The following is a 72,089-nucleotide window of genomic DNA, read 5'->3' as shown; positions in this document are numbered from 1 at the left end:
ACCTATGTCTAGCAATGGCTCATCCCTCCATAAGAAAATTGACTCTCCAAATGCATCTATTCCTACACCTCTTGAAAACTTGTAAGAACCTTCCATAGCATCATCACCAAACAATACACCCAAAGATGAAGTTCCCCAAGGGATATCCATGATTGCCATCAAACCTATTTCAGAGGATACTATTCAAAGCTCATCTCCTTCATATCCAAGCCTTGATTCCTTGCAACATCCCTATAATGCTCCCCTGCAAATTTAAGTCCTCATTCATAGAACGCTCGTTAAACGTGTCCTAATAGATGGGGGAGCTAGCTTAAACATTTGTTCTTTGAGTCTTGCCCGTGCTCTAGGTTATTCAGAAGATGCAACTGATCCCCAGAAAAAGATCACCATTAAAGCCTATGATGAAGAAGAACGTTCCTCTAAAGGAATTGTGGTATTACCCATCAGAGTGGGACCTTTACAAAAAGACACAGCATGCCAAGTTCTAGACTTGGACTTATCATACAACATACTTTTGGGGAGACCATGGATACATGACATACAAGTTATTCCATCAACATATCATCAATGCCTGAAATTTCCCTACAATGGGCAGGAAATCACAATATCAGTAGACTCAAATCCATTGCAGTGTTGTAGTAATCTCAAACTAGTTCAAGAGGTCATAGTTTCACATAACAGAGAGGCAACATCTTCAAGCACACAATCCAAAGAACAATCATTTGCATCAATTTTGTCAAACATGGAGAAACAAATGCAACTAAGAGATCGAGGGAACAGAGAATATTTTCTATCGTGGAAGAACAAACAAGAGCAACTTAAAATTGAAAGGGAAGAAGCAGATGTAGATGTTGATGTAGTTCACACATATGCAGAGAAAACATTAGGAACTAGCCTACTTGAATCAGAATCACATTCGACTGACTTGGAATTAATCGAGGACTATTAGGAGCTTCTTGTACAAGATCATTCTGATGAGAGTATCGATCTAGACATGGAAATACATATTGAAAGCTCTGACATCTCTATCATGACCCGTAATATCTTTGACATAATTCAACATGAGGATCCTTTATCCTTAATCCCTCCCGAACCTATGGACTAGGAAAATGAAGGACATACTGCCATTGATACCTTACTGAATGACCAAACCATATCCTTATATCTTAATGAAATCAAATCCACAACAACTTTCACCAAGGATTTTGCTAACGTATCTTCGAGTCAAGTGGGTGCCAAATCTCCTAGTCACAAAAGTGAAAATCAAGAAAATAATATTAGGTCTACTACTGAAAACCATTTATTGGCAACATTAGACTACAAAAAAGTAAAAATAAAGGATGCATCTAACAGTGAAAACCTCCTTGAGGCACCAGAAGATGGGAGATTTGACACCTTACCTGAATATTATCAAGAAAGGTCAACAATTTTGATAGAATCAACAGAGGGAGTTACCATTGGCACAACTGATCTACATCCAGCAATCTCTCTATCAAAACATGAAGCATATAAATATTTGGAACCCTTCAAAAGATGGCAAATCAATTTTACCTGGTCATATATAGACATTCCAGGGTTCGATCCATATCTTACAATACATCACCCGAATATCAGTCCAGGAGCAGGAATCAATAATGGAACACATCACAGATTAGGAGCAGGTATTCTATTCATCACACCACAAGGTCATACAATTCCAAAAGCATACAAATTAAGCTTTCCATGCACCAACAATACAACAAAATATGAAGCTTTGGTTACAAGTATCAAAATGACTATAGAATGGAACATTACACAACTTAAAGTCTTTGGAGACTCTCAGCTCGTCATCAATCAAATCAATGATGATTATCAAACAAAAGATGAAAAATTAATGCCTTATAAAAAGATGGTTGATGATATCAAGAAATACTTTGTAGAAATAAATTTTCAGCAAATTCCAAAGACTGACAACAAAGCAGTAGACGCCATGGCTACACTTTCATCTCTCCTTTAGACACAGGAAAATCAACAACATTATGAATTCCTAGTAGAAGAGTTGTTTTACCCTACTCATAATTGTCCTGATTCCCAAACTATCTGTCACCTTGTTGGGCATGAATCCTCCCGTTACGACCAAACTTACACATACCTGAAAGATAATATCCTCCCTCCTGACTTATCAAAAAATCAAAAGAGAAACTTTATTCGCCAATCCTCCCATTATACTCTCGTCGCGGATACCTTGTTTAAACGAGGTCTAGACAGTACTCTTTTAAGATATCTTGAACAAGAAGAATCTGAGAAGGCCTTACATGAAGTCCATAACGACATTTGTGGCACTCATTCAAGTGGTCTTACCCTTTCAAAAAAACTCATACGCTTGGGCTATTATTGGCCAACTATGGAACAAGATTCATTTCAGATAGCTAGAACATGCAAACAATGTTAGATCCATGAGAATTTGATTCATGCACCGGTACAAGAATTTCATGCTTTGGCAACATCTTGGCCTTTTTGTCAATGGGGTCTTGATCTAGTAGGAAAGATAAATCCTTCTTCATCTAATGGTCACAAATTCATCCTTGTAGCTACAAAATATTTCACAAAATGGATTGAGGCAGTACCTCTCACAAATATCACAAGAAAACAAATTGTTGCCTTTATCTTGAACTACATCATCTGTCATTATGGAATACCCATGACCATTATCATTGATAATGGGCGACCATTCAAAAATCAGGATGTACAAGAGCTATGTGATAAATTCAAGATCCAACACAGATTTTCCACACCCTACTATCCACAAGGGAATGGGAAAGTAGAAGCATCAAATAAAACAATTCTGAAAATCCTCAAAACGACAATAAATGATGCTGGAAGAGATTGGCATATTCAATTGAACCCTACTCTATGGGCCTACTGTACCAGTATTCGCACACCAACAGGTGCCACACCTTTCTCTCTTGTCTATGGATTAGAAGTAATACTGCCAATAGAAGTAGAGATACCTTCTCTACGAGTATCATTAAAAGGTCTTATCCTAGATGAAGAACAACGAGTATCTAGGTTGCAGGAGTTAAAATTGATCAATGAATGAAGACAAAATGCCTTTGATCATTTAAAGGTATATCAGCAAAGAATGTGTCGCAGTTATAATCACAGGGTCAAACCACGAGTCTTTCAAGTTGGAGAACTTGTACTAAAGAAAAATCCACGCAACAAGGTAGATCGAGAAAAGAAAGGAAAGTTCGAACCAAACTGGTTAGGTCTATTTGTGGTCACAATATTATTTCGGTCAGGAGCATATCAGCTATCAACACATGACGAAGATCAACTCGAGGAACCCATCAATAACATACATTTGAAGAAATTTTATGTCTGAAAAAAGCAGAAAAATAAAAAGCAGTGAAAAAGCAAGAAAAATAAAAAACAATGAAAAAAGCAGAAAAATAAAAAACAATGAAAAAGTAAGAAAAATAAAAAACAGTGAAAAAGCAAGAAAAATAAAAAACAGTGAAAAAGCAAAAAAAATAAAAAACAGTGAAAAAACAAAAAAATCAAAAAAAAAGTGAAAAAGCAAAAAATAAAAAAAAAATTCAAATATGAGAAAAAGTGCAATAAAAATAGATGGTGAAAACTTGGCAAACAAGTGTTATCTGTCAACTAGCTCTTCCATCTATTAGTTCATGCATCCTTCCACTTGCATTCATTCAGCGCTGTTCATATCCATAATAAAGCTTTGTACATACACAGGCATCTCGGGTGGCTTTTTGCCATGGTTTGGATCATTGGGTGTATCATAATGAATTTGTTTCTAGGCTTGGGGCAAAATCCTACACCTAGCTGGGGGCAAATTTTTTTATCATTTTGAGCTTAATCAAACAGGGAGAACAACAGTTAGACAACTCTTATCAAGCGAAAACTGAGACACATCCAACATTGAACACAAAATCAAATTATCAAACATCAAACTATCAAATATCAATCTAAGCACATTCACACACATTTCAATAGATGATATCTTTTGGATAATGATTTTAACATGATTGTTCAAATTTTCTATCTTGATTTTCGCTATCATGATTTCTAGTAACTCCAGGATGTCTCTGACTAGAGGAACAAGGAAGGAACATGATATTTTTCTTGTCTGTTGTCTGTAAATTAATCATTGATATGTGCAAATTTGTCTCAATACATGATCATTGGAGTATCATCAAAGCTATTTCCGATTTGCATATTGAAATGGTTAATATTGTCTATTTTACGCAAGTAACACTCAGGTCATCTTGGTTCAATTATACCTTGATGCTTGTGCTAACTTGCCATATCAAAATCTGGGAAAGTCATGCTTAGGTCATCATGGTTTAATTATACCATTGATGTTTGCACTTACTTCCCACATTTTATAAAGCTCAATGATGACAAAATGCAATAACTCAGTGACTGGTCCAGTCGTAGCTTTGCATTTCATTTGCATTGGCATTTTCATTTAGCTTGCATTTCATTCTTGTATGGGATCTCGCATGCTCATTTTATCCAAGATTAAATCTATCACATGAATCATCAATGTATCATCATGAGTGTATACGCAATCAGAATGATGACTCATCTTCTCTAGATATTATCGACTCAGCGAAAATCTTATAATCTACCCTCAATATAACCAACATCAGCATATCTGAATCTTTCTACAACTTGATATCAACAAACTGTCAGTTCTTTATCCAATAAACCTTATCAATTCTATCAATCAATTGCATCTAAATCGATCCTATCAAGTCTTATACAGGATGTATCTTTCCTGAAACCAGACGTTTTGATCATGTTTTATACAAGATATATCATTCTTGAAACCAGACGCTTTGATCATCTTTGTCTTATACAGGAGGTGTCATTCCTGAAACCAGACTGAATCTCGATCTTATCAATCTAATCAATCAAGCTAATCGTAGAACTCGTATTTTCATCAACCATAGTTGCAGAAATCAAATCATTTCTAATCGGGATATCAATTTCGCAAAAATTCACACACTCCAAAGGTCAATTATCTCAATTGATCTCCTGAGGGGGCATCATCGTATCGCAATTTATCAATCAATAGTTGGGGCATCCTATCGAACTAATATCATCATCAAAATGAGATTATTCTTTGAATCAACATGTCATCACACCTCGCTTCAAAGAGGGGGAAAATGTATACACCTAAAAATGGTCAGAAGATAATTAATTAAATAAGCAATTATTTAATTATTCCTCCTCCCTAATTTAATTGAATTCATTAGCAATTAAATTATCCCTTTCATCTACTTATTAATAAATCTAAGGATTTATTTAATAGGTTCATTTCAATAGTCCCCTTTGATTAATTAATCCTCCCCCACTTCAATCAATTCTTCTAATCCCCTAACTAATTAAAACAAATCAATTTATGAGTTGTTGAGAATTAATTAGTCTTTTCCTATTATTTGAATTTTTAAATTCAAATTACCCACATGCCTCCTAACTTCTAACCACCTAACCTAATCATCCCTCTAACCTAACCCATTCCACCTAACCTTGGGTTTGCCTAACACTATCCTATCTTGCACATTCTAACCTCCTTATCCTAACCTCCTATGGTGTGGATATCTTCTTCTTGAGACACATGGCACTTTGGCCACATGTCTCCTCTCTTGGACACTTGCCCTTTTATGAGCAAAGCTACTTGACACTTGTCACCACAGAGATGACAAGTGTCTCTTCCTCCAACCTCTTCTTCAACCTCCTCCAATTTCACCATTGATATCTTCAGACTCAATCTTGACCTTTGATTCCTGCCACCTCACCCTTGGCCTTGGAAATCCTATAAATATCCCCCATTTTGGAGCAAAAAGGATTCCATCTCATTTCATCTTATGCATTATTACTATAGGCATATCATTTGAGCATTGTTGTTTTAAGCAATTGCGTCCTAGATTAAATTTAATTTGATCATTTTCTAGCATAATTATTGAATCATGTAGCTTAATCAATCTCTTTTATAGTTTAATTGCATCATCATCATAGCTTAATCATGCATATCATTAGCTTAATTAGTCTCTTGGATCAATCTAACATAATAAAACTCATCTTTGCACATCAATATCATTTCAAATCCTCTGTCTAGGTGTAGTCAAGTCACTGGGATTGCTTATCCAGATCTGAGAGCAAATCCACACTCGCATCTCTTAGGAGGCGATAGGTCGCTTTGTCACAGTTTTATCTTTCATTTGCTTTTAATTTGCTAACCATGCTTGTAATGATCTATTGAGTGTTTTTGTGTTGTAGCTGCAGGTATCACACTTCACAGAGCACGACATATTGTATATGGCCGACATTGAATACCTTTTTGTATTGTAAGCCGACATAAGGCATATTGTTTGTAAAGGGTATATAAGTCAGTCTGTTAGGACATTTTTTGATAAATGACAAAGAAGTATGAGAAGGTGATGCGAAGGATATGTATGCAGGTCATTTGTATGCGAATTTAATATCATGCTATGATTAGTAGATGGTTTGTAAAGCATTCTTGGAGGAAAGGAGATATCGGTAGAAGGGTTAAGAGTTTATGAATCAGTACAGAACAAAGCTTTAACCAGAACTCTTTTTGGCATTGCAAATGCATTTTGTGAGTTCACGAGTACTATTTTATCTTAGCAGAAGCTTGTGGTCAGTGAGACTCTTTTGTGTTGAGCAGTGTGCTCTAGGCAGTGTGCCTTCCTGCATGTGCAAGCCCCCATGCTATGTAATATATTTCATATGGCCAGTGAATTGATATCGTGGGTCACAAATCCCACCGTGGTTTTTCCTCTTTGAGGTTTTCCACGTATAAATTCAGTATGTTATGATGTTTATTCATGTGGCTAGTTTATTTACTTCATGTTATATGTTTCTTCATTTACCGGTTTATATGTGTATGTTATAAAAGGTTAAAATCTTGTTTTACCAGCATAACATTGATTCACGCCCCCCCCTCTCAGTGTTCTTGGATTCATTGTATTCCAACAATAAATTGCTAGTAAAATATGATAGGGAAGTTCTTGAATTGAAAATGACAATAAGGTTTTCCATGACATGAAGTTTACATGCTATGAAATATATTTTCCAAGGCATAGAACAATACTTATTAGGAAAACACAATTAATAATTAGTTTCCATATTTTACCTCAAAACTAAACTAAATATCACTTATTAATATTTAACCATATGCAACATAAATGATAAAATGGTATGAAAATGCAACGGAAATGGTAGGTGGAAATGGGTATAAAGGTGCATGAAATACACTGACACATGACATAAAATGGGGCGTAATTAGCTCTCATTAATAAACTAATAAAGATCCCAAAAGAATTATTTTTGATTGACATGAGGATCCAAACAGTTTGTTGGGTAGGATCTGACCCATGATCAATCATGCAAGAATGTCATCATGGTGCAAGAAGGGTGACAACCCCTCCATAACCAACCTCATGATTGGAGGCAAAAACCAAGCCAATTGGGCAAATAACTCGACATGATACAAAAAGCATGAAAGAAGCAATCTTAATTTCCTAAAGACATAGCACATCAATAACATGCTAATTCTATCAAGTATCCTACATGAAATACTTTTTGGTGAGGTCAATGAGACCTCAGACATTCCATGAGAAGAAATTAATGACTAAAAAGTCCTACATACCATCCTCCTCCTCCTCCTCGACAGAGAGAGGAGAAATGATTATGCAAGAATCTGAAGCCTTTTGAAAACCAGGAAAACCATTCCTTCATTTTTTGGGACAATCTTGTCTTCCACCATGTGCCTAGAAGGGTTGCTAGAGCAACAGAAAATATGCGGCTAAGCTAAAAGTACCAAAGGTAGCTGAATAAAGGGTACCAAAAGCAAGCTGAGGTGTTCGCATAAAATTTGAAAAAATAGGAGTTGTAGACACCTAAAAATGTCTCATCACTAACACACTAATTATTTGTCTTTATTAATTAAATAATTCTTTAATTCTTCAATTAATCTAATTTATATTCTTCTGAACTAATTTAATCATTTCTAATTATTCAATTTCTATTTTAATCATTTAACCATGCAACCTTCCCCTCTTTAAAATTAATTAAATATTTTATTATTTAATTAATTTTGAATTTACAATTTTAATTAAATAATCTTTATTATTTAATTAAATTCAATTCCTAGTCTCCCACAATTAAACTAATTTAAATAAATTATTTAATTGTCTAACTCATGCTTTTCTAATTTAAAAATTCAAAAATTCAAATTTCTCCAAATTCTATTTTCAGTTAATTTCAAATAATGAATGGTTCATAAGGCACAACACTTGTTGAAGGTTTTGCAAATGGGGTTGCAAGCTAAGTGGGTTTAACCTTGGAGGGAACTCCATGGTTAAGCGCGCTAGAGTTGGAGTAGTACAAGGATGGGTGACCTCCCGGGAAGTCCCAATGCTTCACCCCTGTGAGCATCACCTAGATGCAATGAATGCTAAATGGACCATTCATTCTCACGAGAGATGGGTTCTTATGAAACACTACTCGTGAAACATGGGTCAATGCGTTTGACTAAAAAATTACACGGTTGAACCCTGATAGTGTGTGCGGTAAATGTGGACGACATAAACGTAAAAGTTTGTTTCAAAGTGTCCACACACCAATGAGACTCTTTGTGCAAGTTATAGGAGCTATATTGAATACCTCAATTTCCCAAGGGGTGTCCCATTGTTCTCTATCTCACAAGATCCCCTAAGTCAAGGCCTTTGCTCTCAGATCACTGAGCAAAGTGACTTAGGAATGAAAACTCCAAGAACGAGTGATGTTTGATTATAAACATGACTGCATTACTAACATGTATGATATTGAAGTTATGATGATTAATCTAGCATAAAGATGATGATAAGATTAGCTTATTATCATAGCAATGATATACTAATCTAACATGGATATGTTATGATATTGAAAATGCTTCTAAATGCTATTAAGATGATTTATCAAAGAGAGGCTAAAATGCTTAGTTTAAATGACTATAGGTTTGATGCACAAAGAATTGGATTGTAAAATGAGAGAATGAGAGCTCTATTTATAAGAAAAATAGGGAAATGGATGGTCAAGATTGAATAATCTCAATAAGGGACATGATTGAAATTTATCAATCCATGTTCACAATTCTCACCAATGAAATGGTGACAATTGTCAACAAGAGGTTACTTGAGAGGAGATGAAAGAAGCATTAAATTATTGAGAAGACATGATGGTTACCTTAGGAGGTAAGGGTTAAGGTTAGACTAGGGTTATCCATTGGATAAAGCCTTCACCCAAGAGGTAAACTCTTGTGCAAGGGTTAAAGAAATAACCAATGTTAAAGCCATGAATGCTTGATGAGACCCTTGGGTTAGATGAGGGTTGAGTTAGGGATAAAGTCTCTAATCATGCAAGAAGGTTGAGTTAACCACTAATGGTTATGTAAGAGCCTTTAATGGTTTGGAATACTTTGAGGGTTTACTTGTTGAGGACATAAAGCCTTTAATGGTTTTCAAAGACTTTGAAGGCTTTGAGAAGTGACTTCTCTTTTCTTAGGGATGTGACAATATTTAGGAGATGGATTAGGCTAAATTATAATTGATAATAAGAATCTGATCGCTACAGGTCACAGTATAGGAGCTACAGGCACAAGTGCTACCACAACAATGCTAGATTACGAAGATTATGGCAGAGCAGGATGCAGAGAGAGAGAGCGTCGCGGATGGGTAGAGGATCTTGCTGAGAGATTGGAGAGAGCGATAGATGGTGCCCCGATGCGGGACACGCTAAGGGAGATACAGTATACGGCCAAGGAGGTTGAGTATTACAAGCATTTATATGAGGAGGCAGTCCCTAGAGTGTTGGCATTTGGCATTATAATAGACAATGGGAGATTGTTGGCATTTCAATAAGGATATTGAGAAGGTTGTTGATGATTATGGATATAATTGATTAAGGATGTTTACTGTCTTGATATTATTATTTTGTCATTGATGTCAAGAAATTGATTTTCTAATTCAGTATGATGTTGCCATATCTTGAGAAGTATGATTTGAAGAGTATAAAGATGTCGGTAAAAGACAGAGAAAGAATATGATGAATAAGGGGACGAATAAGGTATTCAATGGGCAACTATTATCATCAGACAATGATGAGATCATGATGTTTAGATTGTTTTAACATCATACATATGTTGTAAATTGTAAGGTTAATACTATACTATGTTACCGAGCAAAGAACCTAGTCGGTAAACCCTAAGGAACCTAGTCGGTAAACCTAAGGTTATCACTATCGGTTAATGAAGGCAGAATGTCTACCGAGTGAAGTTTAGTATTTACCGAGTTGTTATCGAGTTGTAACCAAGCTGTAACAAAATACATTAAATGGTTACATGCATTATTTAATAAAGGAAGCTGATGATCTGGAACTGATTAAATGATTGGTATGTCATGCATGAAATTTGTTAATGAATCTATGGCAAAGGAAAATCCGCATGAAGATCTACAGCTCAAATTGAATTGCAATACCCTAGCACAAGTTCCAAGAAATGTATGCAAGTTCCTAGGCGGGGTAAAACGTTTTCAGATCGAAGGATACATTGAACCTGGTCAAAGTTTGAAGATCTAATGGCTATGATTGATCATGGGAAATGTGATCAAGGAGATTAAGCGGTTGGCGAATTGTTTATAAATAGGGAACTATTGATAAACAATGTATGCACAAGGATGCTACATAGTGATTACCGAGCACAGAAGCTTGAAGACCTGTTTGAATAACAGAGTATAGAAGCCCAGCAGATGGACAAGATTAGTTCTATGTCTAGATTGTATTGAGCAAATAAGAATCTACTTTAGCATTTTAGATGTGAAGTTGCGAATAGATTGTTATTACTGTTATTTTATGAAAGTGATAGAAAATCTCTTAACCGAGTGGACTTAATAGTCTTATTTGTAAAACCCTCTAGCAAGGTGACATTCTGATTGAGTGTTTGAAATCCTTTAACAAGGTCACTTCTAACAAGGTGAAGATCCTAACAGATATGAGGGAAATCCCTTAACCGGGTCACATCTATCAATATGTTTGTAATCTTTAATAGGATTTGCTTTTAACCGAGCATACTCTAGAAGAGTATATTTCTTAGTGGGTCCGAAATCCCACAGTGGTTTTTCCCTATTTGGGTTTCCACGTTAAATCTGGTGTTATGAGGTTTATGATGTTTATATGCTTTTGAGTTTGCATGTTTAGCAGTTTTGGTTATATTATTGAAGTATATGTTACCGAGGTTGAATCTGATGTTTTTATGGAAGATTAAGTTTGTATGATTCACCCCCCCCCCCCCCCCCTCTCATCTTGTTGGCTATTGGATCTATACTTACATTAAGTATCATAATTATCATAGAGATCATAGAGCTTCGAGCTATGCAACTAGTCGATCTGTTCACAGTCATACGGGGACAGAGAGTAGAGGTGTTATGGGGCCTGCCCGACGTGATCCACCTGGTGGAGATCCAAGGGTTGGGACATCTACTGTGAGACCATCAGCCTTAGGAGATAGTCATACCTAAGAGACCCATCTTTGTTGTATTTTGATCATTTTGTTGTATTTTGACACACATGATACTCCTTGCACATTTCGACCATTTTTTATATATATATATGGCACTAATTTTCTTGGATCCACATGTGTTATTGATGATGATTGATGATATGCATTGATATGATGATTCTATGAAGATGATGTGATGCTTAGATAATGATGCTCTTGATTTTGATGATGATGTATGATTTATGATGAGATGAGAGTGTGAGAATGTATTTGCATTGATTACTTTGATTTATGAGATGTATGATAATCATGTGAGATGTATCTTGAAAATGAGATGTATGATAATGATAATGCAATATTTTTAAAATGGTATGCTACTAATGCAAGCTTAAGAATGGTATGTAGTTAATGCAAGCTTAAAATGATATGCAACTAAATGCAAGATTAAAATGATATGCAACTAAATGATCACTTTAATTTTGGCATTGTCATTCATGTATAGTCACTTGTTTGTGCTTTGTTTTTATTTGTCATCATTGAGCTTTTGATATGTTGGAAGTCTATACAAGCACAATGGTATAATTGAACCATAATTACTTGAGTAAAACTTACATGGATGTTTGATACTGTAAGACGACAGAAGCATCGAGGTATAATTGAACCAAAATGACCTGAGTGTTGCTTGTGTAAAACAGACAAGAGTTAACCATTTGTATGCACAAAGTGGAAAAATGTCTTCAATGATATGTTTACAATCATGTCTCGAGACAATATTTGCACCGTACAAATAATCACCTCACAAATAGAAAACTAAAGAAAAATATCAGATTCCTTCGTTGCTTTCTCTAGCTCGATGCATCCTCGAGTAGCTCAGGAGATCCAATGATTCAAAAATTTAAGATACAAAATAGTCAAAATTTCATGCTAGATGTAAACAAACTATAATTCAGAAAATCATCCATCATGTGTGTGTTATAATTGTAATTGGATAATGGTCTTGTTTTCTAGCCAGATAAGCAGTTGTTCACATTCGTTTCTTTAGTGTGTTGTGATCCTTGTTGTTTGTTGGCGGACTGCTTAAAGTGAGAGGAATGTTGCCCCTAGTCACAGATATCTATTGATGTGGATATATACGTTGATCACCAAGCCATGGTGGGATATGAGGTAGAGAACTTTTTCTCAGATAATCAAGGACAATGACTACACTAAGTATGTTCAGGGTAATGTTGTGCGAATAAGTGTTGGGCAATGGCCATTAGCTGAGACTTTGATGGATCAAATGATATGAGTATTGATAGATAGAGGAGCCATTCTCTTGCAAATAGTACCTGTTGCTAGGTTTTCAATACTTGGTTTTATTGCACTTTTTTTTTTGTTGTTGATTTTTTTGTATTTTTCTGATTTTTGATTTTTTTTGTATTTTTTTTTGCTTTTTCCGTGCATTGGATGACTCAAGTGTAGAATTTATTCAGATGGATGTTTTTGGTTGGTTCATTGAGCACATCCCCTTCTGAAGTTGTTAACTGATAAGCGCTTGATCCATAGGCTGATATGATGACAAAAGGACCCAACCAGTTAGGTTCAAACTTTCCCTTCTTTTCTTGATCTTGTTGATTTCTAGGATTTTCCTTTACTACAAGATCACCGACTTTGAAAGCCCTTGGGATGAATTTGTGATTGTAGCTCCTACACATTCATTGTTGGTATGCTTTGAGATGGTCATAGGCTTGTTGGCATTTTTCATCAAGAATCTCTAGTTCATGTAACCTATTGACTCAATACTCCTCATCTGGTATGAGGCCCTTCAAAGATACTCTAAGAGATGGGATTTCTACCTCAAGAGGTAGAATTGCTTCTAATCCATACACCAATGAATATGGTGTAGCTCCTGTAGGTGTCTGAATGCTAGTCTTGTATGCCTAGAGTGTCGAATTGAGTTGTACATGCCAATTCTTACCTGCATCATTTACTATTTTCTTGAGGATTTTTAGGATTATTTTATTTGAGGCTTCTGCTTGACCATTCCCCTATGGGTAGTAAGGTGTAGAGAAGCGATGTTGGATTTTAAATCTTTCACATAGCTCTCGTACATCTTGATTTTTGAAAGGATGCCCATTGTCTGTGATGATAGAACTGGGAATGCCATATATGCAAATGAGATAATTGAGAATAAATTAGGCAATCTGTTTTCCAGTTAATGTGGTCATCAGGACTGCTTCAATCCATTTTTTGAAATACTTTGTTGCAGTGATAATGAATTTGTGTCCATTTGAAGAAGAAGGATGAATTTTCCCTACTAAATCAAGTCCCCACTGACAGAAAGGCCAAGATGTAGTAAACGGTTGTCGCTCTTGTGTTGGTGCATGGATACGATTGCCATGAATTTGGCACTTAGGACATTTCTTTGCAAATTTATAAGACTCTTTCTCCATTGTCGTCCAGTAATATCCCATTCTCAGAAGTTTCTTGGTGAGAGTAGAACCACTTGAATGCATACCACAGATACCCTTGTGAATCTCATGTAAGGCTGAGTTAGATTCATTACGATTAAGGCAAAGACCTCGACGATAAAGGGTGTCAGCGATTAAGGTATACCGGGCGGCTTGCCAGATGAAGCTGCATTTTTTGTTGCAGGATAGGTTGAGTGGAAGGGTATTGTTCTTAAGATATTCGTAGATTGTCCCGTATAGAGGGGAGTCTAAATCGGTTAAGGCTAGATGACTTGGGATGCGGAATTGTCATAAGCTAGGGAAAACAGTTGCTCTACCAGGAACTCATAACGACTCTATTTCTCTGGAATTTGCAACAGTGAAGTGATAGTGGCCATTGCATCGACCGCTCTATTGTCCAACCTTGGTATCTGCTTGAAGGTGATGTGTACAAAGTACTGTTTGAAATCATCCACCATTCTTTTATAGGGCATTAGTTTATCATCCTTTGTTTGATATTCATCATTGATTTGATTGATAACTAATTGAGAATCTCCATAGACTCTCAATTATGTGATTCTCCACTCCATAACCATTTTGATTCCTGTGACCAAGGCTTCATATTCAGTGATTTTGTTGGTGCATGGAAACATTAGTATATAAGATCGTGGAATGGTGTGCCCTTCTGGAGTGACGAACAAGATGCCGACACTTGATCCATGTTGGGTATAGGATCCATCAAAGTACAAGGTCCATTACTTAGGTGTGACAGTAAGGACATCCATGTATGGAAATTCCACCTGCATAGGTTGTTTATCTGGTAGCAGTGCTTCAGCCAATTGATCTGCAATTACCAGTCCTTTGATAGCCTGACGTTTTGTGTACTGGATATCAAACTCATTGAGAATCACAACCCATTCAACCAATCGACTTGTAAGAGCTGCTTTGCTGAGTAAATACTTAAGAGGGTCAATTTTAGCGACTAGCTTGATTGTGTGAGCTAGCATGTAGTGGCTGAACTTTTGAGAGGCGAATACCACCGCTAGGCAAGCCTTCTCAATGAATGTATAATTTAGCTCATAGCCATTTAAAGTTCTGTTGATGTAATATATAGCTCGTTCCTTGCCTTTTAGATCTTCTTGTGTTAGCGATGCCACCAATGATACTTTCGTTGTCGATATGTAGAGAATGAGAGGCTTTCCTGCTATTGGTGGTACTAAAACTGGTGGATTCATTAGATATTGCTTGAGTTGGTAGAATGATTTCGCACACTTGGCTTCCCATCTGAAAGGTATGTTCTTATGTAGTAGATGATTGAATGGTAGACTTTTATCTGCTAGTTGGGCTATGAATCGCCTAATAGATTGTAGTTGTCCTTGTAGAGATCTGAGCTGACTAATGTTCTTAGGAGGTGGAATCTCCATGATGGCCTATACCTTCGCTGGATCTACTTCAATGCCCTTTGCGGACACAATGTAGCCTAATAGTTTGCCTGATGTGACCCCGAAGACACACTTCTTAGGGTTTAGTCTGACCTTGAACTGTTTCGATCTTTAAAATATTTTATCTAATATGTCCAGATGTTCTGCCTGGGTGAATGATTTAGCCAGTAAATCATCCACATAGTCCTCCAAGAAGGTACGCATAATATCATGGAAGATTGTTGTCATGGCTCTTTGATAACTTGCCCCAACATTCTTTAAGCCAAAAGGCACGACGTTCCAACAATACGTTCCCCATGGACAGGTCAACGCAATTTTATCTTAATCCTCTGGGGCAATTTTGATTTGATTATAGCTAGAGAAACTGTCCATTAATGATAACATTGCGTGCCTTGCTGTTAGATCCACAATTATATCAATGCTTGGCAAAGGAAAGTCATCCTTTGGACATGCCTTATTGACATCTCTAAAATTTGTGCATATTCTGATGCTTCCGTCAGGTTTTGAAACTGGTACAATGTTTGAAATCCATCCAGCATAGTCTATAGGTCGAATGAATCTGACGTCTAATAACTTCTTTAGTTCAGCTTTGACCAACAATGCCACATGCGGGTTCATCTTTCTTAATTTCTATTTGACTGGCTTAGATCCTAGAGAGATGAACAAATGATGCATGATTAGGTTCGAATCTATTCCTGGCATATCAACATAGGACCAAGCAAAATTGATTTGCTTTTCCTTAAAGAATTTGATAAAATCTGGTTGCTCTTCTTCTGTCAATGATTCAACAAGGTGTATGGCTTTTACTATTGTTTCTGTACCGATGTTTACTGATTGAGTGGGCTTGATCAATATGGGTGACCTCTCTTGACAGTGTTCAGGAAGAGTATCAAGTCTCCCATCCTTAGGTGCCTCAAAAAAGTTTTCACCTACAGATGTGTCCTTTATTTTTACTTTTTTGTTATCTAATACTGCCATTGACTGGTTTTCAGTATCAAACCCTTTGTTTCTTTCATTTTTGCAACTGAGAGACTTGGCACTCCCTTAATTGTAGATATCGTTATTTTGCTCGCTGGTAGAGCATGTTTCCGGGTTGACTATACATAGATACCGGACAATGGATTCATCATCTAGGAAAATTGGGATATCATGGTGTTCAGGTTCTTCCCAGTCTATTATATCAGGAAATACGAGCAATAAGGAGTCATTTGGTGGGTTGAGATCGGCTGCGGTAAGTGTCATGATAGAGGTATCATTATAATTATTTGGGATACCGGTTAGGTTTATGATATGGTCAAGGTCTTCGATGGTATCATCTTCAATGTAGACTTGGTCGTATTGTCGTTGCTCGTTCTCATTAGCCTTGTGAATGTGTTGTGGTCCGAATTCAAGTGATTGAGTTTCTGCGTCGTGTCCCTCCTGAGAAAGGGGTGTGTATGAATGGATAATACCTACCTTGATATCTTTAGTAACATCTGAACAATTACCTCATTCATATTCATTACAATCAATTTCAAAATTATTGTCCTAGAGTATCTCGTTGCTTCTAACATGTATGTTGTATGGTGAGAAAAGATCTCTGACAATTGATACCAGTCTTGTAGCTTTTTTTGATAATCGGAGCCTGTTTGTACCCTTTTCATTTGTTCATACACTGTTTCTCCTCAGGGAGTAGGAATTTCTTCAGGTGGTGGCTCTGCCTTGGTTTGAACAGGTTCTTGCACATGATACACTTTCTTATAAGATGCTTCTTCCCTGTGAATGGTCAATTCCTCTTGTCGTTTCTCATTTTCTTGCTCTTTCCTTGTCATTTCGGCTGCTTGGTGTAGTGCTTCTTGCCATGAGTTTTCATTATATTTATTCTTTTCTTTCCGCTGAGGTTTTTGATACTTATTTTGTTTTTGCCTAGGTGGTATATTGTGTCCATATCCCAGTCCTGTTTTGTCTCATGAAAATTGTGAAGGAGGCTGTAGAGGTTTTGTAATGCCTTCCCGATGCTTGCCTATAGGTCCTTTGTTGTTGTATCCCATCCGTTGAATGATCCAGAATCCTTTTCCATATTGTTGTGTTGGTATGGCCACCTCTAGGGTAGCAGCTCTGACTTCTTCTTCATCCTTGTATAGCCAACTAAGGATTTCCTTCTCTTCTGATTCATTTGCTAGTGTGCCCAATTGGATAAATTTGCCATCAAATTTGGTAATGGGTTGTGTTGCTTGATTTGTTGATGCAGAAGGTTGTGCATATGATTTTGGCGATGTTGGTAATTTTGATAGACACATGGGTTCAAAAGAGTATTCTCCCATGCCTTGATCTTTGATTTTCACCTTTTTTTTGAAGTCTATGGATAAAGACTTGAGTTTTTCTTGATGATGATCGAATGTTGAGGAATCTTGGGCATCCTTGTTGTGTAGAACTAGGCTGTCTTGAGCTGCCCCCATAGAATTGCAATGCTGAAAAGGGTTATTATCGGCAGATATAGAAATTTCTTGTCCATTATACGGGAACTTGATACACTGATGGTATGTCGAAGGCACTGCTTGCATTTCATGTATCCAAGGTCGACCCAATATAATATTGTATGTTAAGTCTATGTCTAAGACTTGACACATAGTGTCCTTTTGTATTGGTCCTACTTGAATAGGTAGTATCATTATTCGTTTGGATGACCTTTCTTCATCATCATAGCCCTTGATGGTGATCTTCTTGTTTGGATCAATAGATTGCTTAAAGAAGCCCAATGCACGAATAAGCTTTAAAGTACAGATATTGAGATCAACTACTCCATCTATTAACACTCTTTTAACTCGATGTTTATAAACTAAGACTTTGATATGGAGCAGAGTGTTATGCGAATGATTCCAGGAGACATCATCGTGTTCAGAAAAAAGGTAAGGTTATGAGGCCCTGTCATATGAGCCACCATGGCTTGGAATATATCAATGTCCAAATCTTTAGGAATGTTTTGTTTCTACAAGTGCTTTCTCTAAGACGCCCTTGTGATTTTTGTGAGAGTTTGAGTAACTCAAGTATGGATATTTGAGTAGGAGTTCTCCATAGTTGATCAACCAAATTATATCGAGTCTTGGGGATAGTTGTGGATGTTGATGTATGCCCTTTCAAGACGTATTCTTGAGCTCTGGTTGTCACATTGATCGAACATTTTCTTGCTTGTCCTTGATTTTTATGACATTTACTTGGTTGTCATCTATCAATATGTGATTGATGGTGTTATTGTATAGATGATTTATATGAGCTCCTCCGGTATTGTTTGGTGATGAAGCTCCTCCCTTATTGTAATTCGGAAGAGGATTTTTAAAGGCGTCATGGTCACCATTTGTTTTGAGACTATCAACTGTCAAATCACCTCTATCGATCATTCCCTAAATGATGTTATTAAGCCTCATGCAATCATTTGTGTGATGTCCTTTATTTTGATGAAAATCACAGAAATGCGAGTCGTTCCACCAAGGTGGTTTGACCTGGGGTTCAAAGTTTTTTATGACTGGCAATGTGATAATCTTATTCGCCAAGAGTTCTCAAAATGTTGATTCTAAGGTTTTCCCTAATGGTGTATAGATGCATCTATATGGGAAGGCGTTGGTGTTGCCTCTCTGGTTTGCATTATTCGCTCGGTTAGTGTTGTTGTCTTGGTTATTGTTGTTGGTGTTGTTGCCTTGGTTGTTGTTGGTGTTTGAAATTGAAGGTCCTTGATTGGTATTTTGCGGATAAGTGTTAGTGCCTTGATAAACACTTTTTTATTTTTGTTAGATGGTGGGTTACCTGATAAGGCCATCACTGGTTGTTTGGACTTTACATTATTATCATCAACTACCCCATCATTAACAACGTTTTTGTTCCTTGTCCAAAATCTAGATTTGTCTAAAGTATTGTTGTTGTTTGGATTGTTAAAGGGGTTAGTGTTTGATGAGTTAACTCCTTCCTTAAAGAACTTCAATGTTCCTTTCTTGATGCAAGCTTCCTCCACTCAAATTTCATTTTCTATCAACTTGGCAAAAGATGGATGTATTGGAGCTTGAGTTGATAACTCATCTCACTATTTAGATTATCGATAAAGATCTCCATCTTTTCCTTTTCAAGCACATCTTGAGGATATCTTGAAACAATGCATCTCCACCACTGAAGAAACGCCATGAATGTTTCATTGTTCTTTTGTTTGGTGTTACACACATCCAACATGGTGATTGTGTGTTGAATATTATAGGAGTATTGCATGATAAATTTGTTTACCAACTCATCAAATGATCTGATGGGAGGTGTGAGCTTAGATAACCACTCCATTGTTTGCCCTCCCAAACTTCTTGGGAATAGTCTCATCAAGTAAGTGTCATTATGAGCAAACTCTAGGCTTATGGTACAAAATTCCCGAACCTGATCACGGGGATCACTTTTACCATCATACTTGTCATACTTTGGTATATTTGAATTTGGGGGAAAAGGTACCATGTTCAATCTCCTATCAAAAGGATAAGGACAGATTTCATCCAAGGAGTATCGCACCGTAGTTCCTTGTTGCATGTCTTGCATTTGCCTTTGCAACATTTGGATTTGTTGTGTAAGAGAGATCATGGGTGCATTTGTACTTCGAGGGAGAGATTCCTCCCTTTCATTAAAATTGTCTCGATTGCGAGCATGGTTGTGTTCAAGGGTGTTGTTTTGCTCATGTATGATTTTCGGATCATGTGTTTCTTCTTCTCTTTGTTGGTCGTGATAGGCATAATTTATAGACCTTGTTCTAAAAAATCTTTCGTCTACATTCCTTAAATTTTCGGTATCGAAATCTTTAGGAAGTCTAAGTCCTTTGCTAATTAGCATGAGTAGATATTTTTCTTTGTTTGATTCAATAAGTCTTTCCATGAGCCTTTTGAATGATGGGTTTTATTGACACTCTTAGAGAAGTTCCTCGATGATTTCTATATCACCCATATTAGCATACTCATTAAAAGGTTTGGATAATCTATGACCCATACTTGATTCTGGTTGTGATTCCCTTTGTTTGTTTCTCTGAGATCGAGTGACAATAGGCATCTAGTAAATTTCTATCGGAACGAACACTACTTTGTCTATGGGAGTTCCTGGTGGTGTTGGTGGTTTGGGTTGAACTTCATTATAAGTGATATAGAATTGTGGGAACAAAGCGGGGTTGATCCTTCCTCCATGATTTAAGCGTTGGTTGAATGCCGCTTTTTGAATATAAGACCTACTTCTCAAAGGTTCCTTATCAAACTCATTTGTTTTGCCTTGGATATACACTCGCATGTGACGCAATAATGCATGATGTGATTTGAAGATTTGGCGATTGATATAGAGAAATTTATTCCTTCTTGCAAGTGCCTTAGAACTAGGTTGTCTCTTCTTCAACTTAGTTTTGTGATGAAGACTTGTTCTTCTCAAAATATTAGTGGTCATACACGAATGATCAATGTTGATGTTGATGTTGGATTTGGATACTTCGTTTGAAAAACTCAAGCTTACTTTATCAAGTATAGGTTTAGTTAGATTCGCCTCCATGACAAAGTGTGTCAAATGATGTGGATAAAAGTCTCCTGATATGGAAACTTGATTTGACAGCTTAAGGATTAAACTAGGTATGTTATTTTGATAGAATCCATTAGATGGTGGAACCTTGATCACTACTATGATACTACCTAATTTTGTTGGATGAAGTCTTATCTTGGACTAGTTTAAGATTCGAAAAAGTTGCTCTAAGGATGCCTTGTTGATTTTGGAATTGTTTTGTTTGATAATTCGGATTGGATTTTTACTGCCGAGTTTGATAAAAGACCTAAAAGGGTGTTCAAGATTGTCGATGAAATTTTCCTAAAAGGTTTGATTCGCTCTCTATTTTTCTTGGTTTTTAATATGCGCCAAGATAGAGACTGGATGCGCTAAAAAATGTTCTAGATGTGCCACAAAAGGTTCTCTATGCGCTAAGCTACCTTTCCTACGCGCTATTTTAAAATGTTTGAAATAGACTTGGTTGGATGCATAACACGCTAATATGTCCTTGATATGCGCTACTGTTTAAGCTAAAAGTGCTAAGACATGTCTCTGATGCACTGAGTTAATGTTTAAATGCGCTAGGCTGGTGTCGAAAAGCGCCATTGAATGTTTTACCAGTGTGATACTGGTTATGCGCTAATATGATTGCTGAGAGCGCTATACTTTGGTTGAAATGCGTTACAAAATGGTTGACACACGCTAGGAAGTTGCTCCAACGCGCTAAGATGGCCTGATTTCTTTGCTTCTGTCATTTTTGGATTTTTAACACTTGTGTTATGGATGAATGATTTGCTGAAAAATAAATTGCAAACACAACATGAAAGAGATAATAAAATTTGCCTATGCTAGACGAGTAGTGTATGTTCTGTGAGGATGTGTTCAAATCCCCGATGTTTTCACTGGTTTAGATAACAAGTAATGCAAATCAAATAGACTCTTTATTCAAGGGTCATTAACAACATCATAGCCCACTAGTCTCAATACTCTGTTAGTTCAAAAAATTGTGTCACCCCCTAGGGGGCACCCATTTTTTTGCCTTTTGCGAGAAATTAACTCAAAGTGAATTGCTTCATAATTAAGTAGTTATCTTAGGAAATATACGGTGAGTGATCTTGGGGGTGGACTCTTCCCCACCCTTACACTATGATGTTGAAAATGTTTGGATACTGACTCAACTCAAAGTTTCTAGTGCTAGGGTTCTTAATCAGGCTTTCGTTCGGTCTTTAGAGATAAACTCCCTTGGGAGGCTTCCCAACCTTTAGAACAAAGGCTTTACGTATCTTAAAGATACTGGGGGAAGGCTAATCACTGAGCAAAACCATTGAAGGGGACTTTCTTCAGCCTCCACATTTGATTATAGTGGGTTGGAAGACTTTATGATAAAGTCGTTTCCCACCTAGGTCGTTCCCCTTTCACCGGCCATTAATGGCGCTCTAAGAGCAACTCGAGAGGCCAAACTTGCTAAAGGATTTAAATGATTGAAACAAAGAAAGCATAAGAGAGGTTTGACTTTTTTATCACCCAGTTAAGGGGAGAGCATATACCTTCCACTTTCAAGACAAAGCAAACAAGTTCTTTTTATCCTTTAAAGCAATGATTTGCTAACTTCTACTTGAAGATTTTGCTCCAAAAATCATGGTGTTCATTTTAACTCTTCATAGCAATGATTTTCTATCTAAGGAAGTGAAAAAAATCTTGGTCAACAAAAGAAATTGCGATATTGGTCAACAAAAGTAAAGTCGATAAGTGAAAATTTCCCTTTTGCCTTGCACAAAAATAAAGATGAGGTTCTTTTTATCCTTTGCAAAAAAAAATCGAAAATGAATCCTTTTATGCACAAAAGGAAGGTGAAGTTCTTTTTACCTTTGCAAACTGAAAAACAAATTTGCTTGTTCTTTAAAAAAAAAAGACCCAATTTTGAAGTGTTTTGTCTAACTTGCCAAAATGAAAAGGTTTGCTTTGTTGTTCTTTTTATCCAACAATGAAGTTCTTTTTAAAACCCAAAGGAAGATGTGGTGAATTTTTAAGCCCAAAAGACAAGTGAGATTCTTTTCAATTTTAAAGAAAAATGAATTCCTTTTATCTAACTAAAAAGTATTTCCATTTCTACTTCTTCTAAACCTGCAAGAAAATGGTTAGTTGCCTACAAGAAGAAAGTTAGTGAAAACCAGAATCTAAGGTGGGCTTACACAAGACTAAATTTTCTCTCCTCGGTTACAGTTTTTGCTTTTTCTTTGTCAATCATGCGTTAGACTGTTGCACAGATGCGCTACAAGAAGTTACTGATGCGCTAATTAAAGGTCCCTACATGCTACACTGGTTACCGAATGTGCTACATTGTTGTTCCAATATGAAGGATAAAAACCAGAACATTATGTGCTAATAGAAAGTCTAGATACGCTAGGGAATGGGTCCAATGCACCAAACAGTATACCAAGGGTGCTATTGTTTGCTTTGAATGCGCTAATGAAAGGTCCCTATGTGCTAAAACAACATTCCAGCATGCTTGCAATCTTTCTCCTGTATAAAAAATGATATGATTAATGGGGTCGAGCCCCACGGTGGGCGCCATAAATGTGTGCGAGAAATGTGGGCGACATAAATGTAAAAGTTTGTTTCAAAGTGTCCACACACCAATGAGACTCTTGGTGCAAGTTATAGGAGCTATATTGAATAGCTCAACTTCCCAAGGGATGTCCCATTGTTCTCTATCTCACAAGATCCTCGGAGTCAAGGCCTTTGCTCTTAGATCACCGAGCAAAGTGACTTAGGAATGACAACTCCAAGAACGAGTGATGTTTGATTATAAACATGAATGCATTCCTAAAATGTATGATATTGAAGTTATGATGATTAATCTAGCATAAAGATGATGATAAGATTAGCTAATTATCCTAGCAATGATATACTAATCTAACATGGATATGTTATGATATTGAAAATGCTTCTAAATGCTATTAAGATGATTTATCAAAGAGAGGCTAAAATGCTTAGTTTATATGATTATAGGTTTGATTCACAAAGACTTGGATTGTAAAATGAGAGAATGAGAGATCTATTTATAGGAAAAATAGGGCAATGGATGGTCAAGATTGAATAATCTCAACAAGGGCCAGGGTTGAAAGTTATCAATCCATGTTCACAATTCTCACCAATGAAATGGTGACAATTGTCAACAAGAGGTTGCTTGAGAGGAGATGAAAGAAACATTAAATGCTTGAGAAGGCATGATGGTTACCTTAGGAGGTAAGGGTTAAGGTTAGACTAGGGTTATCCATTGGATAAAACCTTCACCCAAGAGGTAAACTCTTGTGCAAGGGTTAAAGAAATAACCAAGGTTAAAGCCATGAATGCTTGATGAGACCCTTGGGTTAGATGAGGGTTGAGTTAGGGAGAAAGTCTCTAATCATGCAAGAAGGTTGAGTTAACCATTAATGGTTATGTAAGAGCCTTTAATGGTTTGGAAGACTTTGAGGGTTAACTTGTTGAGGACATAAAGCCTTTAATGGTTTTCAAAGACTTTGAAGGCTTTGAGAAGTGACTTCTCTTTGCTTAGGGATGTGACAATATTTAGGAGATGGATTAGGCTAAATTAGAATTGATTAGAAGAATCTAGAAGGGGGTTAAGGAGGCAAGTGGAGGGAAAAGGAATTTAATTAAAATAAACTTACTTTATTTCAATCAAATAGATGCAACTTGTATAAATACAAGTGGGGGATTTAAATAAATAAATTAGATTTATTTATTTGCAAAGATCAATTTAATTAAATGTAAATTTAATTAAAAAGGGAGGAAGGAAAATTAATTAAATAAAGTGATTTATTTAATTAAATTTAATTAAATAAAGTGATTTATTTAATTAAATTTAATTAAAGGTTAGAAAAGGCTTAGGTGAACTTAATTAAATAAATTGAGTAACTTATTTAATCAAATAGATGAATGCGGAGAAATTAATTAAATAAAATTTAATTAATAAGAGGAATGAGGTTTAAAATGAATATTAAATATTCACTTAGGAAAGTGATCAGATTTATACGTCTACAGATAGCAATATCATAGTTTGACTTGTTGTGGAAAATACCTCCTACTTATCAATTGATGAGCTAGAAGGTCTCTACAATGAATGATTCATAAGGCACAACACTTGCTCGACGTTTTGAAAATGAGATTGCAAGCTAAGTGGGTTTAACCTTGGAGGGAACTCTGCGGTTAAGCACGCTTGAGTTGGAGTATCACTGGGATGGGTGACCTCTCAAGACTTTACCCCTGTGAGCATCACCTAGATGCAATGAGTGCTAGGTGGACCATTTATTCTCATGAGAGATGGGTTCTTGTGAACCACTACTCGTGAAACATGGGTCAATGAGTTTGACTCAAAAACTACATAGTTGAACCCTAATACCAATATCATAGACAAACTCATCTAATTAGTTATCTCCCTAATCTATCCAGTTGACTAATCAATCAAATGAGTTCAACTCTCAATCGATTTGAGTTATTCTCTGGATTAGCTTTATCTCAACCAATCTCAATTGTCGATCAATTTAGTTCCGAAATGCATTTCAACTGTCCAAATTTCCCTTCCAAATTCTATAAATTAAGCATCAATTCCTTCATTTTATAGAATCACAATCTTCAAATTCCTGTTGTCTTAATGTAGGTTAGCAACACGACTCTAAGAGCCAGCATTCTGCATGAAACAAAATGACAATGGAAGCAACATGCATGAGGGAGTTTTAATTTATTTAATTCTCTGTGTAGTTGCACACTTTCATTGATATTACGGAATTTAGTTGATTAGATAGGGTTTTGTGGTTTTCCTTTATTCTAATTAGCTTAATTTTGATGAATTTTCCCATAATACATTTGGTGAAACCAATGTGAACTACATGCCTATTGATTTGGATTGCTATTTGTTGTGATTTTTTGTAGATTTTCATACAAATTTGCACACTAGCACTCAAGATCTTGCATTCGTCACTGCAAAATTTCACATACGAGCTGATCACATTTCACATTCGTCTAGATGGTGCTTCGCATACGCTTATCAAGCATTTCACATTAGTTATAGGTAACAAAGTGGGTAAGGTTTTTATATTGGTTTAGTTAGTTTTGATGTTGCATGTTATTTCAAATTTTGATTTGGTCCCAACTAATAAAATTTGTTGAATAGGGCAAGAATTAGGCTTACAATGTTTCTAATCACATGGCTCATAGAATAAAAGTCAAGATTGTGGGATCATGACAGAAAGTAGAGCACAAGCATTTACAGAAACAATTTTAGAGATTCTTGTGAGTGGAACAATTGATCAGCAAACCAAACAAACAAATTCAATATTTCCAATACCAAAACCATGTTTTAGCCTACATACAAAAATATCAAATGATCCCAGGAACACATATGAAATATTGATGTTAATTAAAAAAAAAAAGTGTTTTGTTTTGTAGACCTGACATGCAATTCTCGACACTTGTAGTTGTTTTGCATTTGCCTATTTCCTATGTTACATTTGGTATTTCAGTGCTTCACATTCGTAGAGTTAAGGTTTCACATTCAACTGTTTTATTCTAATCATTTATATTTATGTTTCTATTTTTGTTTTTGGGTTTTCTCCGCGTTATTAATCTTATGTTCATAGCATGTGGCAAATGGAGTGCAACAAAGATGGTTCTAATCAGTAGAAGACAAAACATTAAACCTCAAACTACTAATTGTTTGCTTACAGGGGTAGATTAGGAGATTTTCTGTAATTATCTAGATTAGCTCACACTTAAATTAGTGCTTAAAATTAATTAGTGTCTTTTATGTTTTGAGCACTAGGCTCATTTATATTTAACCTTTAGAGGGCCTGCTTCACGAGAAGACCTTAAGGTCGGGTGAGGGAATGACCCAAGTGGTAACATGCTAAAGACAAGCTACTTTCGAGCCACTATAGAAAAATGTTTTTGTGACGAAAGTCATAAACAATAGGTGTTGATGTCTCATATCGATGTAATTCTCCCTCAGTATCCGTATGATGTGAAATCCACACAATGATGCGTAAAAAACTATAAGGGCCAAGAGACTTCTTAATTGAGCAAAATGACATACATATGGCCACCTGAATGAATGTCCTTACTACAAATCAATTATTATAGTAGCCAAAATCCTTCTTTTTTGTTGGCGTAAGAGGTTGGACCTATGAAGTCATCCCACATTCTCATAGTTCAAAGTTGAGATAGCAAATTCCTCTAGATCTTCGGGTCTTTAGGAATTAAAAGTTTGGTATGCCTGAAAAGTGAGAGTTGTGGTTGGGGAGCCAATGTTACCAAACTTCTAAGCTATCTACTATGAATAAGTGTGGCTGAGGTTTATCCATAGTGGGGACCCAACAAATATTGTCTTTGCTAGCCCAAAATTTGTACTTGAATGTGCATGTTATTTTGGCCATACTGTTTTCTATGTTTTTCAACACAAAAATTTGAAACAAAGATTGCACCAAAAACACCAAAAATATTTTAGAATTAGTTTGAACATTTTCTAAAACTGAAATTAAAAAACCCAGATTTTTACATTAGACCAATTTTGATTTTGCATTGGCAAAGTCATCATTTCACATTTGTCCTGCCATAGTTTCAAATTTTCTCTATCATAATTTCACACCTGTCCAGTCTGTATTTTGTATTCACCCAACTAATGTGTTGCATTTACTAGCATAGAATTTTGCATTTTCTCTGTTCAATAATAGATTACCTAAAACTAGTGCGTCATTAAACAATCATAAGGTCATTTCCAATAGTTCATGTTGTCTCACTGCTTTTTGTGATCAAAAGTTCCCTTAAGAGTCCCAAAGTCCTTATAGATTGTATATTCATAAAACTCCTCATTTAGTGTTGACATTATCTTAGAATCAGGTTAAATGTTTTTCCTAGAGAGTCATTGGAAATCAAGAGACACTTCTTCATCAATCAATTTTCAATCAATCTTTGCACCCTTGCTCATAAGTCTAGTATAGGGTACTATTAATCATAATCTCAAACTGGGTCAAATAAATCTTCAATACCTCTTGTGCAAGTGTCATTAACTTGGTCCCTAGTTGCATTAGCATATGCATATTCATCCTAGAGGTCATATCCAGTTCATCTAGAAGAGTCTCATAACATGTATCAAGATGGTGTTACCTCATGAAGGCATCTTCCTGGTTTTACAACCTGATTTAGGACCTAATGATGATCAAGATGACATCATCTCGGGTCTCAATAATCTTATTTAGAGGTTGAAGAGAAATGCACCCCAATACATAAGAATCACCTTCATTCTAGACAACAAAATAAGAAAAGCCTGTCGGATTGAGGCTGAGGCTGAAAGAGAAATCCTCCAGCAAAGGCTTGAAAGACTTCGGCTTCAACAACAACCTCTTCGTCAAAATCCTCAATAGAAAGAGTCTCGTCTGATTGCATTCATCAATCTCTTGCAGTTAGGGTCCTTAGCATGTCATATCCTATCACAGAGTATGTCATAGGAGTCCTTATGATCGTCACTCAATTGCAAAAAGCTAGGAGCCAAATGGACCCAAGCAGTGATCTCATGTTCAATCCCACTAGCACCATGAACTAGTCGATTTATCCACACGGACAAACTCGAAGGGGTGCAACTTTACCAACAAACATGAATAGCTTACCTTTGCTAGATGAGATTCAACACAATTTAATGATTGATGAGCTTGAGGCTACATAACAAGACCCACAAGTTCTCACAATCCTTGACTACTTGTAAAAACTAGCTACAAAATATCAACTTAGTTGATTATCTAGAAAATAAGAAATGAGTAAAGTTTAGAAATTTTGGCCATTAAAAAAGGTAGTATATTATTTGAATTGTTTACCATATGATGACAAAGTGCATAGGGCACCAGCATTTTATGTGAAAATACTTCATCCAAATACAACAATGTCTATATTTATCACTTGCAATTACTTGAAAGCTCAATATAGGAATGGAGCAGCAATATAAGTCCCTTGTACAATTCGTTTACACTATGGGTGCAAGGAATTATAAGAGAGGGAAAGACAATGGATGCGTGTAAAAGTAGGCTAGACATGTATATCATGTAAACTCATATATTTAACTATAAGTATTATGTATCAAGAAAATAAAATATGTTGAATAATAGTTGTGGTAAGTATAGAGATGAAGATAATATCAAGGAAGGAGGGTACCCTTAACATATACACTAATGAGTGGTGATGTGGCTCTTACTAGCCAAAAGAACATGCAAACATATAGGGTATTAGGTAAGGACTATTCCCCAAGGTGATAATACAAACATAAAATGGGCAAGGGGTCACAAGAGATTCCTATAATAATCATGAACCTAAGTATTTTATATGGGGGAAGGTGTGATGCCCCCATAATAAGAATGCAATTAAGAGTGATATAGTGTTTAAGTGTCAAGCATAGAAAGAAATGATGCCCCTACCATAAATACATGAAAATAAAAAAATGGTATATTAAGGGGAAGATATGATGATCCTAATGTGAAAAATATGTCAATAACATAAATATGTGTAAGGGGGAAGGAATGATGTCCTCGATACAGTTATAAATGCTAAAAAAATAGCAAGAGAACTACAAACAATATGGAAGGAAGGCCTAATCTCCCAATATAAATGGAAGGCTCTATTATAATTGTATAGTTGTGTAGGTACTAATAATATGGGGAATCCACAATGCCTCTAATATAAAAGTTGTGGCTAAAAGCTTAATGTGCAAGGGGAAGGTATAATACCCCAAAATATAAAGATATAGCACTGAGAACATGGGGTGCAAAATGGAGAAGTTATAGTACCCCCAATCTATTATGATAATTCAAAAAGTATGATATAAAAGTATATTCTTAATATGTGTAATTTTAGGAGTGTGATATGTCTATGCATGCTTAACGTGTGAGCTCTAGAAGAATGACATGGTGGTATAGGATCAAAGTGAGTAATCATGAACATCATCATAGTCATAGGAGAATCATGCAATAAGCATGGAAAAATGTAACAAGTATATTATGGAAAGTAATAAGGTGTTGCAAACAAATGAACTAGTGAATGAAAATGCCATAAAATCTTTAAAGAGAAAACTAATGAATTAGAAAATAAAAATATCAATCCAAGTAGGAGATAAAGGTAAAGGGAAATAAGGGATAGGAGTGAAGTCACATAATTGAGTCCTACTTTTAGGCCAAGATGATTTTTTTCCCCCTAAAGTCATGCCCAAAATTACCTTGGTTTGATTGAACCTAGTTACCTCACATGTGACATTGCACAACACCCCATGGTGATAGGTAGTTCAATATAATACAATTAGATCATACACCCTTTTGAAAACTCTATACAATGCAAAGGGAAAGAGTTTCAGATACATGATTATATTGAATTTGTCTTAGTTAAACTCCCTTATATTGAACATGCTTACGTGACATCCCTTTGGTGGCCTTTTTTCATCCTACCCACATGCTACAATTTATGTAGAAATAACTAACTTCACAACATGCACATATGACTTAAATATAATCACCTAAAGACAAAATTTTAATGTACATATCCTTTGGAATTAACTTTATGAAAAAATATAATACATAATATATATATTTTAAATTTTATAAAGAAGACAACTCCACCACAAAAAATAAATGTTGAAAAAAAGCAAATTTAGTAAAAAAATGCACTACACTCTACATTGATTTCATTGCTTTAATAATAAAATTAATTTCAACAAATAGACAAAAAGAAACACATTATGATATGATGTACCTTGTAAATTTCTATTAGTGTTATTAAAAATAATAATAAATAATACATTCAAAAGAAATTATCAAAAAAAAAAAATGCACTAGATACTAGAGTCGATGATATAGTTTTAAAAAAAAGGCTAATAAATTATTTGTAACAAAGTCATGCATTAGCATATACCGGTAACAATGATCTCATAACAAAACATGGTATAGGAGTGGGAATGGATGCAGAGCGACAAGGAGCAGGAATCCCAAATTTCAAATCTGGGAATGGCGGACTTCCTGGGGAAGGCAGTTTTTCTGGGGTCAGAACTGGCAATCAGGCAAGAGGACAGGCATCTCAAGGTACAGAAGAGGACAAGGAAACAGTCAAATCGGCGAAGGAGAAAGATTCCAAAACTGGGGACCCACATGATAGAGGTAAAGGTAAAAAATGGTCTTTGCTTTTTGGAGTGAAGCCGTTGGCTAAATCAGGGCTCCCGAAAGTTACAAATATATCTGATCCAGTTTCAGGGTTGATTGCTATTTCTGTTCCGGATAAACTAGTAGATCTAACTGTTGCTAGCTTAACCATGACTTTAGTTGGACGATTTACTGGCTTTAGGCCTAACATTGATGTTGTCAGGAATTTCATAAGGAGGAAATGGGTTTTAAAAGGTCAAGTGGATGTGGTAGCGCTGCCTAGGGGTTTTTTTTCCTTTGCTTTTAACTCTGAAGAAGATATGAATAAAGCTCTATGTGAAGGTCCATGGATGTTCGGCAAGTCAACTTTGGCTCTTCAGAAATGGGTCCCGAACCTTGCCCTTGATGAATCCTTCTTTGTTTCGGCATCAGTCTGGACTCGCCTCTTGGGTCTCCCGCTAGAATTCTGGAATGAGGAAGTCTTTAAGGGTATTGCGAATTCTTTTGGAGAACTTCTTTCGATTGATCCAATGACAGTGGCTAGATCAAGGTTAGTCTTTGATCGCATCTGTGTAAATGTTAATCAAATGACGGATATGCCCCAATCCATAGAGATTATTTCTAAACTAGGGAAATGGACCCAAGCTATTGAATATGAATCACTCCCGTTTGCCTGTTTCCATTGCAAGAAATCGGGGCATTGGGCAAAATCATGTCCGCTTAAGAAGAGTAAGGAAAGTAAGTCTAATAACAATGTGAAGTATAAAAAGATTTGGCAAATGATTGATAAAAAAAGAGACTCATCAGCAGAGTGTGATCAAAATAAGGATGTAATGGAGCCTGTAAATGAGGTTAATAAGGGTGAGAACAGTAATAATGAAAAACAAGATTGTGTCTGCTCTAATATCCAAACAAAGAGTACTAAAGAGGGGGAGCAAGGTAGAGAGTTGAACAACAAAAATAAACCAAAGGACCAGGAGGTTGGATCTGTCAGTCAGGAGAAGGAAGAGGTAAGTCCCAATGAAGTTGTGCCTATTTCCTCCTTCTCAAATTCAATTGAGGAAAATTTTAATGAAGCTCAAGAGTTTAACCCTTCTGATTTAGAGCCCTTATTGCTTTTGCCTCCTCAATGTAAAACCCCATCACATAGTGTGGTAATGGATATCCTGGAAGGAAATCTTAGGATTCTTGGTTCGAAAGAGGGAAAAGTGAATAAGGAGGAACTCAATGGAGGTATCTCAACTAGAAGTAGGAGTAAGAAAAAGGGAGATGTTGGAAGCCATAACAAAAATCAGGGGAGGCCATCTCTAAAACATCAAAGGGAACAGGAAAGCTGGAAGAACCGTGCTGATGGAACACAGTGTTCCATCGAGTCGGCCCTATCTCCGGTTAAAGTATGAAGATAATATCCTGGAACATCAAAGGGTTGAATGCTCCTCATAAGCAGGATGTGTTACGAAACATCATAAGAGATCATAAACCAGATGTGGTCCTTGTTCAGGAAACCAAGATGTCTAAGGATAAAGTGGAAAAGATTAGAATTTTTAAAAATAATGATGTCATAGGATCTAGCTCGGAGGGAGCTTCTAGAGGAACTACAATTTTTTGGAATAAAAAAACCATTAAAGGTAAGGAAATCATCTCTGCTTGTAATAGGAACTTTGTGTAGCTTTGTGCAACTTGAGCATATCAAGGATAACTTTGTATGGGTGTTAACCAATGTCTATGCACCTAATACCAAAACTGGGAGAGCTAAATATTGGAGAAGCCTTGCTGATGACAGACTTAAGTTTGCTGATCAAAGCTAGATAATAATGGGAGATTTCAATACTCCGCTAAAAGAGGAAGAGAAGATGGGAGGTCTCCCCTTGCAGCTTGATGAGAAACAAGACCTTATGGAGTTCATTAATGATCAAGCTCTTATGGATGTGGATCTTCAAGGGATTAACTATACCTGGACTAATAGAAGAACCGGAGCAGACCTCATTCAAGTGAAGTTAGATAGAACTTTAATTTCTCCTGAGTGGTTAGCCAAGTACAGCTGCTCTCTTGCTTCTATTATCAAAATTGGGTCAGACCATTATCCTATCTCTTTTACTGCCAACTCTTTTTTGGCTAAGAGAAACTTCCCTTTTAGGTTTGAAAAAGTGTGGTTATCCCATCCATCATTGGAAGCTTGTGTTGCTGATTGGTGGAATTCTGAGGTTGAGGGTACGACTCTCTTTAGAATAGCTAAAAAGCTCAATATTATAAAGGCTAAAATTAAAATTTGGAACAAAGAGATTTTTGGGAACATCTTTAAGAGTAAAATTAAAATTAAAACTGATATAAAAGAAGTTAAGGATAGAATCCAAGAGAATGGGCTGTTTGATGAACTAAGGGAGGTGGAAAATGCTCTTTTGTCTAAATACCACACCATTATTTCTAATGAAGAGACGTTCTGGAGACAAAGATCTAGAGCCATGTTCTTGAAGGAAGGTGATAAAAATACTCGATTTTTTCACCTAACTACTCTTAAGCATAGGGCGGCTAATAGGATATCTAGATTATCCTATAATAAAGGGATTTTGACGAAAGATAATGATATTAGAAAGGAAGCTCTGGAGTATTTTGGTACCCTGTTGGGAGAAGTGGATAACTTGGATATTAGTAATCAAAACATCATGTTGCAAGCTATTCCTTCTACCTTGACTGTGGACGACAATAACTTCTTATCCTGCATCCCCTCTAATCAAGAAATCAAAAAGGCGGTGTTTTCTTTTCAGGGAGATAAATCACCTGGACCGAATGGGTTTCCTATGTTTTTCTTTCAATGTTTTTGGCATATTGTGGAGACTGACATCTGCAAAGGTGTTAAAGAATTCTTTGGCTCTAGAAGGCTTCTTAAAGAACTGAATGCTACATTCATTGTCCTAATCTCGAAGATCCCAGGAGCTAATTCTCTCAATAAGTTTAGACCCATTAGTCTCTGTAACTCTGTTTACAAGATTTTATCCAAGGTTCCGACTTCCAGGCTGCTGGAAATTCTTCCATGAATTATCTCTGTCCAGTAGAATGGTTTTGCCCCTGGTAGACAGATTTTGGACTCCATAATAGCTGTTCATGAAAATATCCATTCCCTGAAAGTTGCTAATAATCAGGGGTTCTTTCTGAAGTTAGATATGGCTAAAGCTTATAATAGAGTGAACTGACAGTTTCTCTGAAGGATTATGAGAGAGTTTGGTTTTGGTGAAAAAGTTATTCAGCTTTGCTCTCAACTTATGGAAACTTCCTCTTCTGTTGTTATCGTCAATGGATCCCCGTCCAGTTTCTTCAAAAGCTCTAGAGGTCTTAGACAGGGGGACCCCATATCCCCTATCTTGTTTACTATTTTAGCTGAAAGTCTGGGTAGATTTATATTTAAAAATGTGGAAGAAGGCAATCTTAGAGGTCTGAAACCATCTTCATCCAATTTCACTTGTACTCATAAACAGTTTGTTGATGATTCTATCACTATGGGGGAAGCTACCATTATGGAAGCTAAAAATATGAAGAATGTGCTGAATATTTATGAATATGTCTCTGGTCAAAAAATTAATTGGGATAAGAGTTCTTTGTTCTTCATCAATACCCCTATTCAAAGGCAATTAAGGATTGAAAGAATTCTTGGCTGCAAAATATCTGAGCTTCCCTCTTCTTATCTGGGGCTTCCTCTATGTATTAAGTCGGAGGATTTTTTTTGGAATAAGTTGATTGATAGATTTAACTCAAAACTGGCTAGGTGGAAAGGGGCAGTCCTTAATCAAGCGGGCAAAGTTACTCTACTCAAAGCCACTCTCCAAAACTTGCCTGTTTATGCTCTCAGTTTGTTCAAAATCCCCATAAAGTTTGCGGAATCAATTGAAAGTGTAGTCACACAAATCTGTCCAGCTTAATTAAATAAATATTCGCTATTTATTTGATTAAAAATCCACTAGCCATCAGTTAATTAAATTAATATTTAATTAATTCATCTCCAAACATTCTTCTATTAATTAAAGAAATTATTCAATTTATTTTAATTAATTCATTAAATCAAATTCAAATCAATTAAATAAATAAAATCTATTTATTTAATTAAATCCCCCTATTCCTCTTTTAAATAAATTAAATAAAACATTTATTTAAATCATTATCCCCCCCCACTTGCATTTTCCTACAAATGCAACTTGCACACATTTATTGAAATAAATGAATTTTTATTTTAATAAAATCCTATTTTCCCTCACCCACCAAATCCACTTGCAAAATCTAATCCCCTTCTAGATTCTTCTAATCCCTTCCTAATTAGCCTAATCCATCCCCTAATTATTGTCACATTCCTAAGCAAAATGGAGTCACTTCTCAAAGACTCCAAAGTCTTTGAAAAACATTTAATGCTTTGTGTGTTCAACAAATTAACCCCCAAAGTCTTCCAAGACCACCAATGGCTCTTACATGACCATTTATGGCTCTTACATAACCATTTATGGTTATTTCAAACTTGTCCCCCCAAACATTTATTGTTTTGACCATATCCATCCATTTCACATTTGCACAAGAGTTTATCCATTGGATAAAAGCTTTATTCTTTGAATAAAGAGTTTATTCATTCAACCAACCTTGACTCAAAATCTCAAAGTCATATCAGGCATTTAATGCTTATTCCCTCTCCTCTCAACCTATCTCACATTGACACTTGTCATCCTGGGATTGGGTTGAAAGCCCTCACATGGATTTGAAATCATTTAATTCTGACCCTTGTTGAGATGGCTCAATCTCAACCATCCATTGCTCCATTTTCCCTATAAATAGAGCCCATTTCTTCATAATCCAGATCTTGAAAACTTGCATGCATTTAAGCTATAGGCATTTTTAGAGAGCATTTTAGCATAATCAACTAATATCTTATCATTTTGGTTAAAATCAATCATTTTAGTATCAATAGTATAGTATTAGCTTTTCATTTCACATTTGGAGCACAATACTACAATCTCAATCCTCCATAAGCATCCATAGTGCAAAAAGCTGCTGAGAGCTACACTATTTTGGAACTTGGAGAGGAGAGGAACAAGGGAGAAAGAAACTAAGAGCATGTTAGGAGGTATTTGGAGATGCCTCATCATGTTTGCTTTGATAGTTAAATACGCTTGCATGTTTTTAGTGTCTCTCTTGGTATGCCTTTTTAGATTAGTTTTTGATTGACTAACACTAACAGTTTCGTGTCTTTTGTGTTATTTATCATTTGCTAACCTTGTGCCATTTAGGAGGGCATCATTTGGTGAACCCGATGTGAATCCAAGCACCAAAAACATATCATTTTTTTAAACTAACATGTTTGATTGTTGAAAGTGTCACACAGGTTGCGCTTTAGCGCTATTGAACACGTTCCAGCGCTACCGTCGTTTACGCTTTTAGCGCTATTGTTCTTACAATAGCGCTATTGACCAAATTTCAGTGCTTTTGAAACTGTTTTAACGCTTTCGCAGTTCTTCTAGCACTACTGGAAAACTTCTAGCACTTTTGGCCTCTCTGTCTCTCTCTTTCTTTAAGCGCTTTTGTGTTAAGTAGTGCCTCTGCTTAAACACAGACTAGCACTATTGTAACAGAGTGTCGTCCAAATCGCCTTGTAACCACAAAAATGGAAATTCTTAGGCTTGTGGAAGCCCCCCTTGAACATCGATTTTACTAACACGTTTTTGTTTGTGCAGGTTAAAAACTCACCATTAAAATCACAAACTTGTCTTTTGGTGCTTAAAAACTTGACAAAAACACAAAATTGTATCGCTTTCTAGTTAGGATAAATTGTCTTTTGGTGCTTAAAATCAACAAACAACTTTGCTTTCCTTGCATCAAACTTAAAAATCACAAGCCACACTTCAATTTTGGGCAAATAAAAAGAACAATCCACTTGTTTAGATTTTTTGCAAAACAAATTTTACTTCAAGCAAACGTGTTTTTCATTAAGTTGACCAGGATTTTCGAATTCTAGATTACAAAACACATTGCCTTTGAAAGTTAAAAAGAACACCATGGCTGTTGGAGCAACATCTCCAAATAGTTAGACCACATTTTGAAATGATGGATTAAAAAGAACAAGTGTTTTACGTGTTTGACACGCTTGTGCACAAAAGTCAGTCGAGTGGTCCTACCTCTAACACACACTATCCTCTCCCTTGGCTTTCGTGGTCCTAGGTGCAAGAGAAAGGTGTTAGTAACACTCAAAATTTTATCTTTTTAAGAAAGGTCTGCCAAGGGATCGATACTCTTGGGAATGACCTCGAGCGGTAAATCCTTCGAGCCGCTATAGAAATCAGGTGAGAGCGAAAGGTGTAGCCTTGGGTATAGTTGTTCCTATAGTGTAACTGGCCGAAAGGACAAATGGGCCCCACCACTAGTTACAAGGCTCTTAAGTGAGTCGCTGCAGAATGAACTTATGTCCAAAAACATCGAACATGACTAAACACCTTTAAGTAGTAGCCCACCCGTTCTATGGATTGAGAATATTTGCGATATAATTTAGTGCAAGAGCATAGATGGTTTTGCTCCCAAGATACTCACCATACATATTTCCTTGAGTAGAAACATAGCTTTTTGAAAAGTCACTTGTGGCTTGATAAAAGCGGTGACTCCCCCATCATAGGGATCATCTATTTCTTATGCTCACGCAAGACTTAGTATATCACATCCTTACCTGCCAAGGCGGGATTCATAAGGTATGTAGTACCAAAGTCGAAGAAATATCAAGATGTGGGCTAAATTTATCACAACTGGCCATTTGACCTCAGGGATAAAAAGTGTTTGAAGTGTGTTCGTTTTAAAGACCTAGTGCAAATTGAGCCGACTTCAGGCTTTGGAAATACACCTTAAAATACATCTAAAAGAAGGGTCATATACAAGTCCAAAGATTGGGTTAATCTAGACCCATACTCATTTGTGCCTTTTAGGCAACATCCTTGTGTTTGTATGCTTGCTTTGTTTTCTTGTCAAAGAAACATCAAATCAGAAAATCAATCCCAAAAACAAAGTATTCATCCAACATCTTACCAAAAACAAACAAACACATCAAAAACAAGGTACAAACAACAAAGAGTCAAATTTTATGACCATTCTTCACATCTTGCGAAAGAAGAAGTGTCATCAGAATATCAACTTGAAAAGAAGACCATTAAGCTCAAAGGCTTTGATCAAAAGGAGGAAATTCTTCTATATCAATAGACAAATTTTTGTCTCTCATAGAGTCTTTCTACATCGTATGCGTTTCTACCTTCAAGGCAAAACAAACGAATTTGATTCTGAATCATTGAACCGTAGAGCTTTTATGCAATATAGAGCTCTGAGTTATCACAAAAATCAAGGAGGAAAGATTAATCCCAACTTCTTCCCAAACGTCTACATCACCTACAACACAGCTCGAGAAATACCTCCAACACCTGAAAGGGAAGAGGTAGAGTTTGTCCCATTTGTAACACAAAGTTTTTATTGAAGTTGAAAACATTTTCATCCATCATCTCACTCATACATCATCATTTCATCATCAATCCGTCTCAACTCTCAAAACATTAAGAGGTTATTGTTCCCAATTCTCTTTTAGATATTGCTTGAAATCAAACACTTCACATCACTTTTTAGATTGTTTCTACATCTAGGATAATCTCATCCTAAGAGACACATCTGCGCAGGTTAAAACTAGTTCATGAGTGAATCCTCTCATTACTAGGTAGTTCAATCTGTAACACATCTCAGATTTCTCTACACCTTATCACATCAAATCTTATCAAACAAGCAAGTAATTCAAAGAAGGAATTTTGGTTACATTTACCCTAAAAGTGCTAGAGATCCACATGCAACACAATTCACCAATCATCAAATCTCTCATTTCATCAAAAACTCATCATCATTTTCATGCAATTTCAACAAAGACTCATAAACAAAATGGCTCAAACCCGATCACAGTCACGGCAACGAGAAATAGAAATAGAAGAGGAAGAAGAGGAAAATCTCAATGAATTCCAAGAAGCACTTGGAGGAAATGCAAATGACGAAAACCCAAGTACTCCTACTCCTGCAACAATAGAAAGGGCTCAGCATAACCCTCTCTTTAACAGATTGTTTGACGAAATACTTAGGAGCAATGCGGACGCTCACTTCTTAAAACTCGCTCAAGAAGGAGCCAAACTCCCCTCAGACTTTGATCTTGCCCAATTAAGACAAGCATCATAAAGACAAAGTCGCCATGAAGAAGAAAGAGGTAGAGATCTCATCAGATAGAACATTCCTCGAGGTAACCCACCACCTCCTCCTCCAAATGAAATGGAGATGTTGCGGCAACAAGTCGAGAATCTCGCCCAACAACTTCATAGTGGTGTCAAGACTAACCAATTCTCACTCAATGACATCTGTCCCTATCCTTTTGATAGGAATCTTTATATGCCACCCTTTCCAAGAGGATTCGAAACACCCAAATTCAAAAAATATAGGGGAAAGGGGGATCCCCGTGATCATGTCCGAGAATTTCATTCCGCTTGTCTTGAAGTGGCATATGAAGACACCTACCTAATGCGCCTTTTTCCCCAAAGCTTGGGAGGAACAACCACATCATGGTTTTCCCGACTACCAGGTGGCATTAGAACATTTGAGGAACTCATCCAGAAGTTCCTAACTCATTACTCTCATAACATTGAACGCGACATCACCATGGCTGATCTGTGCAACACCAAACAAAAACCAGGTGAACAATTCTCAGTATTCTTGCAACGATGGCGTCAAATTTCTAGCAGACGTTCTCTTCAGTTACCTGAACGAGAACTAGTGGAAATATTCATTTCCAACTTAAACGAAGAAATGGAATTTCACCTGGATGTCAAAGACACAGACTCTTTTAATGATATGATCACCAAGGGTTTAAAATGTGAACGGGCACTCATCAAGAAAGGACTCATCAAAATCTTTAATGAACCAAAAGATGGTCCTCGCCCACGCTTCAATAGCGATAAACCAAACTTCTGGAATAAAAACAAGAATATCGTCAATGATGGGGTTGTTGATGCCCGGACTATCCAAAACGCACAACCTGTGGTTCGGTTTGCAGGACAAAATCCTCCACCTCAAAACAACACAAATGTTCCTTCTAATCAAGGTCGCATCACATCTCATGATGAAACCTAGACCTCGTCAGCAAAAACAGAAACGCACCTACACTCCCTTAGGGGAACCCATTGAAACAGTATTGCGACAACTCATTTCTCAAAATTTGGTCACTCTGCCTAAACTATCAAACTATGAACCTCAGGTCAAACCGGCATGGTGGAGAGATACTGAACACTGTGAATTCCATCAAGGAAGAGGACACAAGACAAGTAATTGTCACCGATTGAAAGATCTCATTCAGGATCTTATCGATCGAGGAGAAATTGAAATTGAAGGACATGACCCAAAAACAACAAATAATGATCATCTGATGTTCACAAATCCACTTCCATCACAAGATCAAAGGGGTCCTTCCACTTCCAGGCGAGGCACTGATACTACTGATTATATGTAGGCTGTGTATAATTACACTGTAAATCATCTGTATGATGCCAATGAACAAGTTGCAACCATAACCTTCAAAAGTCCCAACTCAAACTGCAATGTTGTTACGCGTCGCGGCAAAGTTACCATCAAGGCAGCTCCACAAGGCACCACCTCCATCCCAAAGTAGTACAATCTTGTGGAACAATTAGACAAAACCCCTGCGCTTATATCCATTTTAGAGCTTTTGCGCCTATCACCCTCTCATAAAACTATCTTGGATCAAGCACTCCAAGAGGCGTCAGTCCCTGCAAATCTGAATACAGACCAATTTCAAGCCATGGTTGGAAGTCTCAAGTCATCACCTTGTCTCACTTTTTCTAAAAGTGACAACTCTTCCTTCCAACAACCACATAACGCCTAACTCCACATCGAAGGATTTATTAACCAGCATAGGATCAAGCGAGTCTTGATCGATAATGGAGCAGGCCTAAATATTTGTACACTACAGTTGGTCACAGCATTGGGATATGCGGTAGAATCAGTGGATCCTCGTCAGAAGATCACAATCAAAGCCTATGACGATGCAGAGCGTTCATCCAAAGGAGCTGTGGTACTACCAATCTGAGTGGGCCCCGTGGTAAAGCACATCATTTGTCAGGTTCTGGACCTCCCTCTGCCCTACAATCTATTGTTAGGAAGACCTTGGATACATGCCATGCAAGCCGTTCCATCTTCCTACCATCAATGTATCAAGTTCCCACATAATGGTGTAGAGATCACAATTCTGGGTGATGCAAATCCCTTTGCATATTGCCATAATATCAGCCATCAACCAGAGATTACTGTTCCTAATAATAGAGAAGCCATTTCTTCCACATCATATATAAGTCCCGCCTCTCTTGCCCGTTCAAACACCACTATACCCAAGCAAGAAAAGCTTAAGATGAAGATCGCAGAGGAAGGTCCTGGGGAATACAACTTGAGTCAACTCTTTTGTGTGGGACAAATGCCTACTTCTCCTAGAACACATGGTAAACCACAGCAGGTACTCCAGCAACCACTAAGCATACCAGCATGTGCTTTGACGCCCTTCGTTCTTGGAAAGAGTCAAGAGGAAGAAACACAAGATGAGGACCTGGCAGAATGGATCTATAAAGATCCCATCACCACTGATATACTGTGAGTTACACTTCCTACGGAACAGTATGGCAAATGTCTCCTCATTATGCAGAGAATGGGGTATGATGGTCAAAGTGCTTTGGGATATTGCAAACAAGGACGACATGAACCTCTACTACCAGAATTCAAGCCCAAAGGTAATACAAGCCTAGGCTTTGAAAAAGAGATCTTTCCTAAACTCAAGTTCAAAGGAAAACCCAGCAAACCATTTTGTCCACCTACTGCAAAGCGGACACCTTTCATAATCAAAGCACCCTCAAGCACCATCCCAGCTGCCCCACTGAGGCTCAAAACCCCAACACAGCCATCACCAATGCCACTCATCCCACCAAACGAACTAGTAATCCCATCAGCAACAACATTAGCAGCAGCAATTGTATCAGAACCCGCAACAACATCTATGACACCAGTAGTTCTAGCAGAAGCCACTGAGTCAATATTACCGATACTCCCTATACCAAATTCCTTGATCCCCATCAACCGCCCTGCAACACCGATCATTACAAAGGTACATCAACCAATCACACCTGCAGTATTTAACTCAAAGGACATCCCAGTATGGTATAGTAATCGGATGCTGGAAAGTGATTCAGAGACCGACTCACATGAGTGGGAATTTGATTCAGTACAGCTTAACACTTCAGATGAGGAAGACACATCACCACCTCCACCACGCAAAGACATCCCTATTTACGGACAAGCACAGATAAAGACCACTTGGGTTCCTGAGCTGGAAACATCTTCCATAGACCTTACGTCTCATCCTATGCCTGATTCTGATAGGGAGAGTACCATCAACGACCTTCACCATAACGTCTTAACCCTCACTGATATGTCTAACGCACTTAACCTAATAGATGAAGTAATGCCCATTATCCACCCTGAACTCATCGAATGGAACCAACCAAATCCCCCATGTCTTGACTTCTTCCAAAATGATGAGGCCATCATTGACTTTTTGGAATTAAGGGATAACCTACCAAGCGGGGATCACAAAGCTGGATTCGCCATCGAACTTAATAGCGCAACATACTTCGGGGCGGATGCCAAACCTTTCAGCTGCAAAAATATAACAATAAAGCATGGATCTTCCAGTGAAAACCACACTGTGGCACTGTTTGATCCGACAAAAGTAAAAAGAAAGAGCGTATCCAACGGTGAAAACCTCTCTGAGGCCCCTGAGGATGAAGGGTTTGACATTCTCCCTAATAGTACACAATAGGAACGATCAACGATTCTCATCAAGGAAACCAAAGAATATAATGTGGGGACTCCTGAAAATCCTCATCTCATACATCTGGCATCTCTTCTCACTCTAGAGGAACAACCTAAATTTATAGAGTTCTTCCAGAAGTGTCAGATCAACTTTGCATGGTCATATGCAGACATGCCTGGGCTTGATCCTGATTTAGTCATGCATCACCTTACTATAGCAGAAGGGGCCAAACCTGTCAAGCAGAAGCTTCGTAAGATGCATCCCTAGATTGCAGTGCTAGTCAAAACAGAACTCAAGAAACTCCTAGATGTTGGTTTCATTCGACCCATTGATTATGCAGAGTGGATCTCCAATATTGTGCCTGTTGGCAAGCCAAAAGGGGGCATCCGCATTTGTACTGACTTCAGAGATCTGAATAAGGCCTGTCCTAAGGATGACTTCCCCCTTCCAAATATCGACATCATAGTGGATCTGACAGCAGGACATGCCATGCTTTCACTCATGGATGGCTTTTCAGGATACAATCAGATAAAGATCACAACAGAAGATCAACATAAGACAACCTTCACATGTCCATGGGGCACATATTGCTGGAATGTAATGCCCTTCGGTCTAAAGAATGCAGGAGCAACCTATCAAAGGGCAATGACCACCATCTTCCATGACATGATGCATACTATGATGGAAGATTATGTGGATGACTTACTAGCAAAATCACTCACCAGAGAAGGGCATCTCCACATCTTAGATAAAATCTTTGATAGATTGGAACAATACCATGTCCGACTCAACCCAAAGAAATGTGTCTTTGGAGTGACCTCCGGGAAGCTTCTAGGATACATTATCTCAAGCAAAGGTATTGAGGTCGACCCAGCAAAGGTAAAAGCAATCATGGATATGCCACCACCAAAGAATATCAGCTAGCTAAGGACATTACAAGGCCGACTTCAATCCATCTGAAGATTCATTGCACAATTGGCTGATAAGTGTCACCCATTCACAAACCTGCTACACAAGAACATCCACTTTTAGTGGGATGCCCGATGCCAGCAAGCATTTCAGACGCTTAAAGACTATCTCATGAATCCACCATTGCTGATGCCACCAGATCCAAGAAGACCGTTGTTACTCTATATCTCAGCAACAAGTATAGCATTAGGTGTACTACTGGCACAACATAATGCGGAAGGAAAAGAGTGTGCTGTTTACTACATTTCTCGCACACTGGTGGGCTACGAACTCAATCACACACCTATTGAGTGAGCTTGCTTAGCAGTGATCTTAACAGCCACGAAATTGAGGCACTATCTGTTGACACACAAGGTACAGCTAATTGCAAAGATTGATCCACTCAAGTATTTACTCAGCAAAGCAGCATTGACAGGCCGCTTGGCCAAATGGGTGATGATTCTAAGTGAATTTGACATTGAGTATATGGACCGAAAGGCTATCAAAGGTCAAGTTATTGCAGATCAGTTGGCTGATGCACCCCTCATAGGTGATCATCCTCTTATTTCCAATTTTCCAGACGAAGAGATATTCATGATCACAACAACACAACCATGGAAACTCTACTTTGATGGCTCGTACACTAGGCACGGCTCCGGGGCAGGCATTCTATTTATCACACCTTAGGGTGATAGCATCTTGAAGTCTTACAGGTTCACATTTCCATGCACAAACAACATAGCAGAGTATGAGGCCTTGATCACAGGACTCAGGTTAGCTATACAATGGAAATTACAAGAACTGCAAGTATATGGCGATTCCCAACTAGTCATTCGACAAGCAACTGATGAATATCAGACCAAAGATGATAAACTCATGCCATATAAGCAAATGGTGGACACTCTAAAGACATCATTTACTACTATCACTTTTGAGCAGATACCAAGAGATCAGAATCGAGCTGCTGACGCTATGGCTACCATCGCATCTCTCCTAGATCTTCCACCAAATTCAACACGCTATGAGTTCTTGGTGGAACAGCTTTGGATCCCCGCTTATGATATCCCTGAATTCGAAACGATATGTCGCCTTGTCGGTTCCGAATCCCCATGGTATGGTGAGTTCTACACCTATCTCCGCGATCATACCCTTCCTCCCAACCAATCGAATAACCAACGAAAAACCTTCATTCGCCAAACTGCTCGATATACCATTATTGCCGAAACCCTATACCGACGCAGTCTTGATGGTACTCTCCTTCGATGTCTGGAACAAGATGAGATAACAAAAGCCTTGGAAGAGGTACATGACGAAATTTGCGGGACTCATTCAAGTGGTCCATCACTAGCTAAGAAACTACTGTGTAATGGATGCTATTGGCCATCTATGAAAAAGGATTCCTACTACTTTGTCAGAAAATGCAAGAAATGTCAAGTTCATGGTGACCTGATACATGCACTAGCTCAGGAACTGCAACCAATCACAACACCATGGCCTTTTTGTCAATGGGGTCTCGACCTTGTGGGTAAGATTCATCCATCTTCATCCAATGGCCATAAATTCATTATCACCGCCACCGAATATTTCACCAAGTGGATCGAAGCTGTTCCACTTACCCAAGTCACCGACAAGTAGATCGCCTCATTCATCCTCAACTACATCATCTGCCGGTATGGTGTGCCCATGTCCATCCTCACAGATAACGGTCTTCCTTTAAAAAATCAGGATGTCCGCGAACTTTGTGAGAAATTCCACATCCAACACCGCTTTTCCACTCCCTACTACCCACAAGGCAATGGTCAGGCCGAAGCATCCAATAAAAACATATTGAGAATCCTAAAGAAGATAGTTAATGATGCCGGTCGTGATTGGCACGTTCAACTAAATCCAGTGCTATGGGCATATCGAACTAGCATTCGAACCCCTACAGGTGCAACTCCTTATTCATTGGTCTATGGTGCAGAAGCTATCTTACCTATTGAGGTTGAGATACCATCATTACGGGTTTCCTTGCATAATCTAATAGATGATGAAGCATACAGAGTATCCCGTCTTCAGGACTTAGAGTTACTAGATGAGAAGCGACAAGCTGCATACAACCATCTCAAAGCCTATCAGCAGCACATGAGTAGAAGCTACAATCACCGAGTTATACCTCGTACATTTGAGGTAGGTGATCTTGTTCTCTGAGAGAATCCTCGCAATCAACCAAACAGAGAACATCAAGGCAAGTTTGAATCAAACTGGCTGGGCCCATATGTTGTCACTGCTGTCTTCGGGCCTGGGGCATATTAGTTGGCTACATCAGAAGGAGAACCGCTTGCAGATCCAATCAACAACATGCACCTAAAACGGTTTTATACCTAAGATGTACAGAGCATCAGGCTCCCCTGCATACCAGAAAATACCAAAAACATTCAGAAAAATGTCCTGAAGAAAATACAAAAACATTCCAAAAAAGTAAAGAAAAATCATGCATCCAAACGGTGAACAACCACTCCGGTGGCACCTTGGGTAAGAACGATGGTGAAAACCTGGCAAACAGGCGCCACTCGTAAAGGCTATGGCTCCATTGTCTTTCAGACTTGTGGCGATCACATCTACTTCGTACATACATCCATTCGTCCAAAACCATGGCTTGTTATTTCTCTGCAAATATGATAAATACTTCATGCGTCTAAGCATCCCGCTTTTTCATAGTCATGTCTAAAACTAGGGGCAATGCCCTTAACCTATTGATGGAAGTGGATTCTACATTATCTTATGATTCATTAAATTCTTCATTCAAGCAATCATCAACATACCAAAAACATTCAAAAAAAAAAAAAACAATTCAAAATCCAAAAACACTCAAAAAACAATTCAAAATCCAAAAACATCAAAAAACATCGAAAATCACACAAAAACATGACAACACCTTGTACATACTCATCCATGCAGATACCAAGACGAGCATTGACAAAATACTCACATGATGACCATTTATCAATCGACCACACAAATCAACATCAACACTCAAAACTGTCTTCAACAAGGATGCATCCTTCCTTACCAAAACAAAGACAAAAGTGACGTTTTCTTTGACAAGAAAATTAGGTTAAGCTATCAAATACTTGGTTAATTTGTGAGTATAATCATTTGTTTATCTGTATCGGGATCTTTCAGCATTGTTTTGTATTGTTTGTGCATTATTTTCGATGAAGTTCTGGGGCATGTACTAATGGTGTCTACGTGGGAAGTTCACTAAGTTACGTGATCATAGGCAAAAATGCAGTCATAGATCACTACGGCTTGCTGACTACAGCGTATACCTCCACCATATGAGCATGAACCATTACCAAGGATCCTTATTCTTTATTCTTTATGTATATATTGTTTGTTTGCAGGTACAATGCTCTTCCTTTGGTTCCTCCTACCTCATCCAAACTAGATCAAGGTGTTATCTCTTAGTACGGTATGCACTTGTCTCAGGATATGATCAGCCTAAGATCAAGGAGGATGATCCAAGTCATGCATGAACGGAGATAATCCTTGTCTGTTCCGCAAGCAATACTCTGGTCGACTTGACCCTTATATCAAGTCGTTTGTATTAACTTGCTATATAAAATCCATGAAAGGAATACTCAGGTCATCTTGAATCATTATGTCAAGATGCTTGTATTCTCTTCCAACATTTTAAAGCTCAATGATGAAAATAGAGCACTATGGATCGTCATTTCATCTCATCTGTTTATATATTGCATTCCGTTGCATATCACCCATCCGTTCGCTCATTCATATATAGGCTTTATATGCAAAATGGGAAAATTAAGCTGGTCTTGGATACAATCACGATCGAGTACTCTGATACATCATCAATACATCATGCAAAGTCTTACAAAACCTTGCCTTCCTCATACTCATATCATCCTAACATTTAGTTGCATCTTGCATTAAACATTTAGTTGCATCTTGCATTAAACATTCATGTCATTTTTAAACTTTGCATATAGTTTTCATTAATCATTTGCATCATTGCATCAATCATAAATAAGTAGGTTTATTCGTGGGATTAAATTGTCTTTGATTATATTAAGTCCTTTACTAAGCATTCATATAGTGTTGATTATCCATCATCATTTTGTTATCCTTTATCATGTATTATGGTATACATTCATTTATCCATTTAGTGAAAAAGTGCATTCATTCACCCATTAACTAAGTATCCTATTATGTTCATTTTAGGATTCATTCACATTTGCATTCATTTATCCTCCTTTTAATTGTATTAAGGTGCAGTTATTAAAACATTAGTTATAGTATCATCACATTATCATTTGTACTTAAATCATATTTAAGCATTTAGAATCATAAAATTCATTTGTTTACAAAACGTTGGTTCTTAACATTTTATATCCATTATGCATATGCATTCATTTAACACATTATCATATAAACATTTGTACTTTACATTTTGTTTATCCATATTGCATTCATTTAACACATTATCATATAAACATTTGTAATTTACATTTTGTTTATCCATATTGCATTCATTTGACAAACATCTAGATGCATATTCATCCATAACATCATTCATTCAACCATCACATTAACATCATCGCATAAATTATCATTGCATAGAAAACAACACCATCCTGTTCATAAATCAAAACAAGCATACATCATCATCATGGCATTACATACATAAAAGCATTACATCCCAAAATCAAACAAATCATATATATATAAACCTGCATTCATATGTCAGTATCATCATCAAGACATGCATATAAGGAACATCTCATCAATGCATACATATACACATATCCATCTAAGCAATAAACTCATCATCCTGCATAAACATCCATACATAATCAACTACATATCATCAAAATATGGGATCTCCTCATATATATCATCTCATATATCAGAGTACAATGAAGTCTACAAAATCGGCTACCAAGAGCCATCCAAGATACAGTCCAAGTAAACAAATGATACAATACATATATGCATGCAAAAATGCTCTCTCAAATGCCACTTTGGCCAGATGTTGTCCCAACACCTCCCCCTGCTCCACCACTGGTGCCTGCACCACCTGATCCATCTCTCCATGGAGGCCTCATCGAACCCGCACTCCCTCCTGCATCCCCTAATCTCTCCCTCCTTAAAGGACCCATCACACCCCCACTGCTCTGCACCCTCTGCGACCGCTCTGATCTGGCCTGCCGCATTTGCGAATAACTAAGAGCTCACTGACTCATTGGCACCACCTGCTCATATAACCCCCGCCAGTACTCTATCTCTGCCTGAGCTCGCTGCATCTCCCTCATCACCTCCCCTGTAGGCCCCTGTGCTCCTACTCCAACCCGGACTCTCTCCTGCAGCTCCGCTAATCTCTCCATTGCCGTATCTCTCTCCCGCAGCACCACCGTCAACTCTAACTCCCGTGCATATAGCTGCACATCCCTAGCTGCCACCTCTGCCTCCAAATCCTCTATCCAGGTCTGCAAGCGCACTATAATGTGATCCCACAGATCTCCAGTGGCTCCCTCCCTGGTGTCCATAGCTGCCTCCCCTACACCTCCCTCTCTAGTAGTCCCCTCCCCTCTGTCCATCGGGATCTCCCTCTCCATCCCCCTCCCACTCAGCTGAACTCCTCTCGGTATCAATGGTCCCTGGGATATCTGTAAAGGCAGTCCACCTCTCCCTCTCCGCTAGCTCCGCATCCCCACTCCTCCACCTCCACCACCTCCATCTCCTCCTCCATCTCCTCCATCTCCTCCTCCACTGCCTCCACCTCCACCTTCTCCTCCTTCATCTCCTCGACCTCCTGCCCTCCTCCGTCTCTGTCCCCTCTCATCCTCAAACGCTAGGATCGGCTCTGCTGGATCCGATATTTGTGGGATCGGGTGTGCCGCCCAATACTGCGTGTAATCATCTGTCACCCCTGCATCAATGACCCTCGGTCGTAGGTCCCATGGCCTCGCCTGCAGTGTCCAAAACTCTGCCAGTGCCTGATCATAAGGTAGCACTGGACCCCATGCATACCTCTCTCGAATCACCTGCGCATACTCTCCAGATCCGCTAGGCAGTCCCTGCTGCCGTCCGAACTGCCTCATCACTCTCCCAAGCACCTGTCTCTCTACATGGTATGAGGTCCTCCCAATGAGGAATCGGGTCATGAAGACATACGACAGTGCCTCTGCGTCATCATCTCATGGCTCACACTCCAAGTATGGCCGCCATATCACTGCATCCAGGTCATCCAATGCCCGCCGCCACCACTCTAACTTCCCCAAGTGGGGCTGGCTCATCATGCCGCTGTACATAAACATGTACGGCTGGTCCACTGCCCGGAATCTAAGACTCACTGGTCGAGTCACTGGTAGGTGCTCCCACGCCCAAATATGTAGCAGCGTCATGCCCACTGCTAAGGAACCCCTCCCCCGGTATACTACCTCATGAAGCTCCTGATACATGTACGCTAGCACGCACGACCGCCATGCAAATCGGGTCCCCTCGGTCATCATCATCTCGATAATCTATCCCCATCCCACCTCCAACCCATGTGACCGCCTGTCTGGACACAGCAGACCTCCCACAATCCCTGACAAAACTGCTGGAAGAGGCTCATATAGTGCCGCAATATTCTCCCATGTGATCGAGCCATCATCAATGAACACATCCTCATCAAAAATCCTCTGCACTGCCACAGTCCCCCAGGATCTATCGTATGTAACCAGCTCCCCTCGAATCGAAATCCGAAGGATGCGCCACACATCCTCCAAGGTCACGGTCATCTCCCCCTGTGCCAAATGAAAGGTGCACGTCTCATTGTGCCACCGCTCTGCCAGTGTTGTGATCAATCCATGATTCATACGAATCACGGGCATGTGCATCACCTCATAAAGACCAATCGCTGCAATACAATCAATCTCCGCCTGAGTCAATCGGTCCCGCAACCCCTGTGTCACAGGATGACGCTCGCGTAACTGCAACACACACAGATCCTCCTGCACATGGACATTCATCAATCACCATCAGTTGTTTTGTTTTCAAACTTTCTTAAGTTTAAACCTAGACTATCAACAGATACTTTGATCAAGTATCTTCGGGTCTCAACAGGTAAGCAATCATGGCCACCTGGACTTCAACGGGCATTTATCCTAACAAATGACCTAAGTCTTATCAGGTTGCTATGGTTCAAAACAACTCCCACTTCACATCACCAACCATCCATCATTAGGCATTGGGAGATTTTCTTCATCCAAACTGGGGCATCTTTTTATCCTCAAGCAAAAACGCTATTTAACCAACAAAAGCACTAGTTTTCAACAATAGTGCTACAACCCTAACAAAAGCGCTCAATCAGCTATCCCAAAGGGCTCAAACTGCATAAGCGCTAAAACAACTACCTAGTAGCGCTACTTAAAAACAATAGCGCTCAATTAACCCCACAATAGCGCCACTTAATCAATAGCGCTAAAATTTGCATACAAAAGCGCTAATGCAGAGCAAAAGCACTCAAACAAGGGGACAATAGCGCAATTGCGGCACAATAACGCTAATTCATGGAGCAAAAGTGCCAAAACCAAAGTTCCAGCGCTCTTGCTCCGACTTGACTTGGACTTAGCTAAAAACCTATAAAAAATGCACAAAAATTAAATTTTTGAATTTGCGTACCGCTAGTCCGTAGTCATCTGGGCGCTGGAACCATTGGACTCGCTCGAATCTGTGCTCGATGATCGGAATCGGCATCATAGCTACTGCTTGCTCCTCCAAACGTCACTATCAGAGCTCTCATTTTCAACTGGTCGTGGTCACAAATGATCCTGTTTTCACCCCTTTCACCCCATTTATACCCTTCGTTGTAACCGTAACTTCTCCCCGCTCACCGCCATGGTCCCCGTGAACTTCTCGAGCCCCCCATTTCTCCATGTTTGCCCCGTTTTCTTCTATTTTTCACCCGTATGGCTAACTTCTTCTCTTCTACCACTTCGCCAATTTTCATTCTTTTTCGAGAGATCGCCCGATTTTTCAAAATTTTTCGGCCCATCTCTCAAGGGGGCATACCACCCATTAAATTTACATTTTATGGGGCAATTTCTCTATGCCAATTTTTCTTTCTTTGAAACGACGCGATAAACCACACCGTCTAAAAGAGGGGCAAATGTAGTCACACAAATCTGTCCAGTTTAATTAAATAAATATTCGCTATTTATTTGATTAAAAATCCACTAGCCATCAGTTAATTAAATTAATATTTAATTAATTCATCTCCAAACATTTTTCTATTAATTAAATAAATTATTCAATTTATTTTAATTAATTCATTAAATCAAATTCAAATCAATTAAATAAATAAAATCTATTTATTTAATTAAATCCCCCTATTCCTCTTTTAAATAAATTAAATAAAATATTTATTTAAATCATTATCCCCCCCCACTTGCATTTTCCTACAAATGCAACTTGCACACATTTATTGAAATAAATGAATTTTTATTTTAATAAAATCCTATTTTCCCTCACCCACCAAATCTACTTGCAAAATCTAATCCCCTTCTAGATTCTTCTAATCCCTTCCTAATTAGCCTAATCCATCCCCTAATTATTGTCACATTCCTAAGCAAAATGGAGTCACTTCTCAAAGACTCCAAAGTCTTTGAAAAACATTTAATGCTTTGTGTGTTCAACAAATTAACCCCCAAAGTCTTCCAAGACCACCAATGGCTCTTACATGACCATTTATGGCTCTTACATAACCATTTATGGTTATTTCAAACTTGTCCCCCCAAACATTTATTGTTTTGACCATATCCATCCATTTCACATTTGCACAAGAGTTTATCCATTGGATAAAAACTTTATTCTTTGAATAAAGAGTTTATTCATTCAACCAACCTTGACTCAAAATCTCAAAGTCATATCAGGCATTTAATGCTTATTCCCTCTCCTCTCAACCTATCTCACATTGACACTTGTCATCCTGGGATTGGGTTGAAAGCCCTTACATGGATTTGAAATCATTTAATCCTAACCCTTGTTGAGATGACTCAATCTCAACCATCCATTGCTCCATTTTCCCTATAAATAGAGCCCATTTTTTCATAATCCAGATCCTGAAAACTTGCATGCATTTAAGCTATAGGCATTTTTAGAGAACATTTTAGCATAATCAACTAATATCTTATCATTTTGGTTAAAATCAATCATTTTAGTATCAATAGTATAGTATTAGCTTTTCATTTCACATTTGAAGCACAATACTACAATCTCAATCCTCCATAAGCATCCATAGTGCAAAAAGCTGCTGAGAGCTACACTATTTTGGAACTTGGAGATGAGAGGAACAAGGGAGAAAGAAACTAAGAGCATGTTAGGAGGTATTTGGAGATGCCTCATCATGTTTGCTTTGATAGTTAAATATGCTTGCATGTTTTTAGTGTCTCTCTTGGTATGCCTTTTTAGATTAGTTTTTGATTGACTAACACTAACGGTTTCGTGTCTTTTGTGTTATTTATCATTTGCTAACCTTGTGCCATTTAGGAGGGCATCAGAAAGAATTCAAAAAAAGTTTCTTTGGTCGGGGGTGGAAGTCAAAAATAGAATTCCCCTTATTGCCTGGAATAAAATCTGTTCCCCTAGGGCCTCAGGGGGGTTGGGTTTAAGGAATATCAGCTCTATGAATAAGGCTTTATTAGCTAAACAAATTTGGAGAATGAAAGGGGAGGAAAGAGAATGGAATTTAATCTGGAAAAACAAATATCTTTATATGCAACCTTTTGAGGAAGAATTTTTAGATGATTCTTTTATTGTTGAAGGTTCTGCTATATGGAATGCAATCCAATCTGCTAAAAGTTGGGCTGCTGCTGGTCGAATTTGAAACCTTGGGGATGGTAGGAAAATAAGATTTTGGGATGATAGGTGGATTTTGGATAAACCTCTGGAGGAAGTTCCAATCCTTAATGAATGGAAAGACTGGTTCAAAAGCAGGTTTGGGGAGTTGGTCAGAGACTACTGGAGAAATGGGAAATGGATTGATTTTAGTCAGCATTGTCCGGGGCTTAAGTTCCTTCAGATTGCTCTCTCTGCTAAAGTTCCTAGAGACAATAAAGATGATAGATTGATATGGAGGGAAACCCTGGATGGGAAATATTCTATGTCCTCAGCTATGGCTATCCATAATGAATCTGTGGAAGAAACTCCTATTTGGGCTAAAGTCTGGAATAAGAAGTTAGTTCCTAATGTTAATATCTTTTTTGGGATTTTCATCCAAAACAAGGTTTTAACTCTAGACAACCTTCAAAAGAGAGGCTTTGTTTTTCCTAACATGTGTTCTCTTTGTTGCAGGGAAGAAGAGACTGCTTGCCATATTCTTAATCAATGTACATTTAGTCAGGAAATTTGGAAAGTTATCTTAAGCAGGTGGAACTTGAGCTGGGTTTTTCCGAATTCCCTAGGGGATTCTTGGTAGCAATGGCAATGCCCTAGTTCTAATCCAAAGACTGTGGAGACTTGGAAACTTACTTTCCCGAATGTTATCTGGAATATATGGAAAGAGCACAACAATAGGATTTTTAGGGATAAAAGTGCTACTCCTGAAATGGTGGTGGATAAAATTTACAGGAGCATATTTGAATGTAGTTATGGCACTGATAATGGATCAGCTGCTAAAGAAGATTTCAGTGACAGGTGGAACCTCTTTAGTACTACTACTAGTAAGGAGAAGGGCAGAGAAGGTCGTGTTTGGTGTTTTCCTCCTCAGGGGTGGATTAAGGCTAACTTTGATGGGGCCTCTAAGAGGAATCCGGGTAAAGCTAAATATGGGGGCATTGTCAGGAATTTTGTTGGAAGTTGCTTAGTGGCGGTGGCTGGTCCTTTGGGGAGTCAATCTAGTCATTTTATCGAAGCTTCAGCTGCCCCGAATACCCTAATTATAGCTAAGAATCTTAGTCATGATAAATTATGGCTCGAGGGAGATTCACTTAATATTATTAAGTGTCTGAAGGGGGAGTCGGAGCCATCTTGGTCAATTGAAAACATTATCCTGAAAGCTAGGGAAATCATCGCTAGTTTTAAAGAAATAATTATTCAACATGCCTTTAGAGAGAAAAATATGGTGGCAGACTGTCTAGCAAACATAGGAGTTAACTTTGATTCTCAAATGATTTGGCATGGGGAAGATATTAATATGAACATTAAAGAGCTCCTTAGAAAGGATAGATTTACGGGGAGGGAAGGACCGCATAATCATGATAGAGTGTATGAATAATTTATGATTTGATGGAAAGGTAATGATTACCTGGCAAAGCGACATAACCCCAACCATTTTTAATATTACGTTGCACACTTTCTAGGTCACCCTTTTCAAAATCCCGAGTAATTACGGGAAAGAAGTGTTGAGTTTGCAGAGGAACAGAGCTGAGAATCTGAATTCGAATATGGGAGGAGACTTAAGGAGGGAGGAACCAGATAATACGTCAAGATGGAAGGCGATGCCAAAAGTGTGGGCGAATCTAGAAAAAGGGTCCCTCACAAGCTTTATGGAGAAGCTGGTGGACTATGACAAAGGTAGGGTGAATCTTGCCATGTCCAAAATTTCTGAAAATTGGTGTAATGGGTCCTTTAAAATCTATGGGGTTAAGTTCAAATTGGATGCGGGACTCATTGCTACTGTGACTGGCATGCCCCATTCTGGGCTTAATTTTTTTAGAGACCTCAAAGTCTCTAATAACTCAGTTAATTTGTTCCTGCGTAAGGAAAAAGAGAGGGCCAGAATTGGCAAAGCCACAGGGGGTTACTATGAAGCATCTAATATCAAGAAAATCTAGGGATGAGTTTTGAACGCCATAATGAAATATATCACTGTTGAGGGCCGATTTTTCAGGGCCCACACTTACCACTTTGTTCTTTTAAACCATTTCAGACATGACAAAAGGGTCTCCCTACCCTACTACCTATTTAGGTCCCTTTCAAGGTCCCTCAATAAACACAGTAAGGACCCCTCTAATCTGGTTCTCCATTGCGGGGTTTTGCTGCTCATTTATGAGCACTGTTAAACCCTCGCCATTCTGGGAAACAAGAGGTTATTCACCTCTTCGGGGAAGAGAAAGTTGGAGGGAGGCGATTCCAGCAAGGAGAAGGCATCTTCTAGCAAAAAAAGTAAGAGTGCCTCTGGGACGGAAACCCATGAAGAAAAGACCGAAACAGATGAAATGGGAAAAGAAGGTAGTGAAATGGATATGGATGATTCTGATGGTGAAGATAGCTGGAAAGATGAGGAGGTGAGTATTGAGGAAGAAGGTGGTGATAATGAGTCTGACAATGAAAGTCCTATCCACAGTGATTGCCTTGGCAAGGACAATAGCCACCCTATGGAGGATGTGGAGTACAAGGATAATGAGGATAAATATGTGAATTCTGAGAGGGAGGAGAACAAGGATCATGAGAAGGATATGACTAAGGATAGTTTAAGCAAGGATAAGGAAAGTGCGGGTAAAGGGTTATTCCTGGATAACCTTAGAAAACTTAGTGAGGCGAGACTGGATTATGACAGATGGACCTATGAACTCTTGAAGAACTTGGAAAAAAATGGGAAACAGGCAGACAAGAAGAGGAAGGATAACAACAAGGATCAGATAAATTGGAAGCAGGATATGGAGGAGAAGGTTAAATCACTGGAAGAAGGGAGTGTGGTGATGAAAGATTTGCTAGGCATTATCCCGAATATCCTGTCAGTAGTCACTAAAAACTTGGAAGATATTGCTAAGGTCTTTGATAATTCCGGTTCTCCTAAACTGGTGGTGGACCTTGACATGGATGAAGATACTATCCAGATTGGCAGTAGTGAAGCTACTACAACTGGTGCTGCTAAGAGGACCAGGGCAAGTGTCAAGAAAGCTGTGGTTGCTTTTGCTAAGGATATCCCTAATCTTAGGGAAAACATCAAAGAACTGCATGGGATTAGCAACACCTTGGCTAATGCCTTGAAAAAAATCAATTAGTTTCTTCTCTTGGGTCTTGCTGGTTTTGCTGGCTTTGTGGGGCTTTAGCCGGTTCTCTATGGTTTTTTACTGGCTTTTCATTGGTTTGTCCCTTTTTGTCTCTTTTTGCTTTATCTACTAAGTTCCGCTTGTAAAGGGTTTCGGGCCCCCTGCAAAACCTGTTTTTACCTTAATAAAAAACAAAGTCATGCATTACAATAAAATGTCACTCACTATAAAGTAATTTAAAAACTTTAAAATTAACAAAAATAAATAAGTTTTATAATTAAAAAAATCTCAACTAAATGGAGAGAGAAAATGACACAAATCACTGGTTTATATCATCTTAATATTTTTGAGAGTTTGTTCAATAAATAGACATAATGTATCTATGCTAATTTTTGTAGCCCAATTTTCCTAGTACCTTGTGTTCAGGACTATGCTCCAAACCCTCATTGGACTAGTTTGCTCACAAGGCTTTGTGATCATGTTGGGCTACTGTGTTAGCAAGTCTGGAATATTCACATTGACATTGTGTGTTCATGCCACATATGAGGTCCCTCATTTGTGGCCTCACCTAGACTCAAGCCAAGCTAAAAATATTGAAGCTTTCCAATTAAAAAAATTGTAGCCCACTTTTTTAAAAGTGAGACATGTGTTTGTTCTTTCACCCATAGGCATAAAGAGGACGTAAACAAGAATAGGATTAAATGTGAATATCAAAAAATAGGGAAGTAAAAAATAATCTCCAAGTTAAGGAGAAAAATTATAGAAGGTGAAATGGATATGAAAATCACAACAAACAACATATAATTAAATAGGTTAAGGTGTGAAAAATAAAGAAAAAAATCAAAATGGAAGGTGATATTTAAGCTACATGTATATATGCTATAGTGGTTGTTTGTATCACTATGTAAATCTAGGAGAACCTTAACCTCCACATGATCATGATTCTTATATTTGTCAAGTGGTCATCACCATCCAATAAAAGTGTAAAAACAAAAATTGCTGCTGATGAAGATACAATTATGAATTTACAAATTTCAAAATTGCATTTGAACGACATAAATCAAAGTGATATACTTAATGTAGAACTAAAAAGAGATCACTATAAATCAAAATGTGATTTATGTTATATAAATTATCATACTATTAATTAATTTAAAGTAGAGAATAAATAAAACTAATACATATCCAACATCATAGCATATAAAAAATCTAATTACCAGAGAAAATGAAAGTTCAAGTAAAGAAGAAGCCGACAACATACAAAAGAGCTATTGGTCTTGGATAACAGTGTGTAGAGTGGACTACAACACACCATGTTGTCATCTTGACACTATTGGTCTAATGACTTCCAAAATGCTTATCTTTGATAATATAGTTTATCAAACCTACACACACAAAGAAGGAGGAAAATATTGGGGGCTATTTTGGGGCTTACCTTAACTAAACCCCTATTTTGTTTTTTCAACCTCCACAAACAACTAGGTATAAAAATGACAAAAAACAATAAACAATTACTTTTAAATCTTAGTGATATTAGTTAAGAATTTATAAGCATAGGCACAATAATATAATATAGATATCGTGTTAGCCCTAGCCTATAGGGAAGAGCACCATGATATTTGATAATTGATAAATTGATATTCAAATATTTAAAGCTTTATTATCTATACACAAAAAAATAGATAAACAAAGAGAGTGTTGTCATGACCTTGGCCTTCCTCCCTTAAGATTTTTTTGTCGATTTGCAGTATGGAGCCAAAGTAAGGAAGCTTGAGATACAATATGCAAATTTATCATGATAGCATGAGACTATGTTCTTAAATTATTACAATGGTTGTAGATATTTTTGTATAGTTTTGTTAAGATGAAGAGCTTGAGAGCATATAGTGAAAATATGTTGTCAAGAATGAGGAAAAAGGAAGTTTTATTTGGTTGAACAAGTGGGAGAGGTTGTTACTTTTTTTTTTCAAGTGTTACGACACACATGTCACACACAAGCCATGTGGAAGATGTGCTTTTAAATCTCAAAAATTTGTTGGATGCTAGTGTGCCATACAAATGTCCACACATAACACTATAGTGCAAGAGAATATATTGATTGTCAAATCATATGTTGGTCATACTTTATCTTTATTAATTGTAAAGTCAAAATCTTTGTGATGCTCTGCAAAATGGACAAGGTTAGCAAATGACAAACAACACAAGACACAAGAAATCGTTAGTGTTAGTTAACCAAAAGCTAATCTAAATAGGCATATCAAAAGAGATACTAAGAACATGAAAGAATATTTAACTAAATAAGCAAATATGATGAGGCATCTCCAAATGCCTCCTAACATGCTCTTGGCTTCTTCTCCTTTGTTCCTCTCCTCTCCAAGTTCCAAAATAGTGTAGCTCTTAGCAGCTTTTTGCACTATGGATGCTTATGGAGGATTGAGATTTGAGTATTTTGCTCCAAATGTAAAATGAAAAGCTAAAATACTAGATGCTATTAAAAATGATTGATTTTAACCAAAATAACAAGATATTAGTTTGCTATGCTAAATGCTTTCTAAAATGCCTATTGGTTAAATACATACAAGTTTTTAGGATCTGGATTATGAAGAAATGAGCTCTATTTATAGGAAAAATGGAGCAATGGATGGTTGAGATTGAGCAACCTCAACAAGGGTCGGGATTGAATGATTTCAAATCCATGTGAGGGCTTTCAACCTGATCCCAGGATGACAAGTGTCAATGTGAGATAGGTTGAGAGGAGAGGGAATAAGCATTAAATGCTTGACATGACCTTGGGAGTTAAGGTCAAGGTTAGTTGAATGAATAAACTCTTTATTCAAAGAATAAAGCTTTTATCCAATGGATAAACTCTTGTGCAAATGCAAAAGGGATAAACATGGTCAAAACAATAAATGCTTGGGGAGACAAGTTTGAAATAACCATAAATGGTTATGTAAGAGCCATTAATGGTCATGCAAGAGCCATTAGTGGTTTTGGAAGACTTTGGAGGTTAAATTGTTGAACACACAAAGCATTAAATGCTTTTCAAAGACTTTTGAAGTCTTTGAGAAGTGACTCCATTTTGCTTATGAATGTGACAATAATTAGGGGATGGATTAGGCTAATTAGGAAGGGGTTAGAAGAATCTAGAAGGGGGTTTAGGAATGCAATTGGATTTGGTGGGTGAGGGAAAATAGGATTTTTTTTATTAAAATAAAATTAGTTTATTTCAATAAATGTGTGCAAATTGCATTTGTAGGAAAATTCAAGTGGGGTGGGATAATGATTTAAATAAATGTTTAATTTAATTTATTTAAAAGAGGAATAGGGGGATTTAATTAAATAAATAGATTTTATTTATTTAATTGATTTGTGAACTTGGTTTTAATGGATTAATTAAAATAAATTGAATAATTTACTTAATTAATAGGATAATGTTTGAAGATGAATTAATTAAATATTAATTAATTAACTCCCGGCTAGTGGATTTTTAATCAAATAAATAGCAAATATTTATTTAATTAAGCTGGACAGATTTGTGTGACTACACTTTGAAATCAGGATATCAAATTTGAGCATTAATTATCAAATTGAAGCAGGGACAATGCATGCAAGTGAAATTACAATAATATGCAACTTTTTATGCTATATTTTACTCCCATCTTAGCAAGTCGATTACATAAAGGAATAACTTGCACTAAAGTAGATAATAGAATACACAAAAAGTATGTAAAATAAAATTATTCAGAAAAGGATATTATAAAGTATGCATAAATGATAAAGTGCCATGATGCCCCAAGCTCAATTTCGATGAAGTTTCATAATATCCAATGTGAGATCTTGTAAAATTTTATTGTTAGCATTAAAAACATCTTGCAAAATTTGAACGTGTCGGTCATAGCAAAATCAAAAGAAACTACCATGAATAAAAGAGTGATACGATAAACAATTTTAGAAATTTTTTTTGAAACATAAGAGCGAATATATGGACCTTTAATTTTTTCCACCTCTAGCAGGAAAAAAACAAGATGGTTAGTTCAACTATATGAAAAATTACATAAAAAATAAATAAAAATGGACAATGTATAAAAAATAAATTTTTAATTATTCATTTTTACTATTCACGGAGGAGATTTTCATGGAGTCCAAAAAGAGATTGCAACAAAAATGTCTTGAAAATGTGAATTTTGAGCACCTAGGATTGATGACTTGAAGTTTGATTTCGAGTAGGGCACTACACAAAGAGAGGTATGCCAAATTTTTAATAGTTTTTGGTTATTTTTAGCTAGTTTAGGACTAGGTGGGTCCCACGAAGTGCAATATTGGCATCTAACAAGCATACTAGCATCCAACCAATGTGTAGGAGTTCAAGCTTTATGCAAGTGTCCAACCCACATGCTAGCATCTAGAGTAAACATTATCATCTATATAGGGTGCTAACGTCCAAGGGTGCACTAACATCTTAGAAAAAAACATATTTTAAAAAGTTTAGAATATTATATGTGTATAATAGATGCAAAAGTCAATAAAAAGGTGGTTATTATTATTTTCAATCCTTTTCCACATTGCATGAGCATGGCTGAGGATTTGTGCCTCCTTTATTGCAGAGTCATAATCAAAAAATTATAGTAGTGGAGCAAACCTTCCTTCAACAAGTAGGACTATGGTGGATATTTGTTTTACCTAAGATGTGGTTCCACCCTATCATGCTGATGTCATTGATGGACATGTGGGACTCAAAAGCCTCAACCTTTCATCTCCCCATAATGGAGACGATCGTCACTTGATAGATGTACATCATATTCTCAGACTCCCAATCTATAGTTAGTGAGTGATCATCAAGGAGGACAAGGTACTGGCATCAATATAGGAGGGTCGGTATCATGCACTTGATTGAGTCATCAAGACTAATATGACATGACATATTTACATGAGATTGCTAGATTAGGAGCCTATATCCATCCCATTAGTACAAAGGATATTGATAGCTACTATAGCACTAAAAGTAGTGATTGATGGATGAGGCACACACCTTCATGGGGGCCTTATTCATGCCATCAAAGCCATGGAGGAGAGGGAAACAATTTTTACACGGGGGTGGAGAATTATTATCCACTTATATCATGATCTTAGTAGATTCATGCATCACAAGGGTTTGAGTCTCATGATATGCACGCTATTATGAATCTGAAATTTTGAGCATATCATATGCATGCTATTGGGATTATTTCCATCACAGATCTTGCAAGATGCCTCATGGGAACAAACATATCCTCTCATTAGAGATTAAAGATTTGGAGATATTCAATTTTAGAGATAGACTTTTGGTTAGTTGTGGAGTATAGAGATATTATGGTATCCTTGTAAAGGCATGAGCCTAGCAAAACTATGAGAGATAGATGGCCCATATGCAGCAAGGCCATTTTTTAGCTATTTGGCATGACTATACAATCATGATACAATCATAAATTTTATTATAGATGAGAAACGAGATAGTTTGAATTGGTGCAACAAGTGCCGCCAAAGGTACCCACCTACATCTAATCACACCACAATGACATCTAATCATGAATTGGGTACCATTAGTGGGGGTGGGGGTGAATTAGTATGCCTAAGAACTTAACCAAACTCTTAAACAATTTTCCAGTAGACCGGTGTAGTAGTTTAAACAGCAAACTGGTTAAAACATAAATAAGCCAAATAGCAAATAGAGAATTCACCCACAAAAGCACAATCACCATAACACAAGATATTTGATGTGGAAACCCAAATGGGAAAAACCACGGTTAGTAAAACTCACAAGTCAACTATCTGTAGAATAGTAACCAAACTGGTTAAGGTCAGACCGGTTAAGGCCTTACAATGTTCTTCACCATAACATATCTTGTTAGGAATCTAGATCTTTGTTAGGAGATAAGTCATGTTAAAGACTACCCTGTTAAAGGATTTCAGATCCATGACTGTGAACCACCTTGTTAGAGGATTTTCAATAGGCTTGGCTGGGCCTACTCGGTTAAGGCTTTAAGACTTGTTGAAGAGATTAGTAATCAACAAGTGAATGATCTAGAAGATAGCACATAATGCTTGATTAGATCCTTGTCAGTTTTCTGTTAATGCATTACAACATTACTTCAGTCTTCTATCCTTTGCACTCACAAGCTCTGCATTGAGATACCTATTTCGCACAAACCTAATCTGCTCTACAATATTCGCACACATCAATCCTTCAAAACCCTAGACATGATGTCCTCATATAGGAATCTAATTTCATGTCGGTCCAATAAGATTAGACTACAATTTCCTAGGTACAATGCATCCAGACATATTTGGTAACACAACACAGAAACACCGCTAAAGTGTCGGTGGATGATAACTCATCACACTTTACAATTATACCGGTTTGGCACAATATACCGATTACCGATTTAACGAATAAGACTGGAAAACTGGAACATAATGTTCCAATCAAAAGATTAACTGCCGCTAGGGGTCTTCGTTTCGCTTGAGGTCTTCATACCAATACGACCGATAAGCTTCTTCTTCAAAACACCGAGAGTCTTCAAAAAATAAAGACTATACATACAATGACATATAATACCAGTGTGAACAACACAACAAATATTACCGGTGGAGAATAACTCATACATAAAATAAGTGTGTGTCCATCAATGACAATCACAACTTAAACATTATCAAAATACCAACATCAACCCACTTCTTAATTGTATCCCTCCATTTCAAATTAACATTTTAATCTTATTCACTCTTAAATACCACTCAATCTCCTCCCTTCATCTCCACTCACCCTTCAATCCTATTGATTATTTTAACTATATAATAATGGTCATTCATCTTTTAACCTCTTAATCTAAGCCCTTGATTCTCTTTGATATTTCTATAAAAGAGGCTTATTCTCTTTCACTTTAAATGCATGATCATAAGAGTACTTACATAATGCCAAAATGTTTCGATAGCTTACATCATAAAGCAACCACACTCCATTCCCTTAATGACCTCTTGTGCTAGTGCTAAATAACTGAGAACAAACACCATTTTTACAACATCTTAGAGGATATGAGAACAATAGAGGCAAGCCTATTGTGTGTGTGAAGGTATAGATTTTGTTTATTTTATTTTATTTGCATGCATGATAGAATACTTCATTGGTGTTGTTGGATAGGTTTTTGTAGATCTAGACTACTGGTTGGATTGTTTAGGGTTTACAAATAGATAAAAGATTCATATGTATATCATAACTAAAAAGTACAATCAATATATAATGATAATCTAATAAAATAATGCATGTTTGTTAAAATTAATTGCAATGAAAACCATGCTAATGAAAATGAATTAGTGAACATGATAAAACTAATTATAATCAATTAACATTATTATTTGATACTAAAGATTTAAGTAAGCAATGCACTTAAGAATTAAAAAATGAATCAATGCTTTGAAATAGATAAAAATTATAATGCTTTAAAAATAAATAAACAATGCTCTTTCTACTCACTAATATATTATAAAGTATACCAAAAATTAATTATTAAATAATTAACTTATGGAGACACATGGATTGTGTAATTTTTTGAATTATACAATTTACATGCATGTCATAACACAAAGAGTACGTGTTCATGAATGAATGACATAAGATAAAACAAATCAATCCATTAAGGAGTAGTTGGTATACAAATTATGTCACATAAAGAACTTAATACATAATAGTGATGAAGACGCATTGCATTAAAATATTATTTCATGGGCTTACCATCCATTGTAGATAGGTTGTAAGCACTAGAACCATAAAAAAAAGTAACAATGCAAGGACCCAACCATTTAGGGCTAAAATTTCCTTTTTTACCTTAGGGGTGCATTTATATTTTGTTGATTCTCAATGGCAACTAGATCACCTTTTTTGAATTGATAAGAAAGACATTTGGATTGTATTTACAAGATATAGATTTTTTATAAGCTCATAGGTGTTTGAGAGCATTTAATTGACTCTTATTGAGAAATTGTAGTTGATTTTAGAATTAGTCATGATAAGTGTCATCATCATGTCCTTTAAGGAAAACTCACAAGGACAAGATTTCCAATTCCAAAAGCATAATACATTGGCACCATAAACAATATCATATGAAGTAGTACCAATAGCCATACAAATACTTGTACAACATGCCCATAACGCATATGCTAATTGAGTATGCAAATCTTTACCATGTTTGTTGATAATTTTTTAAAGAACCATTCTAAACTTTTGTTAGAAGCCTCAACTTGATTGTTAGATCGAGGATAGTAAGGTGTGGAAAAATGATGTTGAATATGATTTTTCTATAAGATTTGCTTCAATTATTTTTTCTCAAATGATGCACATTATCTAAAACAAAAGTGGAAGGCAATCCAAAATAAGAAACTATGTTTTCTAAGAGGAATATATAGATTGCTTTAACAATAGTGGATCTAAGTGGAATAGCTTTCACCCACTAAGTAAAGTAATTTTCAACTATGATAATGAATGTGTGTCCCTTACAGGAAAGTGAAGATTTTTCTTATGATATCCAAGCCCCATATTGAAAATTGCCAAGTAAATGCTTGGGCACAAAGTTCCTATATGAGAGCATGAATAAATTGTTATATTCTTGATATTGAGAATATTTCTTCACAAAGGTAAATGAATCTTGTTTCATTGTTTTCCAATAGCATTTGATTCATAATAATTTATGAATTAAGGACTTACCATCAAAATATCCTCCACTGAAGCTCAAAATGGGCTTCTCACAGGGTCATGGGTATTTCAGACTTAGTTAGATATTGAAACAACACATCACTGTAATATCTTCGATAAAAAATGTTTAAGAGAATGATATAATATGTTACAAGATTTTGAATGAAAATGTGAGCATTTTTAGTAACATTATCTAAAAAAATAAATCATTTTTTCTAGATAATTGTAAATTTCATAATACTATTCACCAAAGTCCACATTTGCATAAAGTAAACTACTAGGATATGAACTATAGATAATAGTAGGAGAAGAGAGTAATTGGATCACAAAGTGATACCCATTTACCCCATCATCAAAGGGCATAAAGGAAACATTTGTCATTGAATTTGCATGATAGTTATATTTTCTTGGAATAGTTCCAATAGTGAATGATGAGAAATTATGTAGTAAATATATTGCTAAATCATAATATTTCGATAATTTTTTTGTTTATCTTGATAAGTTCCTATAATTTTGTTTACAATTAACCAAGAACCATCATAAATTTTAATATATTTAATATTTAGAAATAAAACAACGGGCTCCTTCTATGATGGTTGGTCCCAGCGGATTGATCTAACCAAGATTTATTCTCATATGTTCCTTTCTTCCTTCATTTTGCCTCATGTTGCATGGGGTATTTGGAAGGAGAAAAATAATGGGATTTTCAAGGATACTTCTCTCTCTGCTTCATAATCTTGGTTTTAAAAAATTTCTTGCTATCAAACAAAATTTTCTTGTTGGTCTGACAAATGTGTCTCAAGGTGGTTGTCTCTGAGTATGATTGGCAGTTTGCTCTTAACTAGAAACTCCAATGCAATATTTTTATTCCTTTGCATAAGGTTAAGAAGACTTGAGATGATGTTGCTTGGAGATCTCCTCTGAATGATTAGATGAAATTCAAATTTGATGGGGCAGAGAAGGGTAATATGCGGTACGTTGGTTGTGGGGAAGTGGTGCATGATCACAATGCTAGGCTTGTTTTGGCTATGTTACTCCCTTTGGGAAAATAGACAAAACACTATATTGAAGTGAATACAACCTAAATTTGTCTCAAATTGGCTAATCCTATGGATTTAAGAGGTCTGGATTGAGGGTGAATCCCTTAATATTATTAATTGTTTGAGCAGGCTACTAAACCTAGTTGGACCGTCCAAGAGTTGATCTCAGATTGTACTGATATTATTAAGAAAATGTAAAGGGAGTCATATTACTCATATATTTCATGAGGAAAAGCATGTGGATTATTTTTCCGCAAACCTTGGTGTTACTAGAGATGAGGCTCAATGCTGAGGTCTTAACGACCCCCTTCCCCTCAATGCTAAAGCCTTGATTTGTCATTAAAGTCAGTAATGGTAATGTGATGGCTCCTTGAAATTTAATTATGAGCCTATATCTTTTTATCATTATTTTCCCATGGATTCTACGTAGGGTCTTTGAGAAGTTCCTGGATTCAAAGGCCATTCTCTATTTCACTCAACTATGTGTTTTGAGTGCTCACATTTCGGGAGGTTTAAGCCAATGTGGGGAGTGCAGTATGGGAGGTGATAGAAACCACACTAAACTTGGGACTTATGACAAATGAAAGAATTATCAACAACTTTGGAAGAAATTAACTGATGGTAGGGTCACTCCCTTCGTGAAAAATTTCCATGGCACTAACCCTCAAGTGACCAAGGTTTTTGTGAGGAGTTGGAAGCAAAGAACTATGAAAGTGTTTGACATGAATTTGAAGATCATTGAGGATATTATTGGTTAAATTACTAGGTTATCCACTAAGGATAGGAAGTTCTTTCATGATCGTAAAGCCTCAAACATTGCCCCAAATGAGTTTTTTAAGGAGGGGGAGAAGGACAAGCTCAAGAGAATGAAATGTGAAGGATATGAAAAAAAATTGATTAAATCCTATTGGGCCTAGGTTGCAGAGGTTACTATGAGGTATTTCACTATAGATGATAGTTTCTCTAATTTGTTTGGGCACTGATTTATTCTTCTAAACCATTTTAGGCATCATTAATTAGTTTCTTTTCCTTTTTATTTAGTCTCTTCCCTAAAGGCGAGTATTAAGGATTATAGGAAAAATTGTAAGGCCCCCATGTTGCACAAGGGGTTGATTTTACTTGTTATGGAATATGCAGAGTGTAATTATGTGTTTGTCAATCCTAAGGTTTCCAAGCCTTGTAAGAAATATCCTATTGTTTAGGTCCACTATTTTGACATGGAGACAGATAGAGAAGGCAAAGCCTCGAAGGACAAGGAGAAATGGTTGGGTTATGATGAGGAAGAATATTTTGAGCGATATACCATAAAATTGGCCTAAAGCCCATATTGATTGGTCTAATGGGTCTTTTTCTAGTGATGAGAATGCAGAACAATGCTCCTTTGTGGCCAAATCCAGAAAAGTTGGCAAAGGCAAAGGGCATGATAAGGAGAAAGGGGCTTGTGGGAAAGGTAAGGAGTGGGAGGGGAAGGTTGCTGATAAGGATGATGGATTTGAGAAAGGGAAGGAGAAAGAGCTTCAAAGTGAGAAGATGGACAAAGCTAATAAGAATGTGGGTATGGAGGAGGATTGAAATTGGGGTATGGAAAAGGATGATGACTCTGTGTGTGATAGCATGAGGCACATTGATGACATTATAGGTCGAGTGATAGAGAGAACCATGGGTCACCTTAGACTATCTAAATGGATGTTTAATTAAATTAATATTGTTAGTGATCTTCATCACAGATTAGAAAAAGTGGATAGAGGACTTAAGATTGATAAAGCTAAACATTGTAACTCCAAAATGTTGATCATTCTAGAAGAGGTTGCTAAGGATGTCTCTACTTTACAAACTATTTACAATAATAGGATTCAATTTTTTGAAGAATCCATTCTTAAATTCCATTAGAAATTAGAAACAATGGTGAATTTTGGTAAGACTTGCATCCAGAATAGTGTCGAGGGACTTTGGGTATTGAATAAATAGGCTAGGAAATTGAAGCCTGAGGATAAGAACAAGAAAGGTAAGAGCTACAGGTTAACCCAAGTGATGGGGGCACTGACAAAAGTGAAACTACTAGAAAGTAACGCTGATAAGGATAATGAAAAGGACATGAACTTTCAGGTGGAGGGGCCTTGGACTAGAACCTGTATCCATTTCAAAGTGAAGGACGCTCAAAATCAGGTAATCTAGGAGGTGTTCAACCTCCATGAAAATCTTATAAAAAAAGACTTAGAAGCAGTGCATATTTTGAAGGAGCTTTAGAAGGCCTAATTGTCTTTGTTTTTATGCTGTTTTGTTGATAGTTTGTTTGTTGGTTCTCTAATGGTTATCCTATAAGAAATTTTCTATTGTAAAGTGTTTCAAGGCCCCTTGAAAACCTATTTTACCTCTATAGGCATCTAAAAATGGTCAACGCTTACAACGTCATACTTTAACATGTTCGCGTGACCTTACTTTAGGGTTTTTTCGTATTTGCTAACACTTCTATGTTGCACACTTGATTTTTATCATTTGTTGACATTGTGTCATTCCTCTACATTTCTTTCCTATTTTATTCCAATCTCTTGCATTTGAATTAGGTCTTGTCGATGTCAATTTTGTTGAAGTACGTACGGACCCGTATGGTTGTTGTCTCCTACATACCATACGGTTGTTGCCTCGTATGTATTGAGTTAACCCATATGGTAGATGCCAATGTTGACGCGTACGGTGATTCTGTGATTCTAGTAGTTGCCAATGCTGATGCGTACGATGGTTTTGGTAGTTTCCAATCCTGACCTGTACGGTGGTTCCGGTAGTTGCCAATGCTGACCCGTACGGTGATTCCAATGGTGTACGATGACCGCGGTGTAGCATCCATCGTATGGTGATGTCCGTACATAGTTTGATGACCGCTAGATGGATGGACAAGTGACAAGGCTGTCAGTAACCATTTTTTGTGTAGTGACAATTAAAGCACCAGGTTTCATAATGGATTGCAGTGTGTATAAATTGCTACAAGTTTCATTGGGAAATGAGTGTGATAGTAATTCGGGTTGATTGTAATACAATTTGAGCCTGTGCAAAAAGTTTGTTGTCAATTGTATGTAACTTTGTTTACTGTAATACAAGGGAGATGCTCGACTTTTTGGTATGTGGGTTTTTTCCCAAAAGGGTTTCCCATGGTAAAAATCTTTGTGTATATGTGCATGCTTTTTATATGTTATCTGTTCTTCTGTTTAAGTCATCTCGAGATTCTACTATTTAGGAAGTAGATAGATATTGTTGCTTACATCCTCTGCGAATTGGCATTAGGAGAGCATTTCCGCACCTTTGCTTTCCTTACAAGTGGTATCAGAGCCTGGCCAGTTGTTGTTATCCTTGTTGGGTAGGGTTGGTTTTTTGTGTCAATTTGTTTTCAGTGGGAGTTTGCGAAGTGGTTATCGGTTGTGTTCGGAAATTGAGATGGCTCGCACATCAGGGAGAATAGACATTGAAAAGTTTAATGGCACAAACTTTGAGTTGTGGAAACTTAAAGTTGAAGACATGTTGGTTGACCAAGATCTATGGATCGCTGTGTCTGGCAACAAGCCTCCAGGCATGAAGTAGGAAGATTGGGATCTAGCAGATCAAAAGGCCAGAGGGCTGATAAGATTGAGCCTTGCAGATTCTGTTTTGTTGAATGTCCATGAAGAGAAAACCACACATTCTTTGTGGAAGAAGTTGGGAGACATTTATCAAGGCAAATCCTTGGTAAACAAGCTCTTCCTGAGAAAGAAGTTGTACTCTTTGAAGATGGACGGAGGAACGTCCGTGGTAGATCATCTAAATGCGTTCAATATGGTAATTGCACAGTTAACTTCTGTTGGTGTGTCCATAAATGAAGAGGAGCATTGTATGTTGTTGCTGAGTTCTTTGCCTGATTCGTGGGATCACCTTGTGATGGCCATCGGAAGTACTACTACCAAATTTAAAATGGATGAAGTAGTTGCTGCACTTTTATCATAAGAGATGCGAAGGAAATCCTTTGAGGCGGCTAAAGAAGCTCTCATTGTCTGAGGTAGATCTAAGGTCAAAAGCAAGAAGAAGGATACGAAGTCAAATTCACAGGAGAGATCCTCTACTCCTAGAAAGAAGTCCAAGGCAAAGTGTTGGAATTGCGATCAGAAAGGTCATATCCAGAAGGATTGCAAAGATGAGAAAAATAAGAAGAAGAAATATACTTCTGACATTGAATCTTCTCAGAGTGACGTTGATGCCTTTGTAGCAGCCTTGGTAGTGCCTGTATCTAATGATGTATGGCTAATCGATTCAGGAGCATCATTCCACATGACATCTCATAAAGAGTGGTTCTCAGAGTATGAACCGTACGATGGAGGAAAGGTGTTTCTAGCAAGTGATTCCACACTGAAGATCTTTAGAAGGGGAAGAGTCAAAATTCAGTTCCCTGATGGTAGAGTAAAGGGAATTGATGGCGTACTTCATATACCTGGTCTGGCTCAGAACTTACTCTCGGTCAACAAACTAAATGATGTTGGAGTTCAGGTAACTTTTGTGCATGATGGTTGTAAGATGACCAGGGGTTCTATTGTTTTAGCTAAGGGTGAACACATTGGAACAATGTATAGGTTAGATGCCAAACTCGTGTGCTGTAATAGTGTCTCGGTAAAGCCCAATCAAGCTGCTATGGCAACACATGATGTGAATTCAATGGAAGTTAAACTTCCAGTAGAGAAAACAATGCTTTGGCATTATAGACTTGGCCATATTGGCGAGAAAGGTTTAAAAACCTGGTTGAGGGGCTAATTGACTGTAATCTTGAGTTTGATTTCTGCGAACATTGCATATATGGAAAGCAAAGCCGTGTTCAGTTTTATTCTAGTCCTCAAAAGTCTTTTGGTTTGCTGGACTATGTTCACTCTAATGTATTTGGTCCTGTGGATGTTCCTTCTTTGTCCAAATCAAGATATCATGTGTTGTTCATAGATGATTATTCAAGAAGAGCATTCATTAATTTTTTGAAGAGTAAATCAGAAGTGTTCAGTCGGTTTAAGGAATTCAAAAGCCTTGTAGAAAATCTGACTGGGAGAAAGATTAAATGTTTAAGAACGGATAACGGTGGTGAGTTTTGCAATGCAGATTTTTATAAATTTTGTGTAGATCATGGAATTAAGAGGCATAAGACTATGCCTTATACTCCACAATAGAATGGAGTAGCTGAAAGATTGAATCGATCTCTGATGGGGAGAGCAAGAAGCATGTTGAGCAATGCTAGTTTGGAGCAAAAGTTCTAGGCTGAAGCAGTGGCTACAACGTGTTACTTGTTGAATCGTTCTCCTACTGCAGCACTAGTCAACGAAATGCCTATGGAAGCATGGTCTGGTAAGAATCCCTTGTTGAG

Source organism: Cryptomeria japonica, chromosome 4, assembly GCF_030272615.1.
Source record: "Cryptomeria japonica chromosome 4, Sugi_1.0, whole genome shotgun sequence".
Lineage (NCBI taxonomy): Eukaryota > Viridiplantae > Streptophyta > Pinopsida > Cupressales > Cupressaceae > Cryptomeria > Cryptomeria japonica.
This window is presented reverse-complemented; position numbering follows the sequence as displayed.